A 72,089-nucleotide genomic window follows, 5' to 3' on the forward strand; every position below is an offset into this window, starting at 1 on the left:
TTTTCATTCGGTAATGTTTCCGCACATCTGTTAAACCAGGGCTATTAGAATATATAAAAAGGTTGGAAATAAATTAATGAGGTATATTGAAAAATCTTGCCGAAATGAACGGATCTCGACAAAAATACTAGTCTAAAACTGACGGAAGAGACTCGTTCAACTGGCACTATCTCCTAAAATACTTTGAGTATTTTCATTCAGTAAAGTTTCCGCACATCTGTGAAACCAGGGCTATTAGAATATATAAAAAGATTGGAAATAAATTAATGAGGTATTTTGAAAAACCTGGCTGGAATAGACCGATTTCGACAAAAAAAACTACTCTAAAACAGATGGAATAGACTCGTTGAACTGGCACTATTTCCTAAAATACTTTGAATATTTTCATTCGGTAATGTTTCCGCACATCTGTGAGACCAGGGCTATTAGAATATATAAAAAGATTGGAAATAAATTAATGAGGTATATTGAAAAACCTGGCCGAAATAGACCGATCTCGACAAAAATACTACTTTAAAACAGATGGAATAGACTCGTTAAACTGGCACTATCTCCAAAAACAATCTGAGTATTTTCATTCGGTAATGTGTTCGCACATCTGTGAAACCAGGGCTATTAGATTATATAAAAAGATTGGAAATAAATTAATGAGGTATATTGAAAAACCTGGCTGGAATGAACCGATCTCGACAAAAATACTACTCTTAAACTGATGAAATAGACTCGTTCAACTGGCACTATCTCCTAAAATACTTTGAATATTTGCATTCGGTAATGTTTCCGCACATCTGTGAAACCAGGGCTATTACAATATATAAAAGAATTGGAAATAAATTAATGAGGTATATTGAAAAACTGGCTGGAATAGACCGATTTCGATAAAAATACTACTCTAAAACAGATGAAATACACTCGAGTATTTTCATTCAGTAATGTTTCCGCACATCTGTGAAATCAGGGCTATTAGAATATACAAAAAGATTGGAAATAAATTAATGAGGTATATTGAAAAACCTGGCTGGAATGGACCGATTTCGACAAAAATACTACTCTAAAACTGATGAAATAGACTCGTTGAACTGGCACTATCTCCTAAAATACTTTGAATATTTTCATTCGGTAATGTTTCCGCACAACTGTGAAATAAGGGTTATTACAATATATAAAAAGATTGGAAATAAATTAATGAGGTATATTGAAAAACCTTGCCGAAATGAACCGATCTCGACAAAAATACTACTCTAAAACTGACGGAATAGACTCGTTGAACTGGCACTATCTCCTAAAATACTTTGAGTATTTTCTTTCGGTAAAGCTTCCGCACATCTGTGAAACCAGGGCTATTAGAATATATAAAAAGATTGGAAATAAATTAATTTGGTATATTGCAAAAAATCGCTGGAATGAACCGATCTCGACAAAAACACTACTCTAAAAAGATGGAATAGACTCGTTGAAGTGGCACTATCTTCTAAAATGCTTTGAGTATTTTCATTCGGTAATGTTTCCGCACATCTGTGAGACCAGGGCTATTAGAATATATAAAAAGATTGGAAATAAATTAATGAGGTATATTGAAAAACCTTGCCGAAATGAACGGATCTCGACAAAAATACTACTCGAAAACTGACGGAAGAGACTCGTTGAACTGGCACTATCTCCTAAAATACTTTGAGTATTTTCATTCGGTAAAGTTTCCGCACATCTGTGAAACCAGGGCTATTAGAATATATAAAAAGATTGGAAATAAATTAATGAGGTATATTGAAAAAACTCGCTGGAATGAACCGATTTCGACAAAAGCACTACTCTTAAACTGATCAAATAGACTCTTTGAACTGGCACTATCTTCTAAAATACTTTGAGTATATTCATTCGGTAATGTTTCCGCACATCTGTGAAATCAGGGCTATTAGAATATATAAAAAGATTGGAAATAAATTAATGAGGTATATTGAAAAACCTGGCTGGAATGGACCGATCTCGACAAAAATACTACTCTAAAACTGATGAAATAGACTCGTTGAACTGGCACTATCTCCTAAAATACTTTGAGTATTTTCATTCAGTAATGTTTCCGCACATCTGTGAAACCAGGGCTATTAGAATATATAAAAAGATTGGAAATAAATTAATGAGGTTTATTGAAAAACCTTGCCGAAATTAACCGCTCTCGACAAAAATACTACTTTAAAACTCACGGAATATACTCGTTGAACTGGCACTATCTCCTACAATACTTTGAGTATTTTCCTAAGGTAAAGTTTCAGCACATCTGTGAAATCAGGGCTATTAGAATATATAAAACGATTGGAAATAAATTAATGAGGTATATTGAAAAACCTGGCTGGAATGAACCGATCTCGACAAAAACACTACTTTTAAACTGATCAAATTGACTCGTTGAACTGGCACTATCTCCTAAAATACTTTGAGTGTTTTCATTCGGTAATGTTTCCGCACATCTGTGAAACCAGGGATATTAGAATATATAAAAAGATTCGAAATAAATTAATGAGGTATATTGAAAAACCTGGCTGGAATAGACCGATTTCGACAAAAATACTACTCTAAAACAGATGGAATAGATTCGAGTATTTTCATTTGGTAATGTTTCCGCACATCTGTGAAACCAGGGCTATTAGAATATATAAAAAGATTCGAAATAAATTAATGAGGTATATTGAAAAACCTGGCCGAAATGAACCGATCTCGACAAAAATACTACTCTAAAACTGACGGAATAGACTCGTTGAACTGGCACTATCTCCTAAAATACTTTGAGTATTTTCTTTCGGTAAAGCCTCCGCACATCTATGAAACCAGGGCTATTAGAATATATAAAAAGATTGGAAATAAATTAATGAGGTATATTGAAAAAAATCGCTGGAATGAACCGATCTCGATAAAAACACTACTCTTAAACTGATCAAATAGACTCGTTGAACTGGTACTATCTCCTAAAATACTTTGAGTATATTCATTCGGTAATGTTTCCGCACATCTGTGAAATCAGGGCTATTAGAATATATAAAAAGATTGGAAATAAATTAATGAGGTATATTGAAAAACCTGGCTGGAATGGACCGATCTCGACAAAAATACTACTCTAAAACTGATGAAATAGACTCGTTGAACTGGCACTATCTCCTAAAATACTTTGAGTATTTTCATTCAGTAATGTTTCCGCACATCTGTGAAACCAGGGCTATTAGAATATATAAAAAGATTGGAAATAAATTAATGAGGTTTATTGAAAAACCTTGCCGAAATGAACCGCTCTCGACAAAAATACTACTTTAAAATTCACGGAATAGACTCGTTGAACTGGCACTATCTCCTAAAATACTTTGAGTATTTGTATGATACGACGTCACTGGTGTTCATGTAAACAAACTGAACAGCTGATTTGCGATGAAATGCCTCTAAAACTGAAAGGGTTTTTTTTTCTCTATTTGTGCTGATGTAAGAGAGCTGATTCATTAGGATTATCTGTTTTAATAAATTGAACGGCAAAATCTGTGGCAGCTGTGACAACGGGGAATTTGGATTAAGAAAGGATTCGTAATATTCAAGCAACGGATTTTTATGATGTTCTAACAAAACCTGCAACAACAAAATTTCCATCAGGACTGGTAACTGGTTTGAAAAGCACAAATTAACGCTGGAAAAAGTTCTATTAATAACATATTTCTGGGTATACAAAGCTAGTAAAAGTTTCGTGAGACACGAACTTGAAATTGCAAGTCAAATTGTTGTTGATTGGTATAATTATTCCAGAGAATTAAAAAAAATATAGGAGTAGGAATTTTTTTTTAAATTGAAAAAATTTAGTAAAAGAAAATTTCATAAGGGACGGAAAGTTGACGGTGTCTGGGTTTTTGGTGGCATTGAAAGGGAGACAAAAAGGTGCTTCTTTACAACAGTAGTAGATCGAACACGAGAAACTCTGCTTGAAATAATAAAAACCAAGATACAGTCCGGTACAACTATAATTGTAAACTTTGTAGATCCCGATACAGGAGCACACACTAATACTATAGAATCTACTTGGCGTGCATTAAAAAAGTCATTACCGGTCAGCGGAACAGTTAATTCTCTGTACGATACTTATTTTAGTCAGTATTGCATCCGGAAAAAAATAACTTACAGACTGCCAAGATTCATTCCTTAAATTTCTAGAACTCATTAAATCTGTATATGACCCTTCTATGGCATGTCAAACGTTGCAATATTTGATCTTTTCCATTTGTATTGTATAATTTTCCATTTGTATTGTATATTTTCCATTTGCATTATATAATTTTGCATTTGCTTTGTATAATTTCCATTTGCATTGTCAATTATTTTTATTTGCATTCTATATTTTCTATTCATATTGTATAATTTACCATTTGTATTCTATATTTTCCATTTGTATTATATAATTTTTTTCGTTTTGCATTGTATAATTTCCATTTGCATTGCAAAATTTTTCATTTGTATTGTATACGAGGGATTGTTTGTTTTGATTTGTTACGAAGGATTTCATTAGTTTAGGTCCCACTTATATTTAGCCGTCACCAGCTGTAGACCGCAAATAGACCTACTATGCTCAGCGCACAGTGGCGTAGCAGTGGGTGTTCTTTAACGTGCCAACGTCAGTCGCAACACGGGGTGTCTGCTTTTAAGGTCACATTATCCGTGATTCTCACTTTTAAGTAGCCATGCGTTTGGCGAAGCATTAGCTATATTTACGTCTACGGTTTGATGCAGCCATGACACGACTAGAACTCGAACATGCGACCTCACGGTTACGTGTCAAAGGGTCTATCTCTGAACTACCGCGACCGGTTCCATATAGGACTAGTTGAACATACATGTATGTAGCTAGCAATGAGGAATCTTGTGCCGGGCGACCCCCTTCCTTTCACAAATATGATATTTTGTTTATTTTGTATAGAAATGTCGAAAAAAGCATGAATGTACGTTTTATTTTGTCAGAACGCACTTATTTCAGGGGACTTCGCCCTCCCCCTGCACCCCGCCCCACCACCACCAAGACTTTGCCCTGGACTCACTAGGGGTCTTAAGACAGTCCCCAGACATCCAGCAGTTTACTGCATCCTTTCGTTGAGAATTATCTAGATCAGCCAGTGACTAGTTTGAATGTTCTGGTCAAAATAGACACATAAAAGCAATTAATGGGAGGGGGGTCACGCCATTGCAATTAGCAAAATACGGTACATTCCTGCGAAACGTGGCTCTTGAACTTGACCTCTTCAACATCTCGCGCATTACCAAATTCGATAAACGATAACTCAAGCTTATTCCAATGAATAGTTGTAACAAACCATACTCGATGTTAACAACTGGTGGGGACCCAAGGTCCAAGTCCCCTGAATCTACTGAATTCTGACTAAATAAAATGTTCATGCTTTTCTGGACAGTTCTATAAAAAAAAAATAGATCATGTGGGGGGATGGATTCACCATTGCTAGCTCCTGTCATTGCCGCATCAAACCTAAGACATAAACATAGGTAGTGATTGCTCCTTTGCCAAACGCTCGGCATTTAAAAGTGAAAATCACAGGTCTTTTCGATATGACCTTAAAAACAGATATCCTTTGTTGCAGCAGGTGTTGGCACGTTAGAGAACCCTCATTGCTACGGCCCTGTGCGCTAAGTACGTCTACATCAGTAAACAATTCTCAATGCAACGTTAACTAATGAAATCATTCGTAACGAATCAAAGTAAACAATCCCTGGGATACAATACAAATGAAAAATTATACAATACAAATGGAAAATATAGAATACAAATGAAAAAGTATACAATACAAATGGAAATTATACAATACAAATGAAAATTTATGCAATGCAGATGGAAAATATAGAATGCAAATGGAAAATTATACAATACAAATGGAAAATATAGAATACACATTGAAAAATATACAATGCAAATGGAAAATATAGAACACAAATGGAAAATTATACAATACAAATGAAAAAGATTAAATATTGCAACGTTTGACATGCCATACCCTTCGATACTCGTACCCAACCTTACTTCGGAACCCTTGATTGCCAAACCACGACTAGTTCTTCAACCTCTCGATCTGATTAATGAAAACAACAGCTTATAGATTATTTTATGTTGTAAGGTAAGCCAATTTTAAATACATTTGACTTGTCGGGGGTTGCCGCCCCCAAGTCCCGCTTAGTATACTCAAACACCGTGGGGCTTTTATTTTTATAGCACGATTTTCATTGCTCAGCATCCAAGGCGAAATGCAAATGGCCGCGTGTTTACATTCCGCTTAAGGTATCACACCGGTAATTGTCCAATCAAAATGAACTTAGTCAATTGTAGTTCCATATATTTAAAGAAATATTTTTTTCCTTGCGCGATTTTTCTCATTTCCTCTTCTTCTTTTCTCTTAATTTTTGTACCCCAGATTAGGAAATTTTGTGTAATTTGTAGAAATAATCAAGTGTATACAAAGGAACTATTTGCTGTTGGTAGCTGAGGCTACTTCCTGAGGTGCACTCCGGCTGTTTACACACATGTGAAAAACACGTGGATTTGAGGGTAGTCTTGTTTGCGGGTAATTTTTTTTCGAAAATGCCGCGTAGGGTGTTGTTTTTCTGGTGTCGGCAGACGAGATAGGTAACATAGAACGTGTCTGACTGCGTTATTCGGCATCAATTTTGTAAACTGATTTTTAATGATTTTTTCCCCTCTATAGTAATATATAGTGAAAATAATTACCGGTGTGATACCTTGAAGCAACGGCCAGGGAAATAACTGTGCATGCTCAGTCGCGTGCTTCTGGGGACCGGTATACTAGAAACTTCCCGAAAATATATATCATTCAATAGCTTTTGAAGTATTGACTTAACAACAATGACGATTGGATGAAAAATTCATTTGATTTCTTAGTAAAAAAAAAATCGTCCAGAGTCCATCTGCACTAAGCACGCGGAACTGTTTTTATCTGGAATGTGTTTTTCCCGTTGTAACCTTAAATCATGTAAATCAGACGGTTTTTTGGGGAATTCAAAACTCTTATCTACGTTATAACCTGTGGAGGCTGATACCAATTCTACATCGGAAAGACGAGCACAAGATTACAAGGCAGAATTCGTGTTTATGAACAGCATAGTCAAGTGCCGGAATAACGGGGAATAAAATGACGTAAACATCTATATATATATATGAGGTAGCAAACATTTCACAGTATCTAAGCATGCATCAAACGAATAATTGGACGCAAAACTTCATCATGTCGCATTGGTGAACAATGTTTCGTCCATTTTTTTTTTTCGTTTGATACATCCATCAAAAAAGAATTATAATTGTTATTTCTTATCATTTAATTATTCTTCAAAAACAGAAAAACATATAGTTTCTCTCATCCAAAAGCGTGAATGAACGTTTTGAAATAGTGCGAAGGAATTCATATCCGTTACAATAAAAACATCAACAAAACTGGCTGTGCGTTCAGGTCAGGTACGGTCACTATGTAGAATCAAATGGATTATATACCAAATTAAAGGTGCAATGGTTAGAAGCTGAATTAGATATATCCTTGGACGAATTTGGCTCCACTTTTTTGGCACGCTGTTTTTGGCTATATTTAGCTCTAAAACTTCATAGTTATTTCGGATTTCAATCATTTCGGTTGAGCATCACTGAAGAGACATTATTTGTCGAAATGCGCATCTGGTGCATCAAAATTGGTACCGTATAAGTTTTACATTATGACCCCTGGATCGAGGCCTCTGCTGGTGTACTGTTAGTCCCCGAGGGTCTCTACAGCCCATTAGCTAAGTACTTCGTTACTAGCTTGAAAATACGGATGTATATTTAATTGCTGTGATAAAATTTAGAAATTCATTTCAAAATTAAGGATTATCTCCCTCATGCATAGCTCTTATCCTCGGACGAATTTGGCTCCACTTTAATCTAAACTTTAATGTACCAAGTTCGTGATGACTCCATCGATATGATAAAAATTGTTTGACGTTTTAAATAACATGCACGTGTTAACAAAAGATAGACAAGGGGCAGATAAAACATGTTATTTTCCAATCATCTTTCATTGATCTATTTTATCGATATTTTGCAAACAAATTCCATTGATTTCATTGTTGTTTGTCAATATTTTCCAATAGAATTTCACTGATTTGATTGTTTCTTTATCAATATTTTCCAATACTATTTCATTGGTTTAATTCTATTATCAATAGAATGTTTCCAATAACAATTTATTGGTTTAATCATTCTTATCAATACTTTCAATCTAACATTTCATTAATTTATTGGTTTAATCATTCTTATCAATACTTTCAATCTAACATTTCATTAATTTATTGGTTTAATCATTCTTATCAATACTTTCAATCTAACATTTCATTAATTTAATTGTTTTCAGCATGATTGGGATACATAGCAGTTCTACGGTTGTTGTTTTTTCTTAACGTTACAAAGTCTGATATCTTAAGAATTTGCTCACAGTTGAATGCTTTTATTACGATAATTGCAATGGAGAGAGAGAGAGAGAGAGAGAGAGAGAGAGAGAGAGAGAGAGAGAGAGAGAGAGAGAGAGAGAAAGAGAGAGAGAGAGAGATTGCTTCTGATACATGTTGTTTGCTACGAAAGATTTTGAACATGTGACCTTCATCTGGAGTTTGACCTACCTTTAAGGGAATGTAACCTGGACAATATCTTCCGAACTATTTATTGTGCCGTGCTCAGGTGTACTAGTTGTCGGTAGAAAGGGTTTAGACTGAGTATTTTTCAATTTTTCGAAGGAAGGTACGAGAAGAAAGACGTCGATAATTTTTGTTGGAGCAAGAACTTTACCTTAATAACAAACACCCAGTCACCTTTTCAAAAACCGCTTGGACAGAGACCCAGATAAACTGCGAGAAAATAGATATATCGAAGCTTTAAGCACTGGTAGGCCTACAGCATACATTCTGTTTTGGTCTTCAAATTCAATACACATCCGGATCAACTGACCTTCACCTTGTAACAACATGTGCGATCAGTTGCACTACCAACTAGTAGATTTACAAAAAAATAATGACACAAAATAATTGAACTTTTAATCATATTTTAACTAATAGAATATTGTATTTCCTAACTTTAAAATGAATTATAAAATGATTTCCTCATTGAATTCGTAAAATTTTTCAAGAGTGCGCGTCAGGATAACGCCGTGCTCCCACTTCCTAACGACGTGCAGATCACTATTCAAAAATAATAATAATATTGCTTTATCAAAATAATGTGATTTCCACTTTAAATTTGATTATTTTTATTGATTTGTGGTTTGTTTTTTTCTTTCTTTCATTTCTTTTCGAAATGCACCCGTGACAGTAGCTTGGCCTGGAGCCTAGTTGTCAGCAATGTAACGTATTATAATTTGTCTAATCCAAAAATAAATAATGATTGCACTGTTTATTTTAGAAAAACAGCGCCAACTACAGGTGTATAAAGGAATAACATTACCAAACAGTTTGTAAACAGCGACCCATATAAACATTATTTACTCGCAATATTGCCGATTTCATACTCGCTCTCCTCGCCATATTTGGGTATTTACATCACTATTTGTATGCACTTGTGGCGAAAAGATATAAAAGTCGGGAAATTTGTCAACACCAATTTAAATGTTGCCCATGGTGAATAAATTAGGCCCCTAAAAGCTGAGTTTTTATACGTCCGTCTTAAGACGGGACGTATTATGGTATGGCGTTCATGTCCGTCCGTCTGTCCGTCCGTCTGTTAGCTTTTTCGTGTCCGACCCGTAACTTAAATACTACAAGGCCTAGAATCATCAAACTTTGTCTGTAGATACATTTTGGATAGAAGGTGTGTCGCACATTAAAACCAGGTCACTGTGACTTTTCATTAAGGAGATATCCGTCTGTCCGTCCGTCTGTTAGATTTTTTGTGTCCGACCCGTAACTTAAATACTACAAGGCCTAGAATCATCAAACTTTGTCTGCAGATACATCTTGGGTAGAAGGTGTGTCGCACATTAAAACCAGGTCACTGTGACTTTTCATTAAGAAGATATCCGTCTGTCCGTCCGTCTGTTAGATTTTTTGTGTCCGACCCGTAACTTAAATACTACAAGGCCTAGAATCATCAAACTTTGTCTGTAGATACATCTTGGATAGAAGGTGTGTCGCACATTAAAACCAGGTCACTGTGACTTTTCATTAAGAAGATATCCGTCTGTCCGTCCGTCTGTTAGATTTTTTGTGTCCGACCCGTAACTTAAATACTACAAGGCCTAGAATCATCAAACTTTGTCTGTAAATACATCTTGGGTAGAAAGTGTGTCGCACATTAAAACCAGGTCACTGTGACTTTTCATTAAGAAGATATGGCCATATATGGCAAAAACTTGTCCGGCTCATAACTTGAAAACTATTAGACCTAGAATCACCAAAATTGGTCAACTAATGCATCTTAGGTAGAAGGTGTGTCGCATCCTACTTTAAGGTCACTGTGACATTTAATTAAGGTGATATAAAAAAATGTTTTAATGGGTACAATCTATACTGTTAACAATATGTGACGGGTGTATCATGTGCCGTGGCGGTGCACTTTATTAATAATATCTCACAGCACTTTCACAATCCGAAGGGCGCTGGTGACATTAATGTACCACGTGACTACCTACCTAATTAACTAGATTTTTTTTTTTAAATCCCGGCTTAAATTTAAGTTTGTATTGTGGTTAATTATCGCAAAATTTCGGCGAACGAACTACTAAAATTAATTACTATAAGCAAAAAGAAGACAAAATGCATATAATTTTGTATACTTTGAAAACATGAGATGTGTCCTTTAAAAAGAGACCTTCTATTCGATGCCAGTACCTTTTTTTCCTAGGGCAGTTTGAAATTCAATGTTACTCTTGTAGAAGATACCAGAGGTATATAAAGCATCGAAGTATAACTCTCTCCATCTATATATTGTTCATTTGATTATGTACACACAAAGTGACCTTAAGCGGTTATGTGATTCTCAAAGACAGATGCTGTGCGTGTGTATCATTAACTGTCCATTTAGGATTGCGCGAGTAATATCCGTATTTTCTCCCTAATGTATTTTATATTTGGATAGTATTCATGTTTGATATGAAACCATCTATAAATTGTACTTCCTGATCAGATTCTGCAAAACATCTGACCAGTCAATCATTCAAAACAGGAAGCACTATTTGATTCTGATAACATTCTCATTGGAGACATCTTGATTCAATCTCTCACCAGAGGGCGTTACGCTACGCTCCACAACACCTCTGTTATCGTCTAATTTACAAGAATTTTGTAAAACAGAGTGTCTTTGAAAATAAAATAAATCTACATCATTTTCATAAACAAAACAGAGTTAAAAACACATTGGTAGGTATCGAAACGCTGTATTACGTTAGTGCAACCTCCATATTTATGGAACTATTTTGTCTTGTCAAATGTATTATTTCATTTTCACTTCATAAATATGGACTCTACATTAAAAAAAATTAACGAGATTATAATGATGAAAATCTGACATTGCACAAAGAACAGAAACGTGCCTTTCTGTTGGAGTCAAAGACGTCATTTTGTCCGTGCGAGGTCATGTGGTTAGCCGAACTATTTATCAGACGATAACAGAGGTGAAAGTGAAGCTTGCGTAGCGCGCCCTCTGGTGAGAGAATGATCTTGATTGGCACGAGTGGAGTGTGTCGCAACCAAGCATAAATACTTGATACAAATGGAGTAGGTTTTGCTGATTTATCAGAGTAAATACACTTTAATATTTTCGAAAAATACACATTCCCTATGCATTGCTATCAGTCCGGTCGGATCTAGCCAGACGGTCACTGGGATGCAATGATCACATTGGAGTATATAAGCACAATACGGGTAGAGTACAAAAGCCCATCTGAGAGAAATGTAGACGAGTAATGTACAAGTAAGACAACACGTATTCCTCTGTTTTATAAATATTAAATAAAGATTATTGATAGTGGTGCGTACTTAATAAATGTGATGATATAATTCAAGAATCTATTGATATTGTATATCACATGGCTAGACATTGATTACTTAAAACATGATTTTAGAAATATTGTTCATAGGTCTAATTGTTTTATTATAACTAATTTATCAAATTGGAATAAAACTCTGACGTGGCAATCTTTTAATTCTTTTGCTACGCAAATATCACTTTTTGTTCTCGGCAAATAAAAAAGAAATACAGAAAATAGGAATCCTCGCACCAAACAAAAACCCAAACTAAATTAAAAAAAACAGAAACAAAGAAAAGTGAAATAAAAAGAAAATGTCTTTAACATTTACTGCTATATTATCGTATCGTTCACTAAATTAAGGCTTACCAAAGCATTCACAATTCATCGCAAATAGCAGCACCCACACGTGTTTCAGCACCCACATTATCAGACATCCGTGTCAGATATTAAACAATTCTAACTACAAAGCTGTGTGTTTAACGTAATGTACCTTATCATGCTGAAGGTAACAGGGTATTGAAATTCTCCGTCTTTAACACATTGCGTTTTACATAAAACGTTAAGTCAATAAAGTGATCCGATATTGTCAATAAACATATCAAAGTATCAGGAACACTGCTTCACAAAAGAAAGTAAATTAATATGTTCCTGATAAAAGATGACGGGGAGGATATCGTGTTTTAAGATGCTTAAACATATTTGTAGAATAGAACTTTGTTTTCAGATTAATATTTCTGAAATATCATATATATATATATATATATATATTTATAAGCAAGCTCTAAATCTGATGCTTTTGTCTTGCTACCCGTTATTTGTTATGTGTTATCTTTGTCCTATTAATCTAATGCTCTGATCCATTTTAATGTAATATTCTAAAAAAAAAAATTCCGATTTGATATGTAGTGTCTTTGGTATAAGAGTGCATACATTGCAAATTTCAGAACTTCCTGGGATTTGGAAGTAGGCCAAAAACTTCCAAAAATAACCAGTTTTTAGAAATCTTTTTCGCCACAAAAAGTAAATTTACGACAAACTAAATATATAGTAATGTGGAGCAGGAAGGTCACTGCCAAAATGGGTAATTTCATAATTCCCGGGGTAATGATTCTGAAACCAGGGTTAATCCAAACTTAGTATTGTATATAATTAATTCAATTATGTCGTTATATTTTAGAGAAGGATGGGCTATTCATGTTAATACGTTTCTGGAGGCCTCCGCATAAACATAGACTGTAAAGTAGTTGAGTAGTGTGGAAACCTTATGGAAACCTAGGGTGGCGACTAGTTTTTATTAGTGAGGAAACAGTACAGAAAGCTTAGTTTTCAGCAAGTTTCCGCTATTTAAACCACCTGGAATTGGGGACGGCCTAGGTTTACGCACTCCGTAAACCCTTGTAAATTGAGGTTTCCAAACTGAAACCCGTAAACCATTTGTTATCTTATAAGTTTCCGCATAAAGTACGCAGATTCCAAACCGTGGGAACCATAGTTTTCATGGAGTGATTTTGGATTCGAGAAATTAACGTCAACACTTCCTGGTCATTGTTATTACAAATAAGGAAAGTCTCTGAATTTGATTGATTGATTGATTAGATATTGTTTAACGTTGCTCTCCAGAATATTTCACTCATAATAATGGAAACGTCACCACTGCCGGTGAAGGGCTGCAAAATTGTATGCCTATGGTCGGCGCTTATGGCCATTGAGCAGGGAGGGATCTTTATCGTGCCACTCCTGCTGTGACACGGGACCTCGGTTTATGCAGTCTCATCCGAAGGACCGCCCCATTTAGTCGCCTCTTTCGACAAGCCAGGGATACTGAGGATCTATTCTAACCCTGATCACCACAGGGTATCTGAATTTGAAGATAAATCAAAATCGCATGTACTTGGGAAAATCAACCCAGGAGTTTTACCCCGTGGCAGGCATTTTCACCTGTCAGTTCCAAGAAATAACTGGAGGTGTTAAATGCAACAGACCACACCGGTATTCAAACTCGGGTCCCCTGAATATCTAGTGGGGTGCTCTATTAACCTGGACACGGGAGATCTAATTCGGCTGACACATGTAAGGACGTCAGCTAGTATTAAGAATGATCAACACTTTCCACGTATCGTAGAGGTAATTCGGTAATAGTGTAATCGATTAAGTAGAAATTTCGTACATGTAGTCCGATAACAGTATGACTGATGGGAAGAAATAGCGTACTGGTAGTCCAGTGATGGTGCAACTGATTACGAAAGAACTATCATGACTACAGGAGATCGAAAAATAAAAAACTATACACAATTTCAATTTGTTTAAAGTTAGTAAATTAGTTGAAGTTTTGTTTTATGTTATCTATGATTTTTAAAGGGGTGGTTTGAGCTGAACTTTTCTAACTATGTTTCTTTTTTTCCTTTTTATTGTTTAGAAGGCTAAGATAAAGTATTTATAATGGTCAACAAGAATTTAAGTTCAGTTTTCAAGGTATGTGGGGGATACAGAGCTCAAAATTCATGGTTATGTAAACAAGGCGTGTGACATTTTTTGTTTACATAGAATGAATATACTGATAAAAGTTCCATTTAAGACATATTTTTCATTTGAAAGTTAATTCCGAACCCAATTAAACAGCTTCTAGTGTTTGGCGCAACTAATTTTGTCTTAAAGATTATATTCTATATTAAGCAATCTATATGTAAACAAACACATGGTACGATCCTTGTTTACATTTCAAAGACTTGTGATGCTATATGCAAGGTGAAGATAACGAACAGTGATCAATCTCATATCTCACTTGCATATTAACTGCTGTTCACATTTTAGTTGACCATTAGAAATACGTTAATTAAACTTGAAATCATTAGTTATATTTCATCGACAATTCTATATAGAAACGTTAGTGAAGGGCTTCAAATTTAGGCATATACTCGGCACTTACGGCAATTGAGCAGTGAGGGTTCTATAGCGTGCCACACGTACTGGGAAATCGGTCATTCGTTTTTAAGTTCATCTCCGAGGACCCGTGACATTCACACCTAATGCCGAGCGTTTGACGATGGAACTGTCACTACCTGTTTTAACGACTTAGGTATATCGTGGCTGGGATTCGAACCCCGGCCTTCCGCATGCGGGGCGAACGCTCTAATCTTTCGGTCACCGCGGATTATTTGAAGACAAGCTCGTTGTTTGCAAATGAAGTTTACCCTCCTCTCTCCCCCCCTCTCTCTCTCTCTCTCTCTCTCTCTCTCTCTCTCTCTCTCTCTCTCTCTCAAATCATTATCGATCATCTACATATGCTTGTTGAAAATTTATGTACCATTCAATCAACTAAGTATTACTTAATTCTGTCCAATCTGTTTTGAATAATCTACACTATATTTGACGGCTACCGAGTGAAATGCCTTGTTTTATCAATTTCATTAAGTGTCTAGGTGCATCTACATTGCGGGGAATATTTGGTTCGTATATGTAGCCCCGATCAGAATCAACCATCGCAAAACGAGGTAAAGTTCACAATAATCATACCATTTCAGTGTCGATAAAATATATTTATTTCCGGATAACACTTCATGACTTTATTCTACCAAACCATAAAAAAACTTGATATGATTGCCAATTAGGTAACAGGTGTCCCTACCGTTATCTCAAAACAAGGGTGACCGCCCAGTATTCCGACGGTACGATAGTCCGACGGTCTGGTAGTCCGACACTCCGTTAATATGTGGACACATATAAGAGATCACTATGTAATAGGCAGCAAAAAACAGGATTAAGTGCCGTGTGCCAGAGCAATTTTTTACGTCACAATAGCAAAACATCGCACTGTGGGAAAACTTTGAACGGGTTCGACCTACATCGGGTACCTGTAAAGTGCGAAACGAAACGAAACAAAATCTACCGAAACGTAACCCACCGAAACGAGACGAAACAGATTGTATAACCGAACTCTATTAATTATGATAATTAATAATGGTGTATAACCGAACTCTATTAATTATGATAATTAATAATGGTGTATAACCGAACTCTATTAATTATAATAATTAAAAATGATATCTTAAGCCCCTGTTAAAGTTACCACATATAAATAAAATTCGCCTCCCCATTGATGTAAGCTTTCGGCTAGACAGATACGAAGTTTTAAAAGTTGGAAGGGGGTGAGTAAGCACAAAGTTCATATCCGAAGTTGATTGAATACCATGTGCAATTAGTTTCGGATCCATAAATTTTATAGAACAGAGGGTTACAATTCGGCATAAATACACGTTTCAGTATTTTTTGCTCTAAAGACAAATCTATGTATACATGTGGATATTGTGTATTTGTATGTAGTATATCAAACGGTGGATTCTGAGTATATCTTCCCGTTCTCTTTATAATGTCTGCTTCCCTTGTTCATAAGCCTTTTGAGTTTACAAAATGCTGACCTCCTCCTGATATTATTGCATAAAAAATTCTGTTTTCCGTCCCGTTTTCAATTCCTCGTCTTAGCAACACCACAAATGTATAGAGTTATATTTAGACTCACTACATATCAATAATAATTTTTAATAGCACATGTATATATATCTTACCCAATTGCATTCATATAATATGGTATACTATGTAATTTTTTCCATTATTGAAAGTACTCGCACCTCAGCAGTTAGAGATAAAATAAAAGGTTAAGAGCTCTTCCTGCTTTCAAATTTCTCAGACACCAGTTTCTTCAAATAATGTATCTATGCCCGAAGGTGGATCCATTTAATCAACTTCGGATATGTACATTTTGCTTACTCACCACCTCCCCCCTTTCTAGCTTTTAAAATTGTGTATCAGTCAAGCTGAAAGCCTACATCAAAGGGGAGGCAAATTTTATTTATATGTGGTAATTTTCACAGGGGCCTAAGATACCATTTCTAATAAAAGAGTTCGGTTATACAATCTGTTTCGTTTCGTTTCAGTGGGTTTCGTTTCGGTAGATTTCGTTTCGCACTTTACAGGTACCCACCTACATCTACATGTATATATTTCGGCATCGTCGGAAACCCACGGTTAATTACGCTTCGTTCCTTTCTCCATCACCCGTGGGTTCATTCATTCCTACTCGCTGCGTGTGTGTCTGTATGTATGTCTGTCTGTCTGTATGTATGTATGCTGAACTTAAGGACCATTTTCATCGTGTCTTTATAGAGAGCTATGTAGATACATGTAGGTATACATATATATACAGATATCTATAGGCTTGCAGGAAGGGCTGACAGCGGATACTCGTCAGGGACGTAGCAAAAGAGGGGGGGGGGGGGCTGATCCCCTCCTCGCCTTTTAAACTTTTTCACTTTCTTCTTTTTTTACATGTTAAAATTCCTTTTGGTCCGGCTGCCCCCCCCCCCCCCCCCCCCCTACCAATCCTTTTTGGCTGGCCCACAGCTTCCCCCTTTCAAAAACGAGGCCACGCGCCTGCTCGTGCCACTTAACACTTTCAAAGGTAGGGGTGGGGACAAGAGTATGTATTTACTGTATGTGCCCCCTCCTTACACTTCTGGAACCCCAAACGAGATCCTCATCTTTATGATAAATGTTGTTTGATAACATCCTCCCCTTAATTCTAGTGCAAGAAATTTCTGTTCAAAAATTGTTATTTGCTATAAAGAAAGGTATACCATAAAATTGGTATAAAATTCGGATATCCAGATTTGCGTTGAAAAATTTAGATAGGCTCTGATTGGCGCATAATTGCATTATTGTCGTCCCATACAAAAATTGATTTCCGTATTGATTGTGTTATGCCCCGTTATACAGAAAATTTTCATTTAATAAACTTTTGCCCGGGGGGGGGGGGGGGGGGGACTTGAGGCCTACTTCAAACTTTTAAGATGTTATTTCAGGGGTTGAGGGTGATTATGTAGGTTACCGTCGCCATCTTCATGACATTTATATGGAGAATTTTTGGAATTGAATCCCATTTTAGCATGTGCCCCAATCTAAGTTTTGTGCTCCCCTACCAACACTTTACGATGTTTGACTACGGCATTAGCGTTGCCTTATAGCTAATAACAAATTCGTCCGAACAAATTACTAATTTGTCCGAACAAATACCTAATTCGTCCGAACAAATTGCTAATTTGTCCGAACGAATGTCTATTTCGTCAGAACAAATCGGTAATTCGTCCGAACGAATAATATATTTATATATGGCCTTTCTACGCCGCCGTAGGTTCACACTTGAGTGATTTTGGTCAGAAATTGATTGTCTGATTTATAATCAGGCTGCGTCGATTTTGGCGGTTTCTGGTAATTTCCATAAAATAATGCCTGACATGAATAAATTTTAACTCTATTAATTAAAATTTTTGGTGATGGTCAACATATCGGACCGTCGGACTATTGAACCGTCGGACTATCGGACCGTCGGACTATTGGACCGTCGGAATACTGGGCTTGAACCCAAAACAAGATACAAATTATTTGTGTGAAAAATGTTATCCTTATTACGATAAGTTGATATAGGGGGGAGCTCTGTCTTGAGGAGATTGGTTAGTGACAGTGGGTGAGAGCTCTTGATAGTCGTTTGTATCTCTGACACCTATTTTGTCGTACTCTCGTGTTTCCTCCATTTTGGTATGAGTTTGATCTGGTTGATTATTTACATGCACTTGAATGAGATATACATTTAACTAAAATAGATATAAATCTTCATAAAGTGATGAATATGGACCTAGTCAAAACTATTGTAAGTATAGAAATCACTCAAAACCTACACATATTTTATGCTGGTCATATTGTTAACCAATCGCATCGTCTCGGCTTGCCGGAGAGACCCTAGAACGCTCGATTGGTATGACGTTGTCTCGCTTCGTTCTGGAAATGTCCATATGGTTGATGCAAGACTAAAATCACGGATTGAAGAAACGATCAGGCATATTTGATTTATTCAACAATAATCAAAACTTATTTCTTTTGTAAGATCAAAATGAAACGTCGATAAACAACGGGTTTACTTCATATCGTACTATATTAAGTTGTCCTTAAACGAAGAAGAAAATTGTCTTACATCCGCCAATTTACTTTCTTTCTGCAATTTCAGGGTAGTTTATCGAAAACGAAAGCTTTCATTTTACGATGTGTACTAGTCAAGTAAATTTCTATCATAGCTTACGGACTTCACCTTAAATATGAAACAAAATTAAAGGTGCAAGCAGTAACTTTAAAGCAAGCGTTCCGTAGTTTATTGGCAAAATTTATTAATTTATCATTATATATTTCCAGTTAAAATTGTCTATTTCAATGTTGATCCTTTTATGTAGATACAACGGTTATCTTATTTAAAACGGTGGCGTTTTGCAGTGGTATGACGCGTTATGGAATACCTTAAGAATGGGGTGCCGTAAGACCCCAGGGAGTCGAGGAAAATGTCCTTGACCCAACCCAAAACAATGCGATGATGGAGACCTGGAGGGTGACGGCCGAAAATGCAGTCCAAGTTTGTTTTTTTTTAAATGGCCTGAATATCGCATTATTTATTCCCTATAGATAATAAATAAAATATTCCGATGTTTAAAGGTATTCAGTTTTTAAAAATATTTCTGTGGAATATGTAACAAAATAGATTTGATGTTTGATATCAATAATAACATACGTTATTGATTCTCAAAACATTCAAACTTATGAAGACGGGGAAGTGAACATTGACTGATTAATTAAATTTTCTGTCGAGAATTTTTCACTCCTTTTGAGATGTCACCAGCTGTACGTGAAGTACCACAAATTTAGACCTATACTTAGCGCTCAGGGTCGTAGTAGCGAGGGTTCTTTAGCGTGTCAACGCCTGCCGCGACGTGGGATCTACTTTTTTAAGGTCATATCCAAAGGAAAGTAAAATGAATAAAAAAAAAAACACCCAAAAAATAAATAATCTCTAAGCAAATTAGAAAATAAAAATATCTCATTCTACTTTTAGAAACATAATTTAGATAATTATTGATCAAATTACCTCGAACGAAAATCAAACAGTCCGTCTCAATTTTCTGTATGAAATCTTTCCTTTTTTTCCACAAATTGAATTATACTGACCTCAGAAACTTTCTCGAGTTTTGGTTTGACTTTTTTTTTTTAAAAATGATTTGATATTGCTTTGAATTGATAGTATGACATTAAAATTATAAAAAACAAAAGGGATCTATAAAAGATGAACAATAAAAATTCTGTGTATTCATTTGGGCTGTTGTGTAAAGGTCGCTACGCCACTTGATTATATTTCTATACAAAAAAGTGCATGAATTACTCTCTTGATCGCATATTGTTGTACAGCAGTGGCGGATCTAGCCGGACGGGGTGGATGGGGAGGGGAGGGGGGGGGGAGTAGCGGGGCTTGATTTAAAAAAAACCATATCAATTTTGTTTATAGGCATGCACCTATGTTTGTTTTTTAAATAGTCCATTTTTGCCATTTTGGGATCTCCACGTTTACAGTGGAAGGGGGGGGGGGGGGGGGTAGGAGAAAAAGGTACACACTTGGGTCGCATCTCGCTCATTAAAAAAAAACAGGTCCAGATCCGCTATTGTAGAAATGAAAATATATTGAAGATTACACATATATAGGAGCAAACCTGAAATGGGGGAGGGGTGTCAAGAATGAAAATGTACGCTGACATTTTTTTTTTCAATTTATATTTAGATGTTATAGCCTATAAAATTTAGATTTTTTAGAATTTATGTTTGCGGATCTAAAAGATACGGGAGTACGTGTACCCCAACCTCCTTTGGTTATGGTAGTTGGGGGGGGGGGTCATAGAAAAAGATCTCCCCTTCCTTCTCTTTGGTTGCAAAATTTTCTTGATCCGCCACCAACAAAAAAAAAAAAAAAATCTTGAAAGGAACTTCTCGGGTCATTCCGTAAGCTCGGGAATATGAATGTGTTGTATTTCACTTGCCGGAAAGGCCCGAGAGTGTGCGATTGTTAAAACAAGAGTTGTCTTTCTTGATGAAGCAGAAGACACTTGCAGCGGAAACAAAGATGGATGCCGAATCAGCGTGATCAGACAGAAAGCTTATATTTGCGGGTACTTAGCGAAAATGACTGGCGGGTACAGTACTGTTACACGTAGGTACCATTTATTTAGATTCCTCTGGTTATTTGGTTTTGCCTGAGTTGCATGAAAGAAATATTCAGGACACTCCGACAGGCGAGTTTTTCAAATTTCATGGGTGTTGCTAAAACGCGGAACAGAAAATGGAACGGAAAATATTGTATTCAGTGAATAGATGAAATTGACTGTTTTGAACAAATATTTACCGGTCAGCGTTTTTGTTACTTAAATAGAAAAAAGAAAACTTTAAAACAAATTAATCATTAAAGCCAAAATATTCACAGCCTCATGTCAGAGTAAAGTAAGAGTAAATTCGGACGGTTGAATGCCATCCATGTCAATCGGAACTCCTCGAATTGCATCCATGTCAGACCATCCGGTGTCAGGTTTATCCGTCCCACAGTTGATCCGTCCCTAGATGATCCGTCCTCTGGTAAACTGTATGTTTGTAGAATTGTATCAGGGGCAGTCGAGCAATGCATCTGTTGTTTCAAGTGTGATAATCAATAATATGTTGACGGTGCTACCGTTTGAGTGAGCGCAGCTACGTAGGTATGTACATATTTTTGTAATGTTCATGCTTTCGTTAGGTTTAATTTAAACAATATCTATTTGCCAAATACTCAGTATATGACTGAAATTAGGCAGCAGAAACAGCCCATTCTAGTTTTCTCCCATGGTTTTATATCAAGTCATTAAAACATAAAACTTATACATGAATGGGATTGAAATATTTTTATACCTATACATTTTATTTCTGCCGCCTTCACGGTGACTTACTTAACCTTTGACCCGTGACTTGTTCTGAACTGTATACTCTCGAAAATAGAGGCTGCTTTCCTTATTTTTACTTTCTATCTTTCCAAGTCACTAATACACACCTATTTGATTTTTAAAAATGAAATTCATATAATAATCTCCTTGTAGCAATGGCATGCTTTAGTAGAGAAAATTTGAACAAAATTTATAATATTGTACATAATCCTAGTTGTAACACAATGATGAAATATTTCAGCACTCTCAAATAATATTGAATAAATTGCAACATATTTGAGACCCTCTCCACTGTTTTTGTAAGGATACATTGAAATTTATTCACAAAACTAGAATTATAATTAATGATTTTTCAGTCATGAAGTGTCATGGCTGGTTATCAGTGGGGGGGGGGGGGGGGGGGGGGGGGGTTCGAAATTAACTCATGTCCGTAAGTCCGAGACTAGTAAAAACGTGTCGGACTAGTGAACTCTCTATAGCACTAGTCCGTACGGACTAGTGAAAATCCGGAAATCAATCTTGAATATGGTAAAGATTTTTAGCAAGATTTGTCCGAGTCTCTTAGATGTTTGAACTTATGGTCGATTAATTACCTGCATGGTTAAGAGTTTGCGTGACTATGACATCCTGAGCTTCCAAACACATGGAGTGCATTCGAGACTGCCGTTCTTCGAACATGCACAAATTGTCAAATTCCTGCCGATTCCGAACGCTGAGTACACATCACGAGAACGTGTTCTAGGTGCAAGAATTGCAAGTAGTGTGGTCTGAGAACATGCACGTTTGTATGCACATGTTCTTGTCATTCGCGACTCTAACACAGTAGTTCATAACACTATAGCTCATGACTTGGTCAATCGAGTGAATTTTATTGACTTTATTGATAAAATTTCGAACTCCTGTGGCTCTTAGATCTGAGCACCAAAACAACAGGAATGTCGATCTCGAATGCACTTATGGATGTTTATAAAAGGATTAATTCGGAGGTTAATAATGTATGCTTCTGAAGATCTTGAATGCGAAATAAAATATGGTGGTCTCTTTCTTCTGTACGTGTCAGAAATTAAATTGATTGCAACTGTGATGTGTTTGGTTTCATTAAATACTGTTGAATAAAATGAAGATAATTTAATATGATGTACTGGACGGACTAGTGAAATGTTTTGCGGACTAGTGAACATCAACAGTGACTAGTCCGTACGGACTAGTGCTTGAAAAAGTTAATTTCGAACCCTAGGGTGGGGGGAGGGGGTGTCATCATGGTTTGCATTACCGGAAGAGCCAAGGGAATAGATTCATAAGTAGTTCTTATTTTTAGATGTGAAAAAAAAAAAAGATTTAAGAAATAATGTTTTTGATTCGGCCGAATTCCATCAATTTTTTTGCGTTTTTATTATTTTTCTTAATCACTCTGTGTCTAAAGAAAAATGCAAAAGTAAAGGAAGAACCTCAGTCTTGATAAGGCATTTTCATGGTTGATATAGAGATTGCAAAATGTTTTGCAGAATTTGTGAGGCCAATCAGCCAGCAACGTCCACCATTTCTGGACACCCGTTGTCCGATTTCACCACGACCTGGTGTACATCTTTCAAATGTGGAACTGTGACTATTCACGGTAACAGTAAGATACACGTCTTGTCCGTGACTGCATTATTAGCAGTAAGTCGAGCGAGGCAACTGTTGCAGCTAATTTTCACAGACAATTACAAACTCGGGATGTAGTGTTCTTATTGATGCTGGTACTGATTGTTCAGTAAAATATCCAACAAAAGTAGAAGCTCTTATTCGCATAAGCAGTGAAGGCCCACTTATTAGGGCCCCGCATGAAATGCGGGAAGCCCTATAGTAATCACATTGTCCGTCCGTTCGACCGTCCGTCTGTCTGTCCGTCAACACTTTCTTTGTGACACGATAACTCAAACAGTTTTTATCGTACAGTTTTCAAATTTTGTGTATGTGTATATATTTGTTTTTTTTTTTAATGTAATATAAAAAATGCTTCATGTTACATGTATATTGAATTAAAACACGTCATTCCCAGTCAACAACTTTCGATCGGGATCGGAATACGAAATAAAATTTCCTATATCCGGTTGCAAAGTGAAACTGCTTCATGCTTCAAGTTATTGAATTATGTAGCAATTGCACGTTACACATTAGAGAACTGTTCATTTTGATAAAGAAAGTCACAAAATAGATACAAAATGAGTGTACCTTATTCATTACTGTTACCGAGCTTTCGTCGGTGAAAATCTCGAAATGGCGTGTTTTGCTGCGCTTCGTCCACATTTTCTATGTGAGTATTTTGATATTTGCTTATGCATTTTTTGCGCATACATGGTATGTCTCGGCTAGGAATAATGGAAACTTTCTCACCTATGTATGTAAAGACATATTAATCTCTGTTTTTAAAAATGTAGAACACTTTTATCAAATGACAATGTGTTTGAAAACGCTTAGAGCCCCGATGTCAGAATTTCCTTTTCCAAGACATCAATATGTCAAATTCATAATCCTTTTCGAATAGTATGAACCATATTTTGTACCAGTTATCCATTTTGGGTCCCCTATTACAATGGGATTTTGTTGCACTCTGTTGTGTTTGAGTGGATGTCATGAGTGTGTCAAACAGAAGTAATTTAAATTGCATATAAGTCTCTCAAAAATATGCTTCATGATTCTTTTTTCACAAATTGGCATTCCAATGTCTCTTTATATATTATTAATTCTAACATATATACCAGCCCCAAACATTGCTATATCAAATACAGATGTCACTTTCCTCTAATAACCCTCGGCGGGGCCCTTGCTGACCGTGTCAGTTTTCTGGTTGAGGACTTTAAAGTAAATCCTTGTGTGGAACACTGGGTTTTCTTCCCCAGAAGCGTACTGTAAAATATACAGGATGGCCCAATGCAATACAACTTTTGCCAGAGTAAATACTTGACTTGTTAGCATCCAGCATGTTTCACAGCACATTTCTATTCAGTTTAAAAATAAAACAAACAAATCGCATACATGGGTGTTGATTTTTTTCTTGAAAGATATTCAAATTAAAAAAACAACTTGTAGACCTTATTTACAAATTCTTTTACCATGGCGAGTAGAAATTTTGAACATGGTGACTAGAAATATGAAAATGGCGACCAGAAATTTTTCTAGGTGGCCATTTTGCGACCTGATAGTAGATGTGACTTGGAGCACTGTTTTGAATATGAATTCTTTATCATGTTTATGGCAAGACCTTGTTATACTTTGGTGTTGACCCTGAACAACAGCAGAGCCAATGTGGCTCAGGTGAGCGATGTGGCCACTGGGCCTCTTGTTTATATTGTTATGTTTTTACATTCATCGGGATCTTGTTCCATGGTAGGGCATATGCATATCTAGATGTAGTAGATGAAACGCAGTTCATTATTCTAATATTTCAAGCTCTTTAATCGCAATAGGAACATACTATTGAAAATATATATCAAATCTGTTCATTAATCATGTGAGTTTTTTCCCCTATAGGTGGTGACTGAAGTCTGGTCAGTCGGCAGGCAGCAGTACTCAATTTACCGCATTCCTACAATCCAACTGAAATTACGGGTATTCAGAATCGGCCTTCGAACAGTTGATGGTAAGTAGAATTACAAACAGGATTCAGAAGTCTGACTCTTTATAAGTAATTAAAATACAGATACATGTATTATTGTTATACATGTATATACAGGTTTTGTTTTATGTTGCATGTATTTTTTGGCAAAAATGGGGACCTATACTTGATGCTTTTCAGCTCACCTGAGCCAAAGGCTCAAGTAAGCTTTTCTGATCAAAGGACCAGAGCCACAAAGTACTAAAATTGCCCCTTTCACCAAAATAAATGAGACTTTCACAGTTGATGCTCTAGGATTTATAGGTCATAGAACAATTTATTTTATAACAATATCTTTTCTAGTTTTCGTTTTACAGTCGTTTAAACTTTGTGTTGTTTTTCAACAGAAAAACTATATAACGTCATGATGTTGACGTTATGAGAATCACAGTGTAATACACAAATAATGGATGCATAGGTTAATATATATTTTTGGGGCTTATTCTAATTGTAAATCACAACTGTTAAAATACTAGGAACTTGTATATTTTCTATCACGATGTTTAAATTTGTGATATATTGCCCCACCCCCCCCCCCCCCCCACCCCCCCCTCCCACTACATAACACTACAATTTTTTCCCCGCTGTATTGGACATAATTGAAAAATCGTGATCAAAAATTAAAATTCCTTGCAGTGAAAGGACCACAGCAAACAGTATTGTTTTACCGTCTATCTTAAAGACGAGTTTATATTTTCAAGTTGCATATATCTATTTGTATCAACTTCCATTAAAATTGATATAATTGAGGATAAAAAAAAAAGAGAGACAACTGTATAATTTTGATTAAACTTGAGTTATTATAGTAACTAATTACAAAAATGGAGTTTTAAAACTATTTTTTTTAAAAATAAAACACGGTGGACCTTGAAAATTGTCGGCACCTCTGAAGTCTTAATTTTCTGAGCGAGGTAGACATTTAAGTCCACGGAGATCTGACATCTGTGCCTCCTTCGTGCCACCGTGCACCTTCGTGTGATAAAAAAAAAATACTAAGCGAAATATTAGTGGGTGAAAATTAAAACGTATAAAACGGCGACTTGTATATATTCATATCATTTAATGATATATATTACTGTAAATTTAAAATAGTAATTTAATTTTTAAAAATGTACCTTCACTGTCTATCTTTAAAGAATTACCATACTGATTTGATAACTTACTTAAATTGTTTACATGTTGGAGTTTGCTATTCGAAACAATTCATCTTAATTACCCTTAACTTATGACGTCCATTCTGTATTAACTTTCCACGTTTATATGTTTGAAGCAGATATAGAGTGGACAGTGTCACTAAATGGATTTTAATTATCTCTAAGTAGAAACCTCAACATGTTTGTAAATCGGGATTATTTCTTGTATATAGATATATCAAGATATTGATATATATCCGTATGCAGACTTCCCCGCAGACGTTCACACCTTTATGAAACGCCCAAATTCTCGACATCCCGTACACTAACACCTGTACGCGTTAGTCGCACATTGTCTCACAGCACGAGCAGCACGAGTTCACCAAGAGAAGGACCATTTGACTTTGAAAATGAACAAACGAATATCACATGGTATAAATTGACATTGATTTCAATTTGTTAAATAGCATGAATTATATCAGCTCAAAGAAATGTGGACCATAAAATGACAAGTAAAAGCATTGGTTTATTTGTGCGATTATTTTAAAAGATTGACATTTATATTAGTGCACCACATGTATTTTAATGTATAATTTTCATTGTAATTAAGAATATTAGATGATTTAGATCCGCTGTCTACATGTTTACAGGTAGTGTAGAAATATCAAAAAGTGTACAGTTGACAACGCGATTGAAATAAGAATGCGGACAATTTTTTGTTTATTCAGTGACTCACGAACTTACCCGTCTTCTGAATGAAAGTTATAGAACATACTATTTTTTTATATCAGTTATAACACCCGAAAATGGGGGCAAAAATCATCTTCGCTTGCCATGGGTTTTGGGTCGATTCTGCTCTTCGTGGGCTGAACACATTTTGCTATCGAAGATGGAAATTTTCTTTAAAATGCCTAGATTGTCCGCTTGCATAAACATGTATTACGGTGGTAAAAAAAAAGTCTAGTAAATCCAATGAAGTTGTAGTAATATAGATTTTATATTTATTTCATTTTTGACTGAGAGGGCGTTAGATAGCTAGGCACGTAACATCGGTTTAAAAAAGGGAGGGGGGGGGGGGGCAGTCTTAACATGGAAAAAAGAGAAATTAAATATATCAGAATGAAGTGGAATGGTTAATTAATAAGAATGATATTGTACATTTAAGATTTGATTAAACTTCCCGTACCTGTATACAATTACTGGTGTGCTCTCTCTCTCTCTCTCTCTCTCTCTCTCTCTCTCTCACAGTCATAGATTCAGTACTGTTGTATAGCGTGTATGAATATAAGCAACTAAAATGCAAATCGTCAAATAATGTTGTCTATATATGTGTGTGAACTAACTGCATTTGAAACCGATATTTTAAAACATCCTTACAGTAGACTTGGATGGGTCCATGTGGCGATCTATCCACTGCACACTTAAAGAAATTGAATTTGGGAGGGGGATTGGGACAGTTTGAGTGGATGAAAACCACCACCGCCACCACACACATGTACACAATTTAAGGTTTTGAAGATTGGACAATTTAAGCACAATTTCCTGTTGCTATTGTAGGCTGGATTATTAAATTAAGATATATTTATTGGCACAACACATGTCCAGTTTATTAATTGGCAAAACATATATAATATAGCATTCAGTCCGTCTGTCATAATTTAATTTTACTTGTATCACGCAATTTGATTTGTTGAGCACGCTGAAAAAAATATTTGTTTATATTGTTTAAATGTAACTTGGCATTGGGACACACCTCCTTGACAACCAAGACGACACTATTTTTCCTTTTCTAATTTTACATTGGACAATGGAACACTGATACGTTGATAGGCCTTCGAACTAGGCCATGAAATTGAAAATCAACGAAATCAAACATGCACAATTTATAAATACTGTACTGTCTTAAACCCCCCCCCCCCCAAACAAAAAAACAAAACGCACAGTCTTTGTTTACAAGTAAAGTTACATAAAAATAGAAAATAAAAAACTCATGACATGTACAACGATATCATATGTGAAATCAAAACAAAACAAAACCAGTATATCGAGTATTTTCATATGGGGGTTACTTGATCCGCCTATCGAAGCATAAAATGCGTCATGAATATCTTACAACAGATGACGTCATGTCTCATCGATAACATGTGGATCGCTATCTATGAATTGCATACATAATTTACTGTCGGATTTAACTGGCGGCAATGTAGCTGCAATAATGTAGCCCTCTCTTATTTTTTTTTTTTTTTTTTTTTTTTTTTTTTTTTAGGGAGAGGGCTACAACTCCTTAGGATCTCCGTAATGGTGCAAATGCGGGAGTGATTCACTCCCGCAACATTTGCGCTCATTCTAAACATTTCCTGACTTTCTTTATGTAAATAAAATGATATTCTATGTTTCTTAGTCAATATATAAATTTACAACCTGCAACTTAAGATTTGTGAGGCTCTATTCTACCGTTTTCAACAATTTCGATAAATTCCAATTTCTCGATTCATATTTGTGCGCCATGTTGGATGTACTGAAGTTTCAACTTCCGATTGTCAAGTCATTTGCATATGCCATATAAGGTAGTATTTACATCAATGGACAAGTATGGAGGCGAAAGCTATTTCGTCGGTATTGAATTTAATATCAAGTTAAAAACCGAACAGCAGAGTGTAAATTCTTTCTGCAACAATATGATTTTCCTTTCTTTGTCGAAGTGGCTCGAGTAACTACATTTTCGCGCTGATTGTCAATGTTTTGGTTTTTCATTAGATCCACCTACGAGATCTCGCGATAACAAGCATGGCGGAGCAGACGAAGAATTTTGCATGCTGTACATAATATTTAATGAAAAACACCTTTATTAGACATGCCCGAGCACAAAGTTGGTACTCCTTTTGGTGTAAACAACATTTGAGACTAATACACAGAGTTTATTATCGGTTATTCATAAAATTATTTTGCACCATTACGGAGATCCTATGGAATTGTAGCCCTATCCCGAAAACGTCAGAGTAAAAAAAATAGGATAGGGCTACATTATTGCAGCTAGCGGCAATGCTGCATGCTATGGTAAGTCATGTTGTAGTTTAAATCTGTTATTTTGAATTCCTTTTTGCCTGACCAGGTCATGCTAATATTCAGCCCGAAACTTGGATGTACTGTAAATCAAAGAAGGACTTGCTCCCAATGTACGTAAAGTTAGGTTAAATAAAACAGTTATTTCAAATGTTGACAGTCTAAAGCTGCGTAGTAACACTTTTGTAAAATAAATAGAGCAAAAATTATTCGATATGATATCAGTACCATACAAGAATACTTGCGTGAAGCCTGAATATTTTCCGATATCCCAAAGTGAAAGAAGACGCCGCGCCATGTTCATTTCAGTCACTAGGCCTAACAGTTTCGGTAACTGTCGTTTCGTTCAATGATAATGTTTATGATAATAATGTAAAACTACCAAAATTGTACACAGTTTTTAAGCAACGATGCAATGAAGATGTATTGTGAACGACTTTAAAAGATGAAAACAACTAGGTATTGAAAATGAACATCTATAGTAAAAGGACAAAACAAGCTGCAACCGAAAACTATTATTAAGTGAGGGAATTTCCCTTGCTTTAAAAATAAACACCGAACTAAAATGACCTATGTACATATACATGACACGAAATAAAAAACGTAGTTTCCTTCTCCATAAGATACTTAAACCAGCCATATTTTCTGTAAAATTCAAGTTTACCACCACTAGCGCATTATAACCGTAATATTTTTCAGCAATCCGGAATATCGTTTTTTTTAAAAATAAAAATAGTGCTCATAGCTCGCCCTAAAATATTTTTGCATTTATGGTCAATTGAAAAGGTGTATATTATAAAAATACTTTAAATATTTTGGGCGAGATGAAACCAGTATGACAAAACCTTTACAAAATAACCAGTTTTTGGTGGAAAATGACCGAAATACGGTACCATATCCGGTTCTAGTATGTATACAGCTTTAGTTGTGCTCCTATTTTTAAAATCTAACATGTTTTTTTAAGCCCCGGATTCTGATACATATTTATAACACCAATACTCCTATTCAACACTTACTTTCATTTTTATATATTTTAAGGGCCATAATATGGGGTTTGTGGCTCTGGTCCTTTTGTTCGTTGTCTGTCGTCGTCGTAACCTTTTCACATTTTCGACTTCTTCTCAAGAACCGCTACGCCAATTTCAACCAAACTTGCCACAATGCATCCTTAAGTGAAGGGCTTTCAAGTTTGTTCAAATGAAGGGCCATGTCCCTTTCAAAGGGAAGACAATCGCAAAAATGCAAAAATAGGGTGGGGTCATTTAAAAATTTTCTTCTCAAGAACCACTGGTCCAGAAAAGCTGAGATTGACATGAAAGCTTCCTGACATAATGCAGATTCAAGTTTGTTCAAAGCATGGCCCCCCGGTGGTTGGATGGGGCCACAATAGGGGGTCAAAGTTTTACATACAAATATATAGGATAAATCTTTCAAAATCTTCCTCTCAAGAACCACTGAGCCAGAAAAGCTGAGATGTACTTCAAAGCTTCCTGATATAATACAGATTCAAGTTAGTTAAAATCAAGGCCCCCGGGGGTTGGATGGGGCTACAATAGGGGATCAAATTTTTAAATGCCAATATATAGAAAAATCTTTAAAAATCTTCTCAAGGACCACTGAGCCAAAAAAGCTGATATTTACCTGAAAGCTTTCTGACATATTTCAGATTTCAGTTTGATCAAATCATAGCCGCAGGGGTAGGATGGGGTCACAAGTTTTGCATACAAATATATAGAAAAAATCTTTAAATGTGAGCCAAGGTGGCTCAGGTGAGCGATGTGGCCCTGGGCCTCTTGTTGAACTCATGTTTATGCTCTTGGACTAGTGACAGGTGTCAATGGTTTTTTTTTCAGAAGCCCGCCCTGGTAGATGGAATCTGCCGCTTGACCAGCAGCTAGTGATGGGACATCGGTTCACTTTTATAATCGATCATCGGTTAGAATCGGTTGCTGCTTCCGATGCGATTTTCCGATTATAATCGGATGTTACATTTTTACTATATAAAGCATAATCTTGTAGGTTTGTTTTTTTTAAAAAATCTTCAATTATATATCAATTAGCTAATATCAATAACTCAATATGATGTTTTCTATGTTGTCTTGATGCTTTTGCACTTTCTATATAAGCACCTTATAGTTCATAATCACCTTAGCTTTGTGCTGGTTGGATAGTTGGATATATAACTAGCTCATAATTATGATGGATGCCATTGGAAGGTGAGATGCATATCCATATTGAATCTTACACGGAGATCAGAGATGGAAATTTAACTATATATTATTCAAAATTAAAACATAAAAAAGTACTAGTGCAGATTTGTTTTTTATTCAATACAAAGCATTACATTTCTTAAACAAATAGTTAACAGCTCTTTCTAGGAGAGAAATAGCAAGGTAAACTAAACACCAGTATGATGTAAAACTCAGCATTTTAATCTAAATCTCTACTGTCTCTGACTTAAGCATAATACCATTCAATCTCTCACCAAAATATACTCATGTTTTTGCTCAAAAAAATAAACAAATCTACATTATCTGCATTCAACCTACTTCTCTTTTTTGACACCAACCCACCAGCAAGAGAAAATACTCTCTCTGATGGCACACTACTAGCTTGAACACATAAACTCTTTTTTGCAAGAACTGCTATTCTGGGGGAAAACATTTCATTTTTCTGCCTCCACTCTAGAGCTGTGAGCCCTTTGTCATCTTCTTTCAGTGCAATCCCCAGGTAACGTCTGGTCTCTTCATAAGCCATATCATCTTGTGAAACTGCTTTCTCCTACGCACATTTTATCACTAAGACAGTCTTCTGTGTCTGCTGTTTATGTTCACTATCCAGATGTGCACGGAAATTTGTAGTATTTCCTGTAAAGGGAACTTATCAATTTACTAAGATAAAGGGAGTTATATTAAGAAAAAGATAAAAGATACTAGGTATTTAATACTAGAATATAGTAAAGTACGTTCAAGAAAATTCGGAATTTAATATCAAGTTGCATATGATGCGATTGTAAGAACTGATAGTTATGGCACACTGAATAAATCACCAATGTATATGATAGAAAAAATATTATACATTTGAAACAAGAATATCGTGCACATGATTCTGGTGTGTTGCACTAAAAAATGCGCGCCACATGTCAAAGTATGAAAAAATAAACTTACCAGTGTTGGTGTATTCCTTTTAGCATATACGTCACACGGCTTTATTTAGATTTAGGTTCGTTTTACTTGGAGGTAAATTGATGTCTACCTTCCGAAATCCGAAATACTTCCATACTTCTGACTTCTTTTTCACGCCCGGGTGATCATATATTCCATTGTTTGACGCCATTTTTGTCCCTGGCACAGGTAAAACGATAACAGAAACGGTCTAATTCCGGAATGCGCTCTATGAGATGTGTGGATCCGATGATCGATTATGAAAAAAAATAATCGATCATCGGAATCGGTAGCTTTTTTTCGTCGTTAATCGATGTTTTCTGATTATCAGTACAACACTACCAGCAGCACTGTCCAGGTCAGTGGTTACCTATTGCTCTAGACAAGGGTGTCACATGGAGACTCATTTTTCCTGATGGTCTTGACGTTCACTAGCTGGCAATATTTGTGACTCATATTAGCCTCATTTACATTCTGAAGTTTAATTCATAACATATTGCTGGATATTTGTAGAGACAGTGGTTGATGCTGGATATATGACTTTTCCTCAGCCCATCATTACCTGCTGGAGTGCTGGTTGAGGCTGAACGCTTTAATAAATATAACTGTGATCTTGCTGAGATGTAGTAATCTATGGGAATTTTCCAAAGAAGATTCAAGAGAAGTATTCAATTATATAAGTTCAGACTGTAGAGAGCATGAAAGCAGATATTACAGTTATCTCCCTTAGACTAGATGAATTACAATGCAGCACTTTCAAATCATCTAAGTTTAGAGTTATAATGCTGTTTGAATTTTCTGAATTTGACTACGGTTACTAGTTAAAGACATAACCACATGTATTGCCTCAGTTTACTTACAATTATAATATATACCTATAAGTATAAATTGTCATTCTCTTAATTTTGTATAATTTGTGGAATTTATGAAAATTGCATGATCACTGTTCGTTATCTTCTCTTTATATTACCAGTAGATTCTATGTACCTGACTCACCAGGAATGCATTGTTAGGTCACCTTAGTCACTCAGGTGATCTTTTGCTATTGATCTGCCCGTTCGTTATTGTCGTCTGTCGATTGATTGTATATCGATTCGTTTAACACCCCCCTCAACAAAATTTCACTCATGGAGACATCATCAATTCCGAAGGGCTGCAAAATTTAGGTCTATGCTCGGCGCTTATGGCCTTTGAGCAGGGAGGGATTTTTATCTTGCCACAAAACATTCTTGGGAAAAGGGGATTCATGTTTGTTCAAATGAAGCAACGTGTCAACTTGAAAGGGGAAATTTAATACAGTGAAACTTCTCCAAATCGACCCCTCAGAAAACCATTCCTCTCTGAATATCGCCCAATTCTTAAAGTCTCTGTAGGAATCTTAACATATCCTTTCAAAGAAATTCATATAGTCCAAAATGTGACTTATCGAGATTTCCGCCATTTTTGACAAGGGACTTCTGGGATGATCCTCAGTTAAAGGTTCAGATTTAGCTCGGATTATTCTGTGCTCTTTAGTCATTGGAGCGTGCAGTATGAGCCAGAGCACTGCGCTCACTATTAATATGCAAGTAGCTGCATTTAATTCAAATTGAAGTTGAACGCAAGGACCCCAGGGGTAGGGTGGGGGCAGAATATGAAATCAGAGTTTTATATGGTAATATGCAGAAAATTTATTAAAACAAAGACTGTTCAAGAGTAGCAGGGCCACACTAAATCATATCCAAATGCAAATGTCCCCAAGTTGTGTGAAAACAAGGTTTTTTTATGACCCTGACTAAGGATGGGGTGGAATTGTTTTTGTCCTGTCTGTCTGAAATTTTAACTTTCCTCATAACTTTTAAATAATGAGCAATGGGGCTCTCATATTTGCATTCTTTTTTTATAGCCATAAAGTCTTTCACTTCGTGACCTTGACATTAGAGTTTCATCTACTGACCGGTTTAGGTAGGACTTTCACATTTTGTATACATATAATGACCTGAACGTTTTACAGAATAGTCATATTGGTATTGAGGCATTCTTGTGTTGTGTGAATTTAAGTTTGCTTTATGTCGTGAACTTAGGGGCTAGGTGGGGCCACAAAATAGTGTCAACATATTTCATAGGAATAATGATTGAAAATACAAAAAAAAAATTGAAAATCAAAACAGCTGACCAAGAGCAAGGTGACTCGGGTGAGTGATGTGGCCTAAAGGCTTCTTTGGGATTAAACTCTAAGGTTATAAAGTATGTTTCTAACAATTTATCTGAAATTATTTGTATGTGTTGATTTTGGGGTCCAAAAAGTCAAGGTCACTACTGGACTTCATAGAAAAGCTAGTATAAATTCATTACGGAAGCATATGCCCTGCGTTGCAGAGTTCTTATTCATATTCTATCATGAAACAGAAAACAAAGTCGCTTGACAAAATTCTCTTCCAAAAATTTACTGAGCATTTTCAACTTGCAGACAATTTTACTTGCCTGTCTGATTTCTGGTGATTCCAGCACTCAATGCTACTTTGGTTTTTCAGCTTTCTGGACCTTAAAAGATGTTGACACCCTGCTGATGGAGCAGATCCTATTTCTTAGAAGCAGAAAGCAGTTCTCTTACCATCAGATCTGATCCATTTTTGGAGATAGCCTTTTGTATGGAGCTGGTAATTTTGTTTTCCTTTTTAGTTCACTTGAAATCTAAGCTCATATGAGCTTTTTTGATCTCCCCTTATCTGTGGTCCATCCGTCCTTTCTTATGTAAACTTTTATGATCCCCAAAAAATTTGAGGAGCATTAATACATTCTCTGTCATGTCTGTTCCACCTCATATCTCCTAAACTTTTTCATCAGAAATTGATCAAATTGATCACAAATGTTCAGGTAAGGACTTGTGGACCAAAGTCTATCAAGGTCATTGTGGAAAGGCCAAGGTCGATCAGATAATAAAAGTTCCTTATTTCAACAGTTTTTGATTCCCATCTCCTAAACCATTCATCAGAAATTGATCAGCAATAGTTCTTGGGACGGGACATTTGGTTCAAGGTCATTTTTGAAAAGTCAAGGACACTCAGAACATGTACTTTATAGAAGGAAAAAATGCTTATTTCAACTGTTTTAGCTCACCTGATTCTGATCGCCTGTTGTCCGTCATCTGTCTATCCGTCGGTAAACTTTTTACATTTTTGACTTCCTCTCCAGAACCACTGGCTAATTTCAAACCAAACTTGGGGTAAAAGCATCCTTGGGTGAAGATCATTTAAGTTTGTTCAAATGAAGGGCCATGCCCCCTTCAAAGGAAATGATCACAAAAATGCTAAAATAGGGTGGGGTCGTTTAAAAAGTTCTTCTCAAGAATCACTGGGCTAGAAGAGTTGAAATTTACATCAAAGCTTTCTAACAGTACAAATTTAATTTTGTTCAAACCAAAACCCACAGGAGTAGGGTAGGGCCACAATAGGGGATCAAAGTTTTACATGCGAATATATAGGTACGGTTTTTGAAAATCTTCTTCTCATGAACCCCTGTGCCAGGAAAGTACAAATTTACATGAAAGTTTTCTGACATAATGCAGATTAAAGTTTGTAAAAATCATGGGCCAAGGTGACTCGGGTGAGCGATGTGGCCCATGAGCCTCTTGTTGAATAGCCTTTGATCACATATCACACAAGTAAGGGGGGGAGATCAAACGTTCAATGTTTCACAAAAAACTAAATTCAAATAGTTTTCACCAAGACCCCCCCCCCCCCCCCCCCTTTAGAATGTTGAAACTAATTGATTAACAAGTATAATCATACGATTATAAATAACACTCTGTGTAATTTTCTACTTTTTATTCACAATTGAAAGTGCACATTAAAACTATTAGATGTTTATTAAAATGTAATGTTATTATGTGGTTTTTAACAATAGCTTAATTGTCATTTTTCTCTTTCCACTAAAGTGTAATCAATGTTGGATGACAGGAACTTATGGGTTATTTTATCCCCCCTCCCCCTAACTATTTGAATTTATTTTTTTAACCAACATTGATCTTTTGATACTTGCCCCTAAGTAACAGGCAAATTGAAGGCTCTAGTTAGCTTTTCTGATTAAAACTTTCTGTTGTGTGTCATTTGCGTCGTTGTAAACTTTTCAAATTTTCATTTTCTTCAGAACAACTTGGCCAATTTCAAACAAATAATATTTGGGTGATGGGGATTCAAGTTTGGTCTAATGAGGGGCAACATCCTTCTCCAAGGGAAGATAATAGTGAAATTACACTGACAAATTTTAAAATCTTCTCCAGAACTAAAGGGCCAATTTCAATCAAACATGGTAAAAATCATCCTTGGATGAATGGGATTTACATTTGTTCAAATGAAGGGCTGTGCCCCCTTCAAAGGAGAGATAATGCCGAAAATGCAAAAATAGGGTGGTGTCATTTAAAAACCTTCTCCTCAAGAATCACTAAGCTGGAAGAGCTGAAATGTACACGTAAGCTCTCTGCCATAGTGCAGATTCAAGTTTTGTGAAAATCATGGCCCCAGGGGCCAGGGATAGGTTAGGATCAAAGTTTACATGCAAATATATTGGGAAAATCTTTAAAAATCTTCTTGTCAAGAACCACTGGGCCAAACAAGTTCAAATTTACATGACAGCTTTTATATGTTGTATGTATATTTCCTGTGGCAAGACAGTTCATTTTATATCGTGACCTTTGACCTTGTGACCTTCAACTAGGATTTTGGTCTACTTTTGAAACATAATCTATCAAATATATTTGGATCCATTTTAGGTGGGGCTTTCATTTTTAGCTCACCTGAACCGAAGCTTCAAGTGAGCTTTTCTGATTACATTTTGTCCGTCGTCCGTCCGTCTGTAAACTTTTCACACTTTCGACTTCTTCTCCAGAACCCAAAGGCCAAATTCAACCAAACTTGTCACAAAGCATCCTTGGGTGAAGGGGATTCAGATTTGTTCAAATGAAGGGCCATGCCCTTTTTCAAGGGGAGATAATTAAGAGTATGTGAAATTCTGGTGGCATCTTTTAAAAATCTTCTTCTCAAGAACCACTGGGCCAGAAAGGATGAAATTTATAGACAAGCTTTATTAGGAAGTGCAGATTCTAAATTGTTAAAATCATGGCCCCCGGGGATTGGATGGGGCCACAATAGGGGATCCAAGTTTTACATACAAATATATAGCAAGGTTTGACATTTACTTTTTTGAGCACTAGACCAATCGGGCTACTTCAAATGATTTTTACTAGACCTGACCTTACATCCACTAGCCCCGACCAACTTTCCAGAAAGACGTTAACTGATAGTTTCTCCATATTTAGATACCGGTACTTAATTTAAGTTACAAACGTTAAGTTTGAACTAAAACATATTTAATTGTCTCCAAAAAATCTTTAAGCTTGTCATTTATTTGATGCTTTTATTTTCCAAACACATTTTCTGTTTCTTTAAATTTTACCGGCACGGAAATCATCTAGTCCATTTAGAATAAAATGACCTAAACTGTTTTTGTTTTAAATTTCTATTTCATAATCCCTATTGTGAGTCTTCCCAACCTTTTCATTTTTTTTTTCTCTTGGGACATCTTTCCTTGAGGACGAGAAGGCATATGTGACTGCGAAAAAAGGTCCCAGATGCGGCAGCACGTCATAATGAGAAATCGGCGATGGAAATCTCTAGATGTTTGCGTCACAATAAAAATATATAGAGACAATCCTGCACATATATCAACACCGAAAAAGGGTTGTTCATGACGTAATTTATTAATTAGATAAACACTTTCTTATAGATATTTAATTCAATTAAACTCTTTTTTTTAATGAAAATGAATTCAATTTATATATATTTATCCGAAACATAACTTTACACATATATTAACATTGTGTAAATGTCGTAAAACATCACACTCGACTTATTTATTAGAACTGTAGAGTTTTGTGTCTTCACGCGGATCAGACTTGCTCTCAAACTCTTTGCAGTTATTTTTTTTTTCTTTTTAGCTAAGAATAAAATATCTTGTGGTTTAAAGTAAAGTTTGTTGTTTATTTTTAAACATGACCAGTCGGACTAGTAAATAGACATTTTACCCGACCGGACCTAACATTTAGTAGACTCGGTCGGTCGGACGTGCCTTAGTGTCAAACCCTGTATAGGACCAATCTTTAAAAATCTTCTTCTCAAGAACCACTGAGCCAAAAAAGCTGAGATTTATATGAAAGCTTCCTGATATAGTGCAGATTCTAAATTGTTAAAATCATGGCCCCCGGGGGTCGGATGGGGCCACAAGGGGGGATCAAAGTTTTACATACAAATATATAGGAAAAATCTTTAAAAATCTTCTTCTCAAGAACCACTGAGCCAGAGAAGCTGATATTTACATGAAAGATTTTTGACATAGTGCAATTCAAGTTTGTTAAAATCATGGCCCCCGGGGGAAGGATGGGGTCACAAGGGGGGATCAAAGTTTAACATACAAATCTATAGGAAAAATCTTTAAAAATTTTCTTCTGAAGAACCACTAAGCAAGAGAAGCTGAGATTTATATGAAAGCTTCCTGATATAGTGCAGATTCTAAATTGTCAAAATCATGGCCCCCCCGGAGTCGGATGGGGCCACAATAGGGGATCAAAATTTTACATACAAATATATAGGAAAAATCTTTAAAAATCTTCTTCTCAAGAACCACTGAGCCAGAAAAGCTGAGATTTATATGAAGGCTTTCTGATATAGTGCAGATTAAGGTTTGTAAAAATCATGGTCCCTGGGGGTCAGATGGGGCCACAAGGGGGATCAAAGTTTTACATAGAAATACATAGGGAAAATCTTTAAAAATCTTCTTCTCAAGAACCACTGAGCCAGAGAAGCTGATATTTACATGAAAGCTTTCTGACATAATGCAGATTCAAGTTTGTTGAAATCCTGGCCCCCGGGGGTTAGATGGGGCCACAATAGGGGATCAAATTTTTACATACAAATATATAGGGATAATCCTTAAAAATCTTCTTCCCAAGAACCACTGAGCCAGAAAAGCTGATATTTACATGAAAGCTTCCTAACATAGTGTAGAGTTAAGTTTGTTCAAATCATGGCCCCCTGGGGTAGGATGGGGCCACAATAGGGGATCCAAGTTTTACATACAAATATATAGGAAAAATCTTTAAAAATATTCTTCTCAAGAACCACTGAGCCAGAAAAGCTGATATTTACATGAAAGATTTTTGACATAATGCAGATTCAAGTTTGTTCAGATCATGGCCCATGGGGGTAGGATGGGGCCACAAGGGGGGATCAAAGTTTTACATACAAATATATAGGAAAAATCTTTAAAAATCTACTTCTCAAGAACTAGTGGGCCAAAGAAGTTCAAATTTACATGAAAGCTTTCTGACATAGTGTAGATTCAAGTTTTCAAAAACCATTGTCTTCAGGGGTAGGTTGGCGCCATAATAGGGACTACGTTTTTGCATGCAAATATATATGGAAAGTCTTCTGATATGGACCACTTTAAGGTGACTCAGGTGAGCGATATGGCCCATGGGCCTCTTGTTTGTATATAGATTCTTTATGGAAAAACCTTATTTTGTGAAGTTTGACCTTAACCTGGGAGTTCGATCATTCTGACGTATTCAATATCTCCTGAACATATTTTGTATTTAAATTTTTATGACAATACCTATTTTTTCATACTATAACCTTTGACTTTGTGACCTTGAAATTTGACCTTATTTCAAGGAAATGTAACCTACCAAATATTTTCAATAGTATTCAAGGTAGGGCTTTCATATTTTGTTTATAGGTTCTTGTTGACAAAACGACCTTGTGGTACAATCACATTTGATCTTTTGACCTCCACCTACTTTCCAAAAAAATGGCCTAGTTAATATCTTCTAAACTATTTAAGGAAAAAGCTTTCATATTTTGTGTATAGATTTTTATGGCAAGACTTTGATTTAGTGTTTGACCTTATGACCTAAATCTACTTTTAATAAGAATCTGACCTCTTCATTATACCCCCCGCAACAAGTTGTGGGGGGGGGGGGGGGGTATACTGGAATCGGGTTGTCCGTCTGTCTGTCCGTCCATCCGTCTGTGCACTGGTTTGGTCTCATTTTGATACATTCAGTATCATTGTATTGATCTTTTGAGTATAAATTTGTGATCTAAAAGCATGATATAATGGTGTAAAGGATCAGTTTGTGGTTAACCAATATTTGATGTGAAAATAAATATTGTAGGGTAACGGTTACTGGAGACATGCTGTTGATTGATGAGGATAATTTTCCCGAGACTCTGACATATTGCAGGACCTGGATAGCTCTACTGGTGTTCAAAATGCCAGGTTTGTTAATGGAATTACATGTAAATGTTCCATGGAATGTCAGATTTGTTAATGGATTTACATGTGAAATGTTCCATGTAATGGCCAGGGCATATGTAATATAGCATTAATATTTTTAATGAAACTCAGGTGACCTATTGCAAATGGTCAGCGTCCGTTGTCATGCGTTGCATGTCGTGTTAGGTGTGTTAACATCTTCAAGACAACGGGGAAATAAATTGTAAATTTCAGAATTCCTGGACTCCTGTGGCTTTAGGGGCGGGGCAAAAACTGCCCAAATTTGACCAATTTTCAAAAAATCTTCTTTACGACTATACATGTGTAAGAAAAACTCAATGCATAGGGATGTAGAGCAGGAAAGCCTCTATCAAAATTGTAAATTTCATGATCCCTGGGGTAGGGGTTCTGACCTCAGGGCGATGCCAAACATGTTATATAGTATTGGTGTGTAAAACACTTAAATGACATCTTCTTAAGTGCTGTTGAACCTTTCTTGTCAGCGGAACTCCTCTGAGAACACTCAACATCATTTCGTGAATCTTTGTAGTTAATAGAAACATGCTGTGTAGATGTGCATATTCCCAGGAAATTCTGATTGTCCCTTTTGAACTTAGAATTTCGAGTCTGTATGTCCTGTTGTTGTCAGTACAATTCCTCAGAGATCGCATAACAGAATTTGATGAAAATTTGTAGTTAATAAGGACACACTGTGTAGATGTGCATATTGCCAGAAAATTCTGATTCAATTATTTTTCTTGGAGTTATCCCCCTTTTGAATTTTGAGCCTGTCTGTGCTGTTCTTGCAGTAATGCATAGAATTACCATTCATTATGTGAGACATTGTTAAGCAATGTTGGAGCATGGGGTATGTGAACTTGATAACTTTTACTTTCTTTCATTAGTCAGGTGCTCTAACCATTGAGCAACCATGACCGGTCTATCCGAAACCCCTATAATACTAGTCACGTGCTCCAGTCATTGAGCTACCATGACCAGTCTATCAGAGATCCCTGTATTACAAGTCAGGTGCTCTAACCATTGAGCTACAGTGACCGGTCTATCAGAGACCCCTGTATTATTAGTCATATGATCTAACAATTGAGCTACCATGACCGGTCTATCAGAGACCCCAGTTGTACTATTCAGGTGCTCTAGCCATTGAGTTACCATGACCGGTCTATCTGAGACCCCTGTATTACTAATCAAGTGCTCTAACTATTGAGCTACTGTGACTGGTCTATTGGAGACCCTTGTATTACTAGTCAGGGACCCCTGTTGTACTAATCAGGGGCTCTAACCATTGAGCTACCATGACCGGTGTATTAGAGACCCCTGTATTACTAGTCAGTTGCTTTAACCATTGAGCTACCATGACGGATCTATCCGAAACCCCTGTATTACTAGTCACATGCTCCAGTCATTGAGCTACTGTGATCGGTTTATCCTAGACCCCTGAGCTACCAAAAAAAAAACAACAACTATTGAGCTACCATATGACCAGTCTATCTGAGATCCCAGTATTACTAGTCAGGTGCTCTAACCATTAAGCTACCATGACCGGTCTATCAGGGACCCCTGTTGTACTAGTCAGTTTCTTTAACCATTGAGCTACCGTGACTGGTCTATCGGAGACCCTTGTATTACTAGTCAGGTGTTCTAACCATTCAGCTACCATGACCGGTCTATCAGAGACCCCTGTTGTACAAGTCAGTTGCTTTAACCATTGAGCTACCGTGACTGGTCTATCGGAGACCCTTGTATTACTAGTCAGGTGTTCTAACCATTCAGCTACCATGACCGGTGTATTAGAGACCCCTGTATTACTAGTCAGTTGCTTTAAGCATTGAGCTACCATGACCGGTCTATCGGAGACCCCTGTTGTACTAGTCAGGTGCTCTAATCATTGAGCTACCGTGATTAGTTTATCGTAGACCCTTGTATTAATATTCAGTTGCTTTAACCATTGAGCTACCGTGACCGGTGTATCAGAGATCCCTGTTGTACTAGTCAGGTGCTGTAACCATTGAGCTACCGTGACCAGTCTATCTGAGACCCCTGTATTACTAGTCAGGTGCTCTAACAATTAAGCTACCGTGACCGGTCTATCAGGGACCCCTGTTGTACTAGTCAGTTTCTTTAACCATTGAGCTACCGTGACCGGTCTATCGGAGACCCTTGTATTACTAGTCAGGTGTTCTAACCATTCAGCTACCATGACCGGTCTATCGGAGACCCCAGTTGTACTAGTCAGGTGCTCTAATCATTGAGCTACAGTGATTAGTTTATCATAGACCCTTGTATTAATATTCAGGTGCTCTAACCATTGAGCTACCATGACCGGTCTATCAGAGATCCCTGTATTACTAGTCAGGTGATCTAACAATTGAGCTACCATGACCGGTCTATCAGAGACCCATGTTGTACAAGTCAGGTGCTCTAACCATTGAGCTACCGTGACCGGTCTATCTGAGACCCTTGTATTACTAGTCAGGTGTTCTAACCATTGAGCTACCATGACCGGTCTATCAGAGATCCCTATTATACTAGTCAGGTGCTCTAACAATTGAGCTACCATGACTGGTCTATCAGAGACCCCTGTATTACTAGTCAGTTGCTTTAACCATTGAGCTACCGTGAGCGGTCTATCCGAGACCCTTGTATTACTAGTCAGGTGCTCTAAACATTGAGCTACCGTGTCCGGTCTATCAGAGATCCCTATTATACTAGTCAGGTGCTCTAACAATTGAGCTACCATGACTGGTCTATCAGAGACCCCTGTATTACTAGTCAGTTGCTTTAACCATTGAGCTACCGTGAGCGGTCTATCCGAGACCCTTGTATTACTAGTCAGGTGCTCTAAACATTGAGCTACCGTGTCCGGTCTATCAGAGCCCCCTGTATTACTCTAACCATTGAGCTACCGAGACCAGTCTATTAGAGACCCTTGCATTACTAGTCAGGTGTTCTAACGATTGAGCTACCATGACCGGTGTATCAGAGACCCCTCTATTACTAGTCAAGTGATCTAGCGATTGAACCACCGTGAGCGGTCTATCAGAGACCCCTGTTGTACTAGTCAGGTACTCTAACCATTGAGCTACCATGACCAGTCTATCCAAGACCCCTGTATTACTAGTCAGGTGCTTTAACCATTGAGCTACCATAACTGGTCTATCTGAGACCCCTGTATTACTAGTCAGGTGCTCTAACCATTGAGCTACTGTGACCGGTCTATGTGAGACCCCTGTATTACCAGTTAGGTGCCCAGTTTTTCAGAGACCCCTGTATTACAAATCATGTGCTCTAACTATTGACCTATCCATAGGCTGATGTTAAGATGAACCATGGATATCGATCTGGATAGCTCCGTGCTTAGAACATCTGACTAGTAATACACGGGTCTCTGATAGACCGGCCACTGTAGCTCAATAGTTAAAACACCTGCAGATTAGTAATACAGGGGTCTCTGATAGACCGGCCACTGTAGCTCAATAGTTAGAACACCTGATTAGTAATACACGGGTCTTTTTTTGTTAGACCGATCACTGTAGCTCAATAGTTAGAACACCTGATTAGTAATACAGGGGTCTCTGATAGACCGGCCACTGTAGCTCAATAGTTAGAACACCTGATTAGTAATACACAGGTCTCTGATACACCGGCCACTGTAGCTCAATAGTTAGAGCACCTGACTAGTAATACAGGGGTCTCTGTTAGACCGGTCACTGTAGCTCAATAGTTAGAACACCTGATTAGTAATACACGGGTCTCTGATAGACCGGTCACTGTAGCTCAATAGTTGGAGCACCTGATTAGTAATACAGGGGTCTCTGTTGGACCGGTCACTGTAGCTCAATAGTTAGAACACCTGATTAGTAATACACGGGTCTCTGATAGACCGGTCACTGTAGCTCAATAGTTGGAGCACCTGATTAGTAATACACGGGTCTTTTTTTGTTAGACCGATCACTGTAGCTCAATAGTTAGAACACCTGATTAGTAATACAGGGGTCTCTGTTGGACCGGTCACTGTAGCTCAATAGTTAGAACACCTGATTAGTAATACAGGGGTCTCTGTTAGACCAGTCACTGTAGCTCAATAGTTGGAGCACCTGACTAGTTATACAGGGTTGTCGGATTTGATTTCCAGTTGCAGCACGAATTTTCTCCTTCCTGTTACATTTACATATATATATAAACATGTAAATATACCACACTGTAATAGACTGGACATTTTGTAAGATAATTAAGTTCTGAAATACAGACAATTGTTGACAATATAGTTAGATATAATTACACTTTGTGTTTTGTAGGACTGTGGAGTGTTGTGATGTTATTGATGGTCAACAGAAGACTGTGACCTTGAATCTGAAGATCTGTGATGAAGACTGGACGTTTGGGGTCACTCTCTGTTATAGTACTACAAATCTAAGTAAGTACTCAGTAATAATGTAAGACTGAACTCTGTATCATGTTTATCTAATATATACATTGTAAAATCAAACACATATTGAAATACATAATTAACAAACAGAATAATTAGTAGTTTATCACACACAAACAAGTATATGTGTACTTGTATAGATGTACTATAATTCAAGGCTACACACAAAATACTGACAACGTGACTTAGTACATCACAAGAACTGATTTACCTTTATTTACATTTCATGATTGACATGTGTCTAATTGTATATAGATAATTAACTAGTAACACAATCTAATTATTAATTAGTATACTAAGATTAGATATAATAATACAGATATTGTAAGATATAATTACTAAACAGCAGTGAGAGACTGTTCTATCAGTTAAACTCACAAACACAAGTACATGTTAATTACACATCACAGACACAGGACTGTAATTAACACGGAGCTGTAATTAACACGGGGCTGTAATCAACACAGGGCTGTAATTAACACAGGTCTGTAATCAAAAAGCAGATGTAATCAACACAAAGATGCAATTAACACTGTGTTTAGATGTGTAATGAACAGGGTTTTTAGATGTGTAATTAACACTGTAGAGTTGTGTAATTAACACTGTGTTTATAGATATTGGATTTTCTTCACTTTAGCAGTGAACCGTTCAGCCACAAAGAGGTTGTCTCTGATGTCCACACATAAACCTACTGGACGTTCTAAATGACAGTGAATGTAACGGAGGAACTGTCCGTCCTGATCTAGGATGTGGATACGGTGTTTGTGAATGTCTGCTGTCAGGATGTGACTCTGGCTGTCTGTAGTGAGGCCGCGTGGATTAAATGATTGCTCGGTATTAGAGGGATGACCAGTGTATCTAAATCGGAGTTTTCCTGACTGATTGACCACCACTACTGCTCTAGCTCCATTGTCAGCCACACAGATATCCAGGTTCTTGTTCTCACTGAGGTATTTAGGGAATGTATCAGATGAGTAGAGAGGACGACCCTGATCATCAAACTGAATGCTCTGTTTCTCTGTGGAGCCGGAGTAACGCACGACTTTGTATTGTTTGTCATCATCACTGATCATGGTAACCAGGAGATCATCAGAGGCGGTACTGCAGACATAGAGAGGGTACCACCCCTGTAGTGTGATCACGGTCTGTATCTGTTTATTCTTAATTAAATTAACAGTTTTATCTCTATAGTCAGTATAAACAAGATCTCCGTCCCGTGTCACTGCTATGTCCCCCGGTTCGTCCTCTGACTTGGTTTTTATTGATGTCAGTAGTTTACTCTGGAGGTTGAACAGCTTCATGGTTTTGTTAGTCCCGCATGTCCAGACTTGATCTTCACTCAGACAGCTAACACTATATAGTTCTGTATACCTAGTGTCTATGGCGGCGGTGAAGCGCGGCTCATCAAGCAGTGGTTTGACTGGAGGAGACGATACAGCTTCTGCTGACTTGATTGTGTCGCCATGTTCTGTGTTAATGGATAATGGCGACAGAGAACCAAACATTTCATTGAGCTGATCTTTGTTTATTTTCTGAGGAGTAAAACTCGGTAATTTGACTCGGACTTTAGTCGGTAATGTTCTAAATTCAGAATTCCTAGATTTGTAACTAGAGGTTAAGGAGACGTCATTTGATTTTAGGATTGATTTCAAGTCTGACATGATCTGTTTGAGTTCCGCCATTTTCTGTGTGATTTCTTCTGTATTTTTATTCAGGGTAGATAGGTGTTTGATTTTCATCTCCTGAATGTTGGATTTCTGCTGGTTGACAATGGCGGTAATCTCCCGGTGTAGGAGTTCTCCTTGTTGATCGGCAATTGTTGTCAGTTTCCCGTAATTCGTTTCTAACTCGGCTTTCTCAGTTTGTACACCAGACGCCATTTCTTCATATCGCGGGTAAATTCTGGTCTCGAGTTCGTCCAGATCTTTCTGTAAACTTTCTGTGTTAGCGCTGAGTTTTTCCAGAATATCTGATATATCGTGACCTTTGTGTTTACTTGAGGAGACGCAGGTAGAACAGACAGGAATGTCACATTTCTCACAGTAATGTTTACAGAGTTCGTCGGCGTGGTGTGGACATGTTGAGTAGTTAAGAGATTTTCTGTATTTATAGAGCACGACTTTGTGTCTTATAGACGAATCCGAGAGGTGCTTCCCAACACAGGTCTGGCATAGATTTATATCACAACGTTCACAGTGACTCTGTAGGTGGGCAGTTTTACAGAGGTCACACAATAGGATAATCTGGGCTCTGCGGAACGGATCCATTTTTGATGTCCGGGTCACATGAGGAGTTCACTGTTAATTAGATTAGGGAATCTTGATTAAAGATGAAACACATGACCAGCTAGAATTACAGTATGGTAGATAAACTGCCATCATTTATACCAGATACGTCTATACATTTCGAATAAGCCCCCCCCCCCCCCCCCCCCCCCCCCCCCTTCAGAGTTATGTGAAATTATTTTTAAAATGAGCAGATCTATCTTATTGAACACACAAATATGGATATTAAGTTTGTCTCACCTGAAAATCCAACATGGCCTCCCTGTTCTTTCGACCTTCCGTCTAGTCCTGTGATTAAATACCTGTGCGGTGCGTCAGCCTGTATACACTATCTGTTTAAATAGAGTTTTAAAGTTTGTTTTGACCTAGATCGTACTGGTAGCGATGTCAACATTGACGTCAGAAGATAGAATTGTTTCAATGTATGTATAAATCCCTTCATTATAGTCAGTGTACTTAGCAATATCAATTGTAACTCTCTCTGTGTGTGTGTGTGTGGGGGGGGGGGGGGGGGGGGGGGGGGGGGGCTTATAGTAATCACTACTACTGTCTCAGTCTGGACAGTTTTATATAGAGACAACTCCTGATTTAGGTGAAGTACTTACGGACGTAGCATTGAGGGTTGTTTATCGTGCCAAAGACTAGTTTGCATTGAGGGTTGTTTATCGTGCCAAAGACTAGTTTGCATTGAGGGTTGTTTATCGTGCCAAAGATGAGGGTTGTTTATCGTGCCAAAGACTAGTTTACATTGAGGGTTGTTTATCGTGCCAAAGATGAGGGTTGTTTATCGTGCCAAAGACTAGTTTGCATTGAGGGTTGTTTATCGTGCCAAAGACTACTTTACATTGAGGGTTGTTTATCGTGCCAAAGACTAGTTTGCATTGGGGGTTGTTTATCGTGCCAAAGACTAGTTTATATTGAGGGTTGTTTATCGTGCCAAAGACTAGTTTACATTGAGGGTTGTTTATCGTGCCAAAGACTAGTTTACATTGGGGGTTGTTTATCGTGCCAAAGACTAGTTTGCATTGAGGGTTGTTTATCGTGCCAAAGACTAGTTTGCATTGAGGGTTGTTTATCGTGACAAAGACTAGTTTACATTGAGGGTTGTTTATGCTGGCGCGACGTTGTAAATTTCTTCTCGCTATTATCCAGTGTAAAATTCCAAACAAACTTACATGTATGTGAGTGACGTGTGTCTTTCACAGAAATAAACAAAGTCCCATTGAGCGCTTAGTTAAGGAACAATAACTACCTATATATTAAACAGTTTAGATTTGACGCGGTACTGAGATTTAAATCATTTAGTAAATGTAGCCAGTAAACATTGTATTCAAGAAATCATGGTATTGTTAATTAAAACAAAACATTATAAACATTTAGAGGCTAAATCAAACGTATGACAGTCTCGCATAGTAATATTAAATTAATTATCATTTACTCCCTGTATCATAAATAAATAAAATTAATTACACTGTCCTAATTCTACCCAATGGATAGATAGATTGATTGATTAATTGATTGATTGATGTTTTCCGCCACACTCAACAATTTTTCAGTTATCTGGTGGCGCCCAGTTTTTATTGGTGGAAGAGAGAACCCAGATACAATGTACCTGGGAAGAGACCACCGACCTTCCGCAAGTAAACTGGGAAACTTTCTCACCGGCGCGAGCGATTTGAACCCGCACCGACAGAGGTGGGAGGCCGTGTGATTTTGAGCGCGATGCTCTAACCACTCGGCCACGGATGCCCATCCCAATGGACAGAAAGAGAGATAGATAGATAGATATCAATTGACGGTTACACATTCCCAGGTCAATATGGTTTACAAAATAATACTATACAGGTAAATTATTCCCCGCGTATCGACCTGTATCCTTCTGATCACCTGTAGTACCACGGTGGCGGATCTAGAGGGAGTTAACAAGTGGAAGTTGAATTTTTAGAACTGAATAAATATCTTATTAAGAAACCCCAAGCCATTTTTTTTTTTCAAATTTATAACATGATATCGCAGTTAGATAGGGATGAAATAGTCTGTATCATTGTGATAAACAGAAAACTACATACTATTACTGTAAATTGTGTACAGCAACCAGAACTGTCTTTTCTGTATTCTGACAATAAACTTAACACGCTAATCAGAATTTTACAGACTTTTCTGTATTCTGACAATAAACTTAACACGCTAATCAGAATTTTACAGACTTTTCTGTATACTGACAATAAACTTAACACGCTAATCAGAATTTTACAGACTTTTCTGTATACTGACAATAAACTTAACACGCTAATCGGAATTTTACAGACTTTTCTGTATACTGACAATAAACTTAACACGCTAAACAGATTGATTGAAAATTGTTTTACGTCCCTCTCGAGAATATTGTACTCATATGGAGACGTCACCACTGCCGGTGAAGAGCTGCAACATTTGGGCCTATGCTCGACGCTTATGGTCATTGAGCAGGGAGGGATCTTTATCGTGCCACACCTGCTGCGACACAGGACCTCGTTTTTTGGGGTTTTTTTTGCGGTCTCATCGGAGGGACCGTAGCGGAATTTTACAGACTTTTCTGTATACTGACAATAAACTTAAAAAGCTTAGCAGAATTTTACAGACTTTTCTGTATACTGACAATAGACTTAACATGCTCAGCAGAATTTTACAAACTTTTGTGTATACTGACAATAAATTGAACACGCTAATCAGAATTTTATAGACTTTAGGAGATTCTCACATGTGTAGAGCTATAATACATTGGGTTAAATTCTGTCTCACATGTTTCATACCGATTGTTAGGCTGTTCTTGGCACACTAAATTTGACTACGGATAACTCCGGGATATGGGGCTGACGGCGGATGTGACCGGTCGACAGGGGATGCTCACTCCTCCTAGGTACCTGATTTCATCTCTGGTATATCCAGGGGTCCGTGTTTGCATATCTCTCTATTTTCAATTTTGTATTGTTTGTATAGTGGTTATGAGATTGATTAGTATTCGCTGTCTTCACCTTTCACCTAGTTTTGGTTTTCCTGGGGGGAGGGGGTATATTGTCTAGGCGTCCCTCTCGAGAATTTCTCACTCATATAGTATAGAGATATTACCATTGCCGACGAAGGGCAGCGAAATTCGGGCCTATGCTCGGAGCTTATGGCATTTGAAAAGGGAGGGATCTTTGCTGTGACAGGGGCCTCATTTTTTGCTTTCTTATCCGAATGACCGCTTCATTTAGTCACCTCTTGCGCCAAGCAAGGGCTACTAAGGATGTATTCTATCTAGGATCCTCACGGACTGGGATGTGTGTTGAAATGATATGCGACTGATTTCGGAAATGTAAATATAGAGCTAATTAGAAATGATCGGATACCACATATCCGGGATTGAAGTGTTCCTGTCGTTTTAATGGCACTCAAAGTTTGTTTTCGAATTCAACAATTTGAATCCACACACCAGCTATTTCTTTTATCCGTGAATAAGATTACATTGCTTATTGAAATCATTGTCTTACCAGAGGGCTCGTCACTCAAGCTTTCACTTTCTTATTATTCATTCCCTGTAAATGCGATACTTACCTGTGTACAGGTAAACTATAGGTAAATTACCTGTGTAATTTTGAAGTGTGAGTGAAGCTTGCATCACGCGCCCTCTAGTGAGGAAATTACATGAAATACGTTACATGTTTTTGTATTATTACTCTTTTTTCTGTTGTAGATTGAGTTGTGTGGAACAATGAACCTCCGGATATCTATGTACATTTACACGTGTATGATTAAACTTCTGTTGTACTCGCGTATGTGAGTTTATCCTGTATTGGGTGTTTGAGTTTTATTTCATAAATAGTTTAGGAATATAGTGTCAGCTCAGTATCTTAAGAACCCTTTGCTTGACAGACATTAAACCTGGTACACTCGTACAATTTGAGGAGAAAATGACCCCTATTGATTTTGAGGCTATGTGGTCAAAGGTTAAGTGTCAAACTGGACATAGGAATATACTGTCAGCTCAATTTCTTGAGAATCCTTTAATTGACAGACATCAAACTTGGTACACTGTTAGATCTTCAGAAGAAGATGACCCCAATTGAATTTGAGGTCACATGGTCAAGGGTGAAACTGGACATAGTAATATACTGACCACTCAATATCTTGAGAAACTTTTGCTCGACAGACATCAAACTTAGTACATTGGTATATCTTCAGGAGAAGATGACCCGTATTGATTTTGAGGTCACGTGGTTAAAGGTCAATGGTTGAACTGGACATAGTAATATATTGACTCCTATATTTTCAGAATTATTTGCTTTATTGACACCAAACTTGGTTCATTGTTACAGCAAAAGGAGTAGATAACCCCTATTGATTTTTAGGTCGCATGGTCAATCCACTCTTGACATAGGAAGATATTGTCTGCTCAATATTTGGAATTAATGATGCTACTGTCAATTATATGAGGTGTGTGTATAACTCTTTTCAATTTTGCACAATGGGGGCATATGTGTTTTACAAATATCTCTTGTTTAGAATTTTCTTCAAGTGTAGACGAAAACCATGGTTAATCCCTAGGTAGATTAGTTTCTCCATACTACCCACTACCCCCCCCCCCCCCCTCCCAATGAAATAGGGTGGGGCCACAATAGGGACTAAAAGTTTTACGTGAGAATTATAGAGATGCACCGTTAAAAACAACAGACGGTCCATGATTAGTCGTGCTATATAAATATCTACAGGTGTTAAAAGTCAGGACCCGGGGTAGTTAAAAGTTAGGACCAGGGATAGTTGAAAGTTAGGACCCGGGATAGTTCAGGGCCCAGGGTAGTTGAAAGGCAGGACCTGGGGTTAAGACCCTGGGTAGCTAAAAGTCAAGACCCTCGGTTGTTAAAAGTCAGCATCCAGGGTAATTAAAAGTCAGGATCCGGGGTAATTAAAAGTCAGGATCCGGAGTAGTTAAAAGTCAGGACCCGGGGTAGCTAAAAGTCAAGACCTTCGGTTGTTAAAAGTCAGGATCCAGGGTAATTAAAAGTCAGGATCCGGGGTAATTAAAAGTGAGGATCCGGGGTAATTAAAAGTCAGGATCCGGGGTAGTTAAAAGTCAGGACCCGGGGTAGTTAAAAATCAGGACCCTCGGTTGTTAAAAGTCAAGACCCGGGATAGTTAAAAATCAGGACCACGGGTGTAAGGTGAGACGGTCAGAGACCACAATAAGAGGTAAGAGTTTTTCATGGGAATATTTAGAAAACTTCTCCTATCAAGCCGCCTATGACGTAATAGTGTCATTGCTTTAGCCGCTGAAAAGCTACAGCGCTTTCGAGTTGAAATTTTTTTAAAAAACGCATTCGCTCACAATTTGTTTCCATTGTTGTACATTATGTCACCTCACCCTGGGAAGTTCTCATAAAAGATGACACATTTTGACCATTGAATCGGGAGCAGAAACAACTGAAAAATTACGAAGAATATTGAGTAAAATATTTCCAAAAGGTTAACATTCTTAATTTTAAATCTATAGTTAGATTTTCGTTCGAATTGAATGAAATAGTGGGTTGTCCTTAGGAAATAGCAGAGAGGGGTCATTTGAGGGGTACTCTACATCGTCTTGATGGCTGACTTCCTTTTAAAACATGGATGAAAATATAAATATCAGCAATATTTGCCTATTCATTTAAAAAAATCATTGCATAGCTGAGTAGCTCAGTAGATTAGCACGTCGACTGCTGAACTGTAGATTGCGGGTTCGAGTCCCGCAGGGTTCATAAATTTTCCTCAGTTTGGTATCAACTAAAACTGCATTGTTTGACTAAATAAAGTAGATTTCAAAGATTTCAATTTCAAAATATTGTACAGATCCTCCACTTTTCACCCACATCAAATTTCTCTAGTGCAGCATACCTCCTTAATTATAGGCACATTGAAATACCGGGAAAGAATCGTTGTCGAAATGCATGGGATACCCTCATCCCCTGATTCTACATGCCTGCTCTTAGGCATGCAGATCTGTTCTGATACAATAGGGTAGGTAACAAGGACACGATATGTACAGGTAACAACGAGACGGTATGTAACAATGACACGTATATAACAATGACATGGTATGTAACAACGACACGGTATGTAACAATGACACGGTATGTAACAACGACACGGTGTGTAACAATGACACGGTATGTAACAATGACACGGTGTGTAACAACGACATGGTATGTAACAATAACACGGTATGTAACAAAGACACGGTATTTAACAACGACACGGCATTTAACAATGACACGGTATGTAACAATGACATGGTATGTAACAATAAGACGGTATGTAACAAAGACACGGTATTTAACAACGACACGGCATTTAACAATGACACGGTATGTAACAACGACACGGCATTTAACAATGACACGGTATGTAACAATGACACAGTATGTAACAATGACACACCGCCGCGGTGGCCGAGAGGTTAGAGCGTTCGCCCCGCATGCGGTAGGCCGGGCTTCGAATCCTGACCGCGACATACCCAAGTCGTTAGAACGGGTAGTGATAGTTCCATCGTCAAACGCTCGGCACCAGGTGTGAATGTCACGGGTCCTCGGAGATGACCTTAAAAACGGATGTCCCTTGTCACAGTAGGTGTGGCACGCTAAAGAACCCTCACTGCTCAATGACCGTAAGCGCCGAGCATAGGCCTAAATTTGAAGCCCTTCACCGGTCTTGGTGACGTCTCCATATGAGTGAAAAATTCTCGAGCGAGACGTTAAGCAAGATACAATCAATCAATGTAACAACGACACGGTATGTAACAACGAGACGGTATTGTAACGTATTTCCTTATACGCAAGAAGGCTATCAAAGTCCGTGCCTTGTCAATTCAAGGGTTCGAGGTGCAATTAGAATAGCAACTTTCATTGATAAAATAAGATTGGGAATGTTATTAGAAATTGGGCCTGCAGATATATACAAATATGGCCTAACCCTACCCAGGTTAATAATTACTATGAAATCAAGGAAAGTCAATCAACATACAAAGATCAGGGGTTCACCAAATGATTTATAATATCAAAACAATTTAACAATGGGTATAACCACCCTCAGCCAACGACTGGCTGACCTCGGACTAACGCTTGTACTGCAGCCTTATTCAGGACACACAGTACAAGTGACAGCCCTTCAACCGCTGCACACACTGTAGAGCCTTATTCAGGCAGACACTGTGAACAACAGCCTGGTCGTCAGTCAAGTCCAGTACACAGGACAGACGAATTATGTGGCTAGCCTTTATCTGGTCGACCTCGACAGTGGCAGGCCTCTTACTAATAAGGTCAGCCTATTAAAAGGACAGCCTCAATGCCTCCACTCTGACACCGTTACAATGCACGGAATTAAACACACTGGCTTTCTCAGTAAATCACTTTATTGCTTGCAACTTACTGTTAAACTTGTCCACCACGTCTTCTCGCTCTGGGCTTCGACAATAACTGACTGACGACAACTGTTTCGCGCTGTATTTATAGTGTTAGGTCATGTGACTAAATTATGGATGTTTACATTGAAAACTACAATGTAGAACCTAGATGGTCGATGGATAAATTTCCGGAATATTACAGTATGTAACAACGAGACAGTATGTAACAACGAGACGGTATGTAAAAACGATACGCTATGTAACAAAGACAAGACATGTAACAATGACACGGTGTTCTGTAACAATGAGACGGTACGTAACAAGGAGACAGTACGTAACAAGGACACGGTATGTAACAAGGACGCTGTATGTAACAACGACTCGGTATGTAACAACGACACGCTATGTAACAAAGACAAGACATGTAACAATGACACGGTGTTCTGTAACAATGAGACGGTACGTAACAAGGAGACAGTACGTAACAAGGACACGGTATGTAACAATGACACGGTATGCAACAATGACACGATATGTAACAACGGCACGGTATGTAACAACGACACGGTATGTAACAACGAGGTGAATGGCTAACAATATTTTATTGATTTATTTTTGCTGTAAAATGTCGCCATTTGTGGTGCGCTTTGTAACAAATAGTTACATATCGAGCGGGGACTGTACCCTTATAACTTTGTGTGCCTTTCGTGTAAATCCACATCCAACATGTTCAGGACAATACTAAGATTACAGAAATACTTGTAGATTTCTGGGATGCGGAGGTATTGTGGTTTGTGTTTAAAATTCATTATGGTAGTGCATATCAGGTAGCTCATCCTCGGGCCTCTCTCTCTCTCTCTCTCTCTCTCTCTCTCTCTCATATATGGACTGAACTAGTGAGTTTTGATTCGTGTGTGCGGTCAACGTTGCGCCAGAAAATGAAAACTGGAGAGAGAGAAAGAGACATACTGCTCTCATTGCAGACATATTCTCTCACTCTCCTTTCGTTGACCTGAAATACCCGACACGAAATGTGTACTTCCCACCGTAGAAAACCACGGCGATCCTCCGTGTTCCACAGTGTGTGCTTTTTGCCGATACACACAGCTTCCAGGAGCTTTGCTGTGGCCAGGGGCACCTTATAGAAGGTGTTAAAATGTGCTGCAGGCTAAATACTCATGATAAAGATGGAATTATTAAAAAGAAAATAGCAACACCCTCATATGTATATTGTCTTTAAGAATCTTGAGATAAAAATCCCAACGATATCATATTACGTTTTGAGAAAACAAGGTTTTGAAAATTTTCCTTATAATTTTCTAACCACCCTTTCTTCATTAAAATATTCTTAAATACACTGTGTAATGGTAGTGCGTGCTGCAGGCAATTCCTGTTTTTGAATGTATATTAGTATATTCCGTAAATGAAATCATACAACATGCAATAGGGATTTTCAATAATCAACAGTTTTGCTCTCTCTCTCTCTCTCTCTCTCTCTCTCTCTCTCTCTCTCTGACAAAAGCAGTGTTTAAGGTACATAATTACTTCTATGATATTGTAATAGCATGCATCTTTCAAATTAACTTCATTTAATATAGATATTAGGCCAATATCGATTATTTAGAAATTGGAATTCATTTACTATACAATCCATAGAAGCAAAAATTCAAACCAGCAATTGTTTTTTTGTTTTTAAATCACGATTTAATTACATGTACATTCGACCGAGACTGACGTTCAATGTACTGTGATAGAGTTCTTCATAAGAAAAAATGTTCATCGGGAGTGTCTGGATAATACAATGATTTATGTATAGCAGGCATACTCCATGCAAAATCCTACAGTCTTTGCCACAATAGAACTTTAAAATCACGGTTAGCTAGTTCGGATATTTGAAATTAACAGATTTTTTTACTTCTTGCGAAAAGTTTGAAATATATTGGGTTGGCGCGATATCAGATCTAGTCTAAGATCACGGGTATCTTGTGCCGACCCAATATATTTCACACTTTGCAAGAAGTCAAACAAATACCCGGGTTAACTGACAACCCAATTGTTCTATTGAGGCGGAAAACCCTTCGAATTTATATGAGATTATAAGTTATACATAGGTCATTGTTATAGTCATATACATGTATACAGTCCCTCTAACCCGACAAACAGTTTTCTTCTTCTAATTTTAAGAAAACTACCGAATGACGAAATATGATCAAACTGCAGATTGAACTTTATAGAGTCCCTTGCTAACATTACTTATATTTTTCTAGGCGTCAGAATGGGTATGTTGCTGGTTAATTGGTTTAAACTTATTGACATGCAATAAGATAACAACAACAATGGTACTAAACTGTCGGATTATCAAAACCTTTAATTGTGCACACGTGTGTGAGGCGACTGTTAGTCTTCATTCGCTCAAACTGTCTGAATTTCAATTTCGTCAATCGTGCAGTGGGTAGGTCGCTACATGGATGAATTCTTAACTTTGAAGCTTACATATTTCGCCCCCTCCGATTCCACGTGCATGGAATCAATATTTAAAACTTTGGTGTCAAATGCAACTAGTACATATACACTATCGATTATCAATGTTTTTGATTTCTATATGAACTCATTTTAATTAGAAGCATAAAATAATAAAAGCAATACTGAATCTATAACATTATGAGAGAGAGAGAGAGAGAGAGAGAGAGAGAGAGAGAGAGAGAGAGAGAACTTAACATTTTCACCCCAAACCCTTAAAATTTTGTGTGATTTTATTAGTTTTACCTTATTCGAAATGATAGAAAATAGTAAAAATGACTAAATAGGAGACATATTTCAAGCCTTATATAATCTGTAAAATCTAGGACTCCTCATAAAATTGTGCCCCTACTAACCACCAGTCCTGGATCCGCCCCTGGTTTATATAGAGACCCTAGTCTAACCCCAACATACAGGTGGACATAAAGTACATGTATTACACAGCCACGAAAAACATTCACCGAGACTAATTAAATCAGTCATCGACATTAAATCTGATAATATCTTAGATTTCAAATGAAATGATTCGGAAATTTTATATTCAACAACTTGTAGATACTTTGATAGAAAACAATTTTTTTTGGATTAGAACCCAAAACAAAGAAGAAACGTAATTATGCCATTGATTTTCCCTATTGTGTGTTTTCGTCCTTTAATGAAAGTATAGTTAAGTAATTGTAGATACACTGCTCAATTCAAGAGTCATTCAGATTAACTCTCGTCATTATAACAAATTAAAAAGAAAGGCATGAATATTTCATGAAGCCTTTAACTCAATCATTACTTGATGGTATGGTGATAATTTCATTGACTATACCAATTCATGTCGGTCAGAAAGAAAAAGAGCACGCCCGCGTTATCGAAATTCAGAAAACAAAACGCTGAGAATGAAGTAGTAAATAGCACATCAACTGAACTAAGTAGAAAAACGATGAAAACATTTCTGGAGACCTTTAATTCAATCATTCATTCATCAAATGGAATAGGCAGATTTAAAGGGAATCGTCATTTTATTGAATTTTTAAATTTTACAAATATAAGTAAAATAAAAAATGCATAAACCTAAGACAAACTCAATCTTCAATGATATTTGATAAATCAATTAATTCACTCGCAAAGATGTGATTTGCATTTATTTGAGAAACCGTTCCATCTGTACTTTAACAAATTGTTAGATTTAAAATTCGCGTAACTGATATAATTGTGTCGGTAATTGTTGTTAAGCTTTTGTAATGCTCCCTGTCATACAGACAATAGCCTTCTTGCTGAAGTTGGCGTGTCATACAGACAATAGCCTTCTGGTTGAAGTTGATGTGTCCTTGCGCGGTGCTGGGGATCTATATCAGTGTTTATACAGGGACAGCTAAAAGTACTGAAGGAAAAACCGAAGAAAATGTAATAAACAGAACGCACTGCCTCATAACCGCCCTTAACCGCAATTCCTGGATCCGCCCGTGACCATTACACGAAATTATTTAGTTATATACACGCTTAGCACAGGGGCACTTTATCTGCTCTGTTCTCTATCATAATAAACGTGTGTTAAGATAAGATGTCCCTGTGGTTCATTAGTCTACCTGCAATATAATTAACCAAATCATAAAGATTAAATTGTATACTGATCATGCATTTTCATAGCACGTGCTTTTTGAAATATAAAATACAAAATTAACGTATTTTCATAAATAATTATGCGAGTCTAAATATTTATAATATTTCGCCCCAGGGAAAGCTTCGACCAAAAGTCTGAGAAAGGGAGATGGGGTGGCTTTGATTTTATTTGTGAGCACTTGTGAATTAAAATAAAACGACACATCTTTTATCAACAAAATCAACCAGTGATAGATTGACAGACAAACAAATGGACTGGTGATTCCACTATGCCTTCTTCTAACCTAATGCAGTAGTTTTTGTGAAAGAACAGTTAATTGAAATGACCAATACAATGAAGCTGGAAAAACATCCGTAAAATGAATAATTTTCCCTTGAATGTTAATAAATCTAGATAAAAATGACAGCTTCAGTATATATACATAATGATAATATAAACAAATTTTAGTGTGAATCAAATGTATCTGTTTATTGATTTTTGAAATATGCGCTGGGAACGGACAACAACCCCTCAAAATGAAATAAAAAATATCCATAATTTATTTAAATTTTGTGTTTCAATGTTTCAATATTGCAAGAACCAATCGACCAGAAAACACAGATATGATGCAAATGCGAAGACTAAAGACATATCGTACCCCCACCTGGATTTTCAATGCGTGATACAAATACCTTTAAAAGAAGACAAAGACTCGCATGCAGCTATTTAATCTTTAAAGCTAAACGTTCATACTACAAGAACATGTTTGTCTAACAATGTCTGAAGCTAATTATTTCAATAACAATAATGCATTATATCAATATCACTCGTTTAGAACAAACGAGATGGTATTGTTTATGTTCAAAACTGCCATGAACTTTAACAGACAATTTGTATCGAGTGATCTTTAAAATATTTGCGTCAATGTTTTGTTCTGGTTGGTTGTAAAAAATACTTAACATGGAAGTTTAAATTATGAGAATTTGTATGATGTAAAGAAAACCCACGAATGCGACAGATCTCATTTCCTTTAATAGTTAGTTTTTATCTCCACCCTAAATGCAACATTCGATGTGATCATCAGCTAAGAGTTTGTTTGATCGACAGCAGACATATAAATAATGTCCAACGTCAGGTTTATCGCCCTGCCCCTAATAAGTCTGACCCAGCGGGTGTTTAATGTCGTAAATTGTTCAAATTTACCCCGAAGGGAATGTATTAGTTATTCAGCAATGTATCTTATATCCAGCATTTTATCAATCACATCGCATTGAGGTTGGATGTGTTCATCTACTGTAATTCGTCTTCTTTCGACTCTATTCGCTCGAGTCTCCTTTCAGTTTAAGACACCCACCTCCCTCGCTAAGATCAACGCTTGGGTCCCCTGTGATGACAGTTTATGAAAGTGGTATACTAAAACACATTTTGATGATCTGAAAACCTGTGTCCCCCGTCATACAGCGCTGCTCGTCCGAGCAAGTACAACAGAGTTGTCTCACGTTCTCACAACTCTGACACAGAGCAAACACTAGTTTACCGTTTCTGTGGTAACACAGGGGGTAGCAGTTCCTGGGGGGTATTTGACCTTAGGTATTCCAAAGTATTCTCTAATGCTATTGAAATTTCGAGTTATGACTTGTGGGTGTTTAGCAGAGATATTTACGATATTTATTGAAGGAAAGTTAGAAAGAACACATATCTAAATACTGTGATTCCCTGCTATATTGCCCCCTGTTATAATGCCACGCCCGCATATCGCCAAAAAAGCCCAAAGTCCCGTTTTCCTTGCTATGTAAAACCCCGTTATAACGCCATCCCCCGCATACCGCCATCCGCCAACCTATTTACAGGTACGATTTCGTCAATTACCGTTATAATATCACCCCCGCTAATTATCGCCAATTAACGGCAGGAAAGTTTCAGTGAGCAGACTTAACCAATTATCCGCCGTTAATCCTCCAGGTATCAAAGTTTGGAGCAGATAATAAGTTACGTAAACGATAATCATATGCATCTGAGTTCAAATATGCAGTAATTTTTTTTTTAATCTGAGAATGGCGGACACACCGAAATCTAATAGCACATTGATGTAGGAAATAAAATTTGTTTAATTTCTTATGACAGCTGTACACACATACACCCTCCCCCGATATAATGCCACCCCCGTTATAATGCCAACATTGCCGAGGTACAAATGCTGGCGTTATAACGGGGGATCACTGTAATAGATTCCCACACTTTCTTCAATTTTGCGGCATTCGTGCCCCCTAAAATGGCGTCTCCGTGATCAAGTTGGTTTTGGACGTCTAATAAGGCAACCTCGCCGTTTTCGCGCAGCAACTGTTCAAATTCATGTTCTCATATTGTGAGGAGCGTTACCCCAAGATATTTTATATTTTTTATGTGAAGGCAAATAATTCATCTAAGGACTGGTTTGTGTCGTGGACTGTGATGCGGAGTTTATCAGGCTGAGAGTAACACGTGGGATATCCGTACAACAGGCAGTGTTTGTTTCTCTTCAAATTTTCCTGTCTAATTTGTATTTTGAATCGGGAAAGTAGTTGTTTTATCCCAAGTAAAGCATGTTTTATATAAATTTCCCTTTTTTGTGTTTTTCCATTACTCACTCTAACCGTGTAATAAATATCTTACTGAATTGATGTCAATGATATTCAGCAGACAGGACCTCTGCTATTGCATTAATTAATCTCTATGATATCCGACAGACAAAATCGGTGATATTGGATTAATTGATCTCTATGATATCCGGTAGACAGGACCAGTGATATCGGATTAATTGATATCTATGATATCCGGTAGACATGACCTGTGATATCAGATTAATTGATTTCTATGATATCCGGTAGACAGGACCACGATATCGGATAATTTTTTTTTATTAGCATTGTCCATTGTACAAATAGAAATTAAGTGCATCATATTATATACTTTTATAGGTAAGATGTACAATGGATATATAATCACTCATACCAACCATTCATACTCCACTCATACATTTCAAAATTAACTGAAATTATACCAAAGAAATAATTATTGAGGTTGCTATAATAGTATCAAAAAATATATAAATTTATACAAAAAATGCAGTAAAAAATATACTATTCAGTGGGTTCAAATATATTGTTCCACAAATTCCATTGTTTTTCAAAAAATAATTGATTGGAATTGTAAATAGATAAACACCTTTCAATACTGTATTTTATTTTCAAATGGTTCAAAAGACCTAAAATGCTTAGTGTTTTACCTTGTAATGAGGTATTGAAAATATACTGTTTAGTATACAAAATAATAAAGTTAATTTTCATGTTGTCTTTAGTAAGTGGTAATTCTCCTAAAATTATATTTTCAAAATTAAAACCAATCCTTTTTGAGGTAGTCCTGTAAATATGCAAACTTAAAGCTCTCCAAAGATCCAGTACCTCATTACAACTCACAAACATATGTTGAATAGTTTCTGTTTCTTTTTTACACAAGTTAGAAACATCTGATGTTTTGATTTGAATTTTTTTGAGATAGTAGCCGACAGGAAGAATTCTGTGAAGAAGTCGATACTGTAGCCACTGTACAGAGAAATCTGATGTAGTTTTGAAACAAACTTTGAAAGCATCCTTTATGCATATATCATTGACACCATGGGGAGATAACTCTACATTCCACTTTGGTATTGAAGTAGGAGTTACCTCAGTTGTGTTTATACAATTGTATATAATATTTGTACATCTGACATTTGGCAGAATATTTTCAAAATAAAATGGTAAATAAGGAAGACAAATTTTTAACATACAGGTCCTCTCAATTTTCAAAATCTTGAAGCATTTCGAAAGAGCACAAATAACACTATTATATTGCATCACATCTATATCAGCGATATGAAACTTCTGTTTAAACATAGATTTTGATAAGAAAGTATATTCATCAGACAAAAAATCTCCAACAATTTTAACACCTTGTTGGTACCAATTCTTTATAAAAATACCTTTACCACCAATGTTTATGTTTGAATTATACCATACTGGAATAATGAACATTTTATTTTTCATACTCTTATCTTGATCTATTTTCTTCATAACATGCTGCCATGAGCTAAAAACATCATTCCAAAAAATATTATTTTTGTTCATTAGAACATTTGAAATATATGAATCTCCAAAATCCAGAAGGTTTTTCACATCATTTCCATTAATGGCAAAAAATATATCTAACCAAAGTTTATCACTAGTAGTTATCAGTCTTTTCGTCCAAGAACATTTAAGTGATTTGATGAAGTTATCAATGCAAGGTGAAGATAACGAACAGTGATCAATCTCATAACTCCTACAAGCAATACAAAATAGATAGTTGGGCAAACACGGACCCCTGGACACACCAGAGGTGGGAGCAGGTGCCTAGGAGGAGTAAGCATCCCCATCTTAAAACTTTACACAGCAAAGAATTTTTTTCTGTATTGGGAGTAGGAAGAGAAATGAATATATGGTTAAATTTAGGTAAAATAAGAGTTTTTACAACAGTGACTCGACCAATGGGGGTTAAAATTCTTCGTTTCCATTGTTGAATCATAGACTTGATTTTTGGTAGAATTATGTCATAATTTATTTCAGTGATAAATTCTAAATCTACTGAGTATTGAATACCAAGTAAAGAAAAACTTGTTGATCCCCAATCTAGCTTCCATCTTGGATGGTGAAAAACTTGGTTTGAAAATTTCGTAGATCCAATCCAAATAATTTTTGTTTTAGAACTGTTTATATTCAACCCAGATAATTTTGAAAAGAAATCTAAAGTATCTAGAGCTGCAAACAATGATGTTGGTGAACCGTCAAGGGCAAGCGAAGTATCGTCGGCATATTGAGAAATTTTATGCTCTCTTTGAGAGATGGTGATACCTTTTATGTCTTTATTTTGCTTCACAAGGATGGCAAGGATCTCAGCACAAAGAAGAAACAAGTACGGAGCAATGGGATCTCCCTGTCTACAACCTGTTTGAATATGAATTTGGTCAGATAAATGCCCATATTGTAGAACTGATGCTTTGAAGTTTGTGTTCAAAATTTTAATCCATTCAACAAATCTTTTCCCAAAACCCAAGTAATTCAATACTTTATACATAAAACACCATGATACTGAATCAAATGCTTTTTCAAAATCAACTAGCACTAAGAGACCTGGTATGTTGTTGGATTCAGTATAAGACATTAAATCATAAATAAATCTTGTGTTTTCACCTATATATCTACCTTTCATAAAACCAGACTGTGTATCTGAAATAATTACATCTAATGAAGATTTCATCCTGTTGCTTAAACATCCAGATATTAGTTTATATAAGACATTCAACAGAGTTATTGGACACCAGTTTTTTAAATATTGTCTACGTTTATCACCTTTGGGTATACATGTAATAATACCAAGTCTTTGCGAAATTGGCAGTTCTTTGTTTTTAAAAATACAATTGATTGCTCTTAAAATATAGCATTTTAAGTCTTTCCAAAAGAATTTAAAAAACTCAGCAGTGAAGCCATCGCTACCTGGTGACTTATTATTTTTCATATTTTTTAGGACATTGAAAACTTCACTCTCTACAATATCATTTTCAAGGGCGTTTATTGATTTTTCATCAAGTTTTTTAATTTCAGAATGATCAATGATACCATTGAGATCTAAGTCAATAAGTTCCGAATCTCTATTTGCATATAGATTTTTATAAAAGGTTTGAACTTTGTTTAAAATTTCAAACTGATCATAAATAGTACATTGTCCTTCAATATCTACCCTTTTAATAACTTTATTAATGTAGTTGCGTGATTCTAAGCTACAAAAATATTTTGTTGGTTTTTCACCCTCTTCCACCCATCTAGCACGTGACCTTATTAAATGACCTTGCATTTTTTCTTTTCTCAATCTCTTAAGAGAGAGTTTTTTCTCTTCAAAAATATCAGTATCACTCCTGTAATGTGATTCCAACCTTTCAATTTCTTCAACTAGGGATTTCTCAAGTTGGTCTCTATTCTTTTTCTTATATGATGAGTATGAAATGGTTATTCCCCGTATTTCCATAAGGAGAACTTCAAGAAATGCACTATCATCGATACTATCAATATAATTGTAATCATTACTATTGGGTGTAGGATTTTGAAGATATTGAAACTTAACACTCAGAATAGTTTGTTTAACTTTATCTACATATGTCTTATCATGCAATAAACTGTTATTAAATTTCCATAAACCACAACCCTTTTTAAAAGAGAATTTTAATTCTAAAACAACGATAGAGTGATCAGAACGATATCCTGGTTTGATCGTGAAATTTTCTACCAAATTAGACAACCCTTCTGAAATAAGAATATATTCGAGACGACCTTGTATGCAAGGATTTTTTTTCCTTCATGTGTATACATTTCTTTCTGGGTTCAAAACTCTGTAGTAGTCAATAATTTGCAAATCCTCCATAATTTCTAAATTTTTCTCTAGCTTTTGGATTATTAATATTTTTATAGTTGTGTGTATCAATCTTGGGGTTAAGCGCAATATTTAGATCACCACATAATATAAAGAAATCATTATCAAATTCCAGAAAGATTTCACGAACTCTTTCATAAAAGTCAGGACGGTCGCTATTCGGCCCATAGACATTGATAAGCGTTAATCTATTGTCCTCCACAGTCAAATCTAAAGCCACTAGATTTCCTTCACAATCTCCCTTTTCCTTATGAATTTTAAATTCAAAATTGTTATTAAAAAGAATACTAACGCCACGAGAATTGGATCTGAAAGATCTGAATTGTATCCTGTAAACATAGAATAGAATACCCTTTTTTCTTATAGTAGTTAAAGACATCTTGCCGTTTCTGGGGTGTTGCTAGTCCTTGACAGTTCACCGTAGCAATACTTATATCATTATTCATTAATCAAAAATGTAGTTGATAAATAAAGCAACCTCAAAGCAAAACAACTAATAACACATACATCACAGTCATGCTGAATCACATTTTCACACTCACCGGCACAAAATAACAAACAAAATGAAAAACTTTGATAAACGAGTTTTGATATCTAGTCTTGTAAATGGCACAACGCGTCAAAACGGAGAGCTTAAGTCAAGCTAGCGAACAATAAGCTAGCGACCAATAAGGATTTTTCCTAATATTTATCGCTTAGAAAACGTACGTATAACGAACCCGACAAAAAAGTACTCTCAATATACGGCGCCTAGCGCCTAAACTAGGACTTGTGCCACTTAGTTGACCACAGGGCATTTTAGGGCATTGACCCCCTAATGGAATCTGACCCCAAATGGGTAAGTATAGGCAGCGATTTGGGGCACGGGGGCGCCAAATATACCCTAGTTTTACTATTTGACTATATGCGATAGGGGTCTAGGTACGGCGCCTAAACTAGGACTTGTGCCACTCAGCTGACCACAGGGCATTTTAGGGCATTGACCCCTCTAATAGATTCTGACCCCAAAAGGGTAAGTATAGGCACCGATTTGGGGCACGGGGGCGCCAAATATACCCTATCTAACTATATGCGATAGGGGTCTAAATACGGTGCCTAGCGCCTAAACTAGGACTTGTGCCACTCAGGTGACCACAGGGCATTTTAGGGTATTGACCCCTCTAATAGATTCTGACCCCAAAAGGGTAAGTATAGGCACCGATTTGGGGCACGGGGGCGCCACATATACCCTATCTAACTATATGCGATAGGGGTCTAAATACGGCTCCTAGCGCCTAAACTAGGACTTGTGCCACTGAGGTGACCACAGGGCATTTTAGGATATTGACCCCTCTAATAGATTCTGACCCCAAAAGGGTAAGTATAGGCACCGATTTGGGGCACGGGGGCGCCAAATACACCCTAGTTTTACTATTTGACTATATGCGATAGGGGTCGAAATACGGCGCCTAGCTTCTAAACTAGGACTTGTGCCACTCAGATGACCACAGGGCATTTTAGGGTATTGATCCCTCTAATAGATTCTGACCCCAAAAGGGTAAGTATAGGCACCGATTTGGGGTACGGGGGCGCCAAATATACCCTAGTTTTACTATTTGACTATATGCGATAGGGGTCTAGGTACGGCGTCTAGCGCCTAAACCAGGACTTGTGCCACTCAGCTGACCACAGGGCATTTTAGGGCATTGACCCCTCTAATAGATTCTGACCCCAAAAGGGTAAGTATAGGCACCGATTTGGGGCACGGGGACGCCAAATATACCCTATCTAACTATATGCGATAGGGGTCTAAATACGGCGCCTAGCGCCTAAACTAGGACTTGTGCCACTCAGGTGACCACAGGGCATTTTACGGGATTGACCCCTCTAATAGATTCTGATCCCAAAAGGGTAAGTATAGGCACCGATTTGGGGCACGGAGGCGCCAAATATACCCTAGTTTTACTATTTGACTATATGAGTAGTATAAGCCCTCCCGATAGGGAGTTCAACTGAGTGCACTTTTTATGCAAATGAGGTCAAGCAAGGGCGGCTTCTGATTGGTCAAGCGGTGTCGGGGGTCGATGAGTAGTTCAATATCTAGGACGGGGTCAACTTGCGGACCCCAGCAGGGGTTGTAGGCCGGGTGTCCGGTTAATAGGCTGGCCTATTGCCGCTGGTCTAATTTTAGCTCTATTATGCGCTACTTTCGCTTTGAGTTCCTGGAAAAGGGTGAGTTCCTGGAAAAGCTATTTTCTGAAAATCGGTATAAAAATCCAGTGAAATCCTGTGTATTCCTGTGTATTAAATCCTGTGTATTTCTATGTATTCCTGTGTATTAAATCTAAAGAATAACACAAGGTTTTAAGTTGACATGTTTATTAAAGAACAATGGTACAAGCATAGAACAATGCAAAACAGTTCAATAAGCATAAAAACAGTTCAATAAGCATAAAAACAGTTCAATAAGCATAACAGTTCAAGCACAGTCCATTACTTTCTGCTGAGTTTCTTCTTCATCTTTTTTGGCGGTTCTTCAGTAGGTGCGGGCGGATTCCACATCTCTAACGGTGTGTATTCTCTCTTCACAGGGGTTTTGAGCCAGGTACGGGCCCAATCATCGCATCTATCTCCGGTTGTTCTTCTGGACACTCACTAATCCAGTGTCCTATTTTTCCGCATTTGTAGCAAGGATCCTTTTGTTTGGTTTTCTTGCTGGTCTGTTGAGAATCTGCCGACCTCGATTTCTTACTGGTCTGCGGATAATCTGTTTTCTGTGGGCAATCCGGCGACCAATGTCCTGTTTCTCCACACGTGTAGCACGGGTTAGCAGCGTAATCTGGAGTGTATTCCTTCCTAGGTTTTTTAGAAGTCAGCTCTTCCATCTTCTTCAGTAGGACTGTGGTATGATTTCCAATCTCATTACTCAGCACATTAATGCGGTTAACGATCCCGTCTAGTGTCGTGGTAATGATCGCAAAGTCTTCTTTGTTCATGGTCAGAGGCTCATTCTGAGCGTTGTGGAGGCCCAGTTTCAGTCCCGTGACATCTTGTGACTCTGGGATGTCCGGGGAAAAAAATCCCAAGCCGGGGTCTGTAGGATTCTGGCTAGGTAAAAACTCCTCAGTCTTGGCCTTTTTCAGCTGTTGTGTTATGTAACCCTCTTGTACCTCCTGTCTATCTTCTTCGCTCAAGAAATCTTGTTGCATTCCCGTCTTTTTCTGTACCATGTTATTCACTTTCTTCTGAGCTCTGTCCAGGTATTCTAGCTGTTTCTGAGCCATGTTCTCAGGTCAGGGTGTGAAGTCGATGTGAAGAGTGAGAATGGGGGCTCTGGTTTTATAGCCCGTGAAACCGGTTTTTCCCCAGTGCTGGCTCAGTGCCAGGTGGCATGGTGCCAATGGGTTTTTCCCAGGGTCTGCTGGCTCAGTGCCAAATGGTTCTCAGTGTCTACTGGCACAGTGCCAATGGGTTTTTCCCCAGTGCTGGCTCAGTGCCAAATGGTTCTCAGTGTCTACTGACACAGTGCCAATGGGTTTTTCCCAGTGCTGGCACGGTGCCAAGTTTTTCCCCCGGCGCCAGGTAGTGCACTTATTGCACTGATTGGGGCTTGGGGGTTTGTGTGTCACTCATATTTGTTTTAAAGTAGCCCTAAAAAGGGCTGTGCATGAAGTTTTTATTTTAAAAATGGCCGGCTTCATACGCAGGTTCTTCTATATACACGTGTAAGTCATGATCTTCGGATATAATGTGCTGTACTAATTGTCGAGCTCTTCTCCCGGGGAAACGTATCTCTTCGACGGTTTCCCACATCCAGTCTGCATCCCAAAACAATCCCCATACACTTCTTCGGTGACGTGGTTTCTCCAGTCGAATAAATCCCGATACTTTTTGAGTGCCGTTCAATAACGTGTAAAACTGGTAAATCATGTACTGTATGAGGGGGGAATTTTTCAGGTACATGTCACTTAAACGCAGCCAAATATCCTCCACTGTTTCATGTGACCGCAATACATAGTCAAAACACCAATTTTTAGATCGTCCCCAGCGTAATCGATGGCGACATCTCTGTACTAAATTGTCCCAGATTTCCATCTCGTCTACATAATCTTCTACTATGGTTAAATCCTCCACTTGTTGTATTCCCTGGCGGCGTCTCGCTCTTAAAACTCTCCGTGTATCCATGACTGAAGGTCAGACAAGAATGACTGTAGAAACCAGCTGACGTACAGGTGCTTGATCACGTGGTGCAGGTGGTTGATCACGTGATGCATAACCTTTACCTATAAATACAGGTGTTTTCTGAACGTTCGTTATTCACTATGGGCGGCAGTGCTACTACGAGAATGGATGGATATAGCTATGTACTACAATGTATGAACGTGGCCTTACATGACCCTCTCATTCAAAATGCTCGTCAATTTGTACAACAGATGTCACCGGAGGTCAGAAATGTACATAGTTTTCAACGGATTGCTGATTCATTAGCGGAGAATACCAATACGGGACGTTTACTCATGATTTATTTGTATGCTGAGGAATTGAAACAGAACCTTCCAGACCAGATGAGTGACATTGATCGGATCTTACGCGATTGTTTACAAAAAGGATTCGTGGAACTGATTCGTATGAAAGGAATGGCTGCCCTGTTATAAAACAAGAACGTTTTGGAATTTTTTCATTTGATCATCATGGCTGAATGGGCCAACAACGTTCTTACCGCTGTATTACAGTATTTTCAAGGACTACAAAGAATCGGTGAACAACGCTCGTAGCGCTGCATTACAGTGTATCAAGGACTGGAAAGAAAAACAGCCGTTGAGATATAAATTCGCCATGAAGTTGTTGATCTTTTGGGAATTTCCTATGACCTTATATGAATATTCCGGCGTTTGCAAGCATATAGCCGACAACCTGAACAGAGAGTCTGGATTGATCATGATTTATACCATGGAGCAAGAATTTAGACGACGGGAACCTGAGAAGACTGGGGTGATTGTAGCGATTACCGATCACTGGCTGGAAAAGGTGTATAAAAAAACCTAACCGTTTTCTTTTCCTTTATTCCTGGAGGATGGCCAGCAGTGACCACATCACAGAGAAAGCGATAGTTTATGTATTGGATTATATCACATACATTCATTCTTGGCAGTTTGAATTTGTGTTACACTATCTGCGAGAAGAATTATTTCCCATCAGCTTAAAGGAGTATCCATGTCTCTGTCAGCATTTGATCGAGAACCGGATCACCCCGCAAGCCTTAGTACTGATTCATTTAATGGGCCAGGAATTGAAACGAATTCGACCCACAGACAGAGCAGAAATCGAGAAAATCAGACTACGATGTCTTCGAGAGATGTACGTCAAGTTAAACGTGTGACCTTTAATCTGGAACGGAATCAAGTGTATTGGCTACCTGAAGAAGATCGAACCAGTCCTTGGATGACCATGGCCGTGGATCGATGTCGATTTCAAACTAGGATTCGAGCCATGGAACAGATCTTGGAGCCTATATTGAATGACTTTTTACAAAAAACTGTTTTGAATTGATATTGTGATATGGTGAATAAAAAATAGAGTCACCAGTTCTGTGTTTGTTGAATCTTACAAAGGAGGTTATATAATAAGGAGATGAGGAGGTCTAGGCCAAAATCAAGATAGAAATCCGATTCTATACTTTGATTTCTATCTCTGAGGATGAATTGGATATTTCTACAGGTGTACACCCCTGAGAAATAAATAGTTTAAACCCGCTAGGAGAAAATTTTTACCTCGTCTCGAATCTTTGGCGGGATGATCCTGAATTCATTTCAGGGTGTATGAGCATAAAATGCATAGGATTAGATGCAGCCCGGTGAAAACTAGGCGTTGGCTTGAACACCGGGGAGAAAACGAGTCCTCGACATGAATAAACGAGGAAAAACTCTCTACTCGAAAGCACAAATCCGCCATTTTGGACGTCCGCCATCATGACGTTCAAACTGGACAGGGATGTTTTCAACGACGTCCGTGCTGGAGTTGTTTTAAACCAGCGCAACGTCAAATTCCAGCATTCCGGTCTAGGAACCAGCGACTTGTAAAGTCAAAGAAGAAGAAAAGAAGTAAGAAGATGGCAGGCGCTAGTTATGATTTTCAAGGAGGGTTTGACTCACGTTTCCGCCTTGTAGTCATTGGCGAGAAGAAAGAAGGGGATACCTGGGTGCAGTCTAGCATTACAGAACTGGGGGTGTTTACACC

At 37.3% G+C, this 72,089-nt stretch overlaps 1 protein-coding gene and 1 long non-coding RNA gene across 5 annotated transcripts; one reads left to right on the forward strand and one right to left on the reverse strand.

Moving 5' to 3' along the window:
* Positions 1-20,845: 20,845 nt before the first annotated feature.
* On the forward strand, positions 20,846-51,706 carry LOC125657458 (uncharacterized). Of its 4 annotated transcripts, none has more exons than XR_008798300.1 (8): positions 20,846-21,093; positions 25,367-25,475; positions 31,540-34,794; positions 35,364-35,489; positions 41,060-41,163; positions 45,477-45,595; positions 46,245-46,750; positions 51,608-51,706. It is a non-coding gene; the product is annotated as an uncharacterized LOC125657458 (long non-coding RNA). The 4 variants fall into 4 exon arrangements; XR_008798302.1 differs by having other exon boundaries at positions 20,971-21,093; positions 31,540-31,705; positions 33,364-35,489; XR_008798301.1 differs by adding an exon at positions 23,359-24,149 and having other exon boundaries at positions 20,996-21,093; positions 31,540-35,489.
* LOC130049961 (E3 ubiquitin-protein ligase TRIM36-like) lies at positions 45,626-48,434 on the reverse strand. Its single transcript, XM_056148224.1, has 2 exons — positions 48,133-48,434; positions 45,626-47,904 (listed from the first exon to the last, which is right to left on the reverse strand). The coding sequence occupies exon 2, from the start codon at positions 47,872-47,874 to the stop codon at positions 46,216-46,218; it is 1,659 nt and encodes a 552-aa protein (XP_056004199.1). The 5' UTR covers positions 47,875-47,904; positions 48,133-48,434; the 3' UTR covers positions 45,626-46,215.
* Positions 51,707-72,089: the final 20,383 nt, after the last annotated feature.

This window comes from Ostrea edulis, chromosome 9 (genome assembly GCF_947568905.1).
Source record: "Ostrea edulis chromosome 9, xbOstEdul1.1, whole genome shotgun sequence".
Lineage (NCBI taxonomy): Eukaryota > Metazoa > Mollusca > Bivalvia > Ostreida > Ostreidae > Ostrea > Ostrea edulis.

Bases quoted from the DNA above. Each gene is read 5' to 3' on its own strand.
- LOC130049961 (XM_056148224.1), bottom strand. From the start codon at position 47,874: ATGGATCCGTTCCGCAGAGCCCAGATTATCCTATTGTGTGACCTCTGT.